The sequence below is a fragment of the Papaver somniferum genome, chromosome 2, assembly GCF_003573695.1.
Source record: "Papaver somniferum cultivar HN1 chromosome 2, ASM357369v1, whole genome shotgun sequence".
Taxonomy (NCBI): Eukaryota; Viridiplantae; Streptophyta; class Magnoliopsida; order Ranunculales; family Papaveraceae; genus Papaver; species Papaver somniferum.
In genome coordinates this window covers 152,352,339-152,424,427 of record NC_039359.1, presented here as the reverse complement: position 1 = coordinate 152,424,427, position 72,089 = coordinate 152,352,339, and the positions used below count along the sequence as shown (strand labels likewise).

The following is a 72,089-nucleotide window of genomic DNA, read 5'->3' as shown; positions in this document are numbered from 1 at the left end:
AAGTGGATGCTCATTCCTCCTATCAAGATACTAAGAGTCGTTAAAGTGGAGTAAGAGAATAACAATAGGCTTAGAGCGGTCTATGCCTAAGTCCACGGCTTATGCCTTAAGTCTGGATATGACTCGGGAGCTGACGGTTTCTCATCTAGATAGGAAATTCAGTGATGAATTCCCTGCGTTGAGGCACATCCAGTGATGCGTGCAATACGCTTTGGCCATATCCTCTATGGATTGAACTCTTGGCAGCGGCTTTATGTCCATATACCCTTCTGCGGACAAGGGTGACTTTGGAACGGTGTGGAAGCTAAGTTAGCTACATCATGTTCCACGAACATGCCTGCAAGGGAAAGATGGACGTGCATTTGCCTGGGGATGAGGCCTGGATAGTAGCTTCATCATGGCGCATCGGGGGAGTTACGGCCTGCGGGGCGACGCGCCAAAGGCGTAATTTTCCGGTCCGCCACAGTTGGTATCAGAGAAAGTTCCGAGAAAACACTAGGGACTGTACGGGGTGGACTAGTCAAGCGAGTATTTTTCCTTCAAAGGGAAATAAAGTTGGAGAGTAGGCCAACTTTTGCGCGGAAAGAGTTTGTAACTGCTATGCCAGTTACCATGCGAATCGAGTTGAGATTGTTCATGTGCTGTGAGTTTTCCTGGCCTAAGTGGCACCCCACTTACGAGTGGATATCCGGAATACCGTCTGGGATGGTGGGTAGACAATGGGACTGATCATCCCCACACGTTGGCAACTGGCCAATGGTGTGTGTTGTCAGGCCCGACTAGCATCCCACTTACAAGTGGCAACCTGGATGACCGTCAGGGACGGTGGGCAACTGGAAGCTTTTCCACACAGTACTGCAAAAGGAAGTGGCATATCACGTTATACTTGTGTCAAACCTTTGGCACCAACCTTGTGAACGTAAGGGATTCTTGGGTGGTGGTATGGGACGCCATTCAGGATACCTGGTCGAGATATCCTTTTGGCACTGGACAATTGCGATTCTTGGTATTGTTATGGGAACTTTTGGATTCCTGTGCAGGTGGTATGGGACATGTGCTCATAAGGTCTAAATTGTTGTTCATGACAACTTGAAGAAACCCGTGATTTCTGAGCATCTGGTATGGGACTTTTGCTCAGCAAATCCAAACCAAAGAGATTGTCCACAATAGTTTTGTTTTGAATTTCGAGGACGAAATTCTTTGAAGGGTGTGATAATGTAAAACCCCGTGTTTTTAGAATGGAGCATGCTAAAAGATGCGCCATTGCTCGAGATGAAGCTTCATCCAAATCTTTTGTTGCATGTGAGGTGCATTTGGCCCAGGGCCAATATCTGGTGCCAAGTAAGGCACATCGCGTATGCATATTGGCTAAGGCCAATATGGCATTAGTTGGAGGCTACATTGGCCAAAGGCCAATCTTGAATCAAATGATGCATTAGGCCAGTTGGGTAGATGGCCTTGAATATGGACGGCCAACATGGATGGACATCGGGTGGAAAATGTACCGCCAACATGGCTGGACATCGAGTTTGTAATGTACAGCCATCACGGCCCGTCATCGGGTTTGGCTCAGGAAGTGTTCAGTCATCCTGGCCGGGCATGGGAACTGGCATGTGAGCCAGAACTGAATGTACATCCATCTTGGTCGGTTATTTAGGAAAATACATGGGAACGACCATGAATAGTAAATGGGGAGTTGATGAAATATTTTTGGACCCCTAATCAGAGTTGTAAAAATGTCAAATTAACATATATAGGGAGGGGTAGTTGGTTGAAGGTGCATATGCGGACCATGTACCAAGTAAGCTTCACAGCTTAGACGGAACACTATGAATGACGCCTAAGGCTCATTCTAAGTTGTGTAGCCTTACGAAGGGAGCATATGATGCTGATGCATCACTATGCCATTCCACGGACTCGATGATGCATCACTTGGATGTATTTGACGGAACGGCCTATACGGACTAGGCCATTACCATTATTGTTTGTCCACGACCTAGAAAACGAGTTATTTTAAGTTGCTCGTCCCTTCAAGGATGAACTACGGTCTGTGCTTGATTCCTTTAGATTAGGGAAGGATACGTAGGCAGCCGCAATGAGTTGCAGCATTACCGATCCAGCACATTGGCCCCTCATATCATCTAAGCTCAGTAGCTCGATGCAAGAGATGATTGCGACCAGACCTGATGAGGAAAGTTGCATGCCAGTAAGTGGATGCTCATACCTCCTATCAAGATACGAAGAGTCGTTAAAGCGGAGTAAGAGAATGCCAATAGGGTTAGAGCGGCCTATGCCTAAGTCCACGACTTATGCCTTAAGTCTGGATATGACTCGGGAACTGACGGTTGCTCATCTAGATAGGAAATTCAGTGATGAATTCCCTGCGTTGAGGCACAACCAGTGATGCGTGCAATACGCTTTGGCCATAGCCTCTATGGATTGAACTCTTGGCAACGACTTTATGTCCATATACCCTTCTGCGGACAAGGGTGACTTTGGAACAGTGTGGAATCTAAGCTAGCTGCATCATGCTCCACGAGCATGCCTGCAAGGGAAAGATGGACGTGCATTTTCCTGGGGATGAGTCCCGGATCGTAGCTTCATCATGGCGTACCGGGGGAGTTACGGCCTGCGGGGCGACGTGCCAAAGGCGTAATTTTCATGTCCGTCACACTAATCGTATCCCAAGACGTAAAATGTGGAACATGAGATCTCCATTGCTATAGATTTGATCATATGAGATACTAGATCCCTTTTGAGTTCCACTCATCCGCTTGATAATTCCTTGAGAGACAATTTTAGTATCATTCTCATCTCCAAATCTGTTCCCCATTGCGTTTTCACACAACTTGGTGATGAGACAGGGATATCCAAGATTTCAATGGAATGTTGTGGCATTGAAATATTCAATGATTTTAATCATTTGATTGATAATTAATCCACAAATGTCAATTTGCTTTTTTCCCTTCTAGAAGGTAGTATATAAATTCAGTAAATTCTTTACTCCATTGTGAAGAATCTCTTGTACAAGCAAAAAGGGTTGCTACAGCAGGTTTGCCAAAAATCCTTAAGTAGAAGGGTACATCTTTGGTTAGCATCTTTTCCTTTTTCCATTCAACAGTTTTACCAGTGATAAGTTTTGAAAGGTTATCGTTCTCAATTTCAGAACCGGTAATCATATGATTCCCTTTCACTTTGTAATTGATGATTTTTGATATCATCTTTCTGACGACATGATGAACAGTACTTCCAATCAAAGTACTAAAAGTAAGATTTTCATGATTAATATTGTGAATATTAGCATAAAAGATTCTTACTATATCAGGTGAATATTTTTCAAACCCAAACATATTTTCCCAGATTCGGTCTTGAACAAACTTCACATAATTGGTTTCTGAAACATCTTGATCGAATCTCTTCTCTGTAGTGAAACTTACTCTCTTTAAAGCTTGATATCTTTAAAAGCATGTATTATCCATGAAGATTGTACGATCATGTTTGTCTTTTATCAAGTGAGGATACTTGATTTTCTCAATATCTCCAGGAGGAGTAAATGGGTTTAAAACCAGTTTGTCTGTTTCAGAGTTTTCTTCCCTTGATTTCCTTTTTCTCATATTTGCGAAAATATGAAAAACCCTAGTTACGGTGTCGATCAATCTTCCCCAATATGTTTGTGAACATATGATGTGTTTTCAAAGTTGTTGTAGATAATGATAAAAGGGTTGTTTTAAGACTTGTGAAGGCAATGAATTTTAGACTTAATAAAAATTTAAAAACAAACAAAACTTATTACAAAATTGACTTCAAGATATGAGAAAATAACCAAGACACTGATTCCACTATTACACATGAATTAATGATGGTAAATAATCCAAAACTCTAATTATCTTTTAAGTCCTTTATATCTTAATTCACTAATAATCAAGAAAATCTCAAACATCAATTGTATCCCTTAAGCATAGATTATCTAAACAAAAAATAACCTATCTAATTGAATCACAACTGATTAGTAAAATTACGCAAAAAATTTAAAACTCTGCAAAAGAAGTGATTGAGTGAATTATAATTAAATATTAGAGAAAATGTAATAGTTACCAAATTATTCATGCGTAACTAGCTTCCTCATTGCCTTGTTTTGAGAGAATTAGCACATCATTATGTTGGAAACACGCTCAAAAATCATTATTATTGCTCAAAGGGCGTTTACAAATGATGAAAATGGAGAAATAATCTAAAACCGGGTTTTTAACAATTATATTTGTTACAAACCAGAGAACTACGACCCTCGGATGTGGGTCGTTACCATTGTAGCATATAAGACTGCCTCACGACTGTCGTATTCACTGTAGCATAAACGACTGCTTGTGTGGGTCAAGGTTCTTCGTGTTCTTCAGCAGCAGCAGAAAAATGGCAGCTCTGTAACTTGATTTTTTTCGACTTTCTGGTCCTCTCTCTCTCTCCCAAACTATCCGTCCTCCTTCCATGATACCTTGTGAACATATTTATACGTGATTGCGACATTGAATCTCCTCCATTAACTCCAAATAATCTTCATTTACTCGGGTTATTTTATTTTCATTTTTATCACTGATATTGATTTTCACGCGTTCTGAAGCTTCCATATTGCCATATTTAACTTCTTCACACTCCAAATAGTGGTTAGGTTCTTCCAAACACGAGCATCACACGTCTAACTCGCTGTAATCCCGTGGATATCTTCTTCCGTGTACGTGCTTCCCTGTTTTCTTCTCACGGATTTTTCAGCCAAATTTGATCAAAACAAACACCCATACCAGCTTTGTTATGACATATCACGTCTACCCATTAAGTTTCAGCCCTTTAGTCTACCCAGAACTCCTTCAAGAATTGATCGAAAGTTACACAGTTGAGAATAAAATTTTCCCGCCAAAACGAATTTTTGAAATGTTGAAGATGGTGTCCCCCTAACCAAACTGGGGGTGCGAATAGCAGGTGCCCAACTGAGGTGCCCCTTATCCAAATTGAGGGTGCCTTTAGTACTTTTCTTCGGGAGTCCAAATAGCACTTTTTGAGCAACTTTTTCCACACAAGTGTATTTCTCCAAAAACACCTACAAACACACAAAGCATCAAAATTAGTACAAAAATCGAGCACTAACAATAAAGACATTGAGTACAATTTAGACACAAAAATGTGTCTATCAAATACCCCCAAACTTATTATTTGCTAGTCCTCAGGAAAAACTAACAATAAGAAAATAAAACCGAGTTAATCTCGGGAGGGTTTACCAGAGGTGTACCCACAAAACCATTACTCCTACTTGGTCACAAGTATCCAAAGAGCTATGAGGATATACATATTCTCAACCTATCTCCAAGTAACTAGAATGCTAGAGAAATTAAAGGTGCCATCTCTAAAGTTGACTAAAGAAAAGGGAAGACACATCCGCAACACTGCTAGATAAAGAGAAATCCGCTATACAGCTAGATAAACATTGTAAGATGCGTCCGTTGATTTACAGCTGGATAAGATTAGGAGAGAGATAAAGATGTGAGGGACATCTGCTACACAACTGGACTAATTACGTGTGATGAGTTAAACCAGTGCTAGAAAGATCTTGTGCCAGATTGAAAGCGGACTAACAAAGCAACCAAATGTATCTTTCTTAGACTCTCTCATAGTGCTCAGTAGAAACAACGTCCTCTTCGGTCTTCAACTGTTGATGATAAACTATCGAACCTCATAGAACCTTGACAATTAACTCTTGTCTTTGATTTCTTGCTTGACTTATAAATTTCTACTTCCCTTTGGCTTTATTGGACAAAACGTAACGATGATTTTTTTCATTTTTCATTTTTCATTTCATTTCATTTTTTTTAAACACAAAAATAACAAGACAAAAATTTAAATGGCCATGATAGAAGGACTTTAGAACTTGGATCTTCGCAACTTGTGATGTCTTGGTATCATGAACTTCAACAACTTATATCATTTTTTCTTATAACTTTTTGTAACTAAGTCTTCAACTTTGATTTTTTTTTTGAATTATTCTTTTCTATTGTTTCTTCTAAACCTTAAACATCTTCAACTTTCTTCATAAATTTTGATGTCGCTCTGCTTGTTGATGATGATAAGTTTCTACTGAGAGAGAGTCGTAATCCAGTAACTAAGACTACATTGTGAGGTTGCTTTGTCTTTCTGGCATTTCCTAACCTACTTGCCTTTCCATCATGTATGGTTAGGTCCATCACGGTTACCCTCTAAAAGGAACAAGTTCTCTCCTGAATTTCAAGGATCTCAATGTCTTTTTCTCTAATGTCTCAAAAGGTTGTTATCCCTAGCATTCCAATTTCTATCTTTTCGGTGAGAAACAGTATGTAAACTTAGCTAACCGGATACCATGTGATGCTAGAAGTTTCAAAAGTGAAACTAAAAAGTTCTTCCCCACCCCCAAACTTAAATCTAACATTGTCCTCAATGTTTCTAATGAAAGAGCAATACCAAAAGTAAAATAACATGAGGAGAAGTTGGAAAGATAGTACCTGGGTGAAGAAAATCAAAAACTAATATACAACATACAACTTCCTCGATGGTCAATCAAGGGTAAACAGGGACCTCCTCAACATCTCCTATAGGAAAGGGCTCTAAAAAGGGTTTCAATCACTGACCGTTAACCTTCGAAGAACTACTACCATCCGGTGTCTCAATTTCAACAGCTCCATGAGGAAAGACAGTGCGAACAATAAAAGGACCCGTCCACCGAGAACGTAACTTCCCAGGGAAAAGATGTAAACGTGTATCATACAGAAGAACTTTTTGACCCGGAGAAAATGACTTCCGTAAAATATTTCTATCATGCACAAGTTTCATTTTGTTCTTATACTCCTTCGCACTATCGTAGCATCTATACGAATCTCGTCCAACTCATTGAGCTGTAGTTTCCTATGGGCTCCTGCCTTGTCAAGTGAAAAATTTAGTTGCTTAACACCCGAATAAGCTCTATGTTCTAACTCAACAGGTAAATGACATGCCTTGCCATACACAAGCCGATAAGGCGACATTCCAATGCGGGTCTTAAACGCAGTACGGTAATCCCATAAGGCATCAGTAAGCCTAGACGACCAGTCTTTCCGATTAGGATTAACTGTTTTCTCTAATATACGTTTTATCTCCCTATTGGAAACCTCTACCTGACCACTAGTCTGCGGATGATACGGGGTAGCTACCTTATGTGTAATACCATATTTCTTCATCAGAAGCCTAAAAGGTCCATTACAAAAGTGCGACCCTCCATCACTAATTATAGCTCGCGATTTACCAAAACGTGTAAGTATATTATTTTTCAAGAACTCAATCACAACCCTATGGTCATTGGTTTGAGACGAAACGGCCTCAATCCTCTTAGAGACATAGTCTACGGCGACAAGGATGTATAGGTTACCAAAAGAGTTAGGAAACGTACCCATAAAGTCAATACCCCACACATCAAAGACCTCAACAACTAAAATAGGGTTCAAGGGCATCATGTTCCTACGGGAAATGGTTCTTAATTTCTGGCAACGCTCACAAGTAACACAGTAACTATGGGAGTCTTTAAACAATGAAGGCAAATAGAATCCACACTGCAATATCTTAGCAGCAGTCTTCTTAGCACTAAAGTGACCTCCACAAGCATGATCATGACAAAAGGAAATAATACTGGACTGGTCACTCTCAGGTATACATCTCCTAATAATATGGTTTGGACAATACTTAAACAAATAAGGATCATCCCAAAAGAAGTGCTTAACCTCGGCTAAAAACCTAGAACGATCTTGTTTACCCTAATGTTGGGGCATTCGACCAGTAACAAGATAATTCACTATATTCGCATACCAAGGTGCTTGGGTAACAAAGAAAAGTTGTTCATCAGGAAAACTATCCCTTATAGGAAGGGAATCATCAGGGGAATCAACAACTAGCCTAGACAAGTGGTCTGCTACTACATTTTCGGCACCCTTTTTGTCTCTAATGTCTGGAGAAAACTCTTGCAACAAAAGTATCCACCTAATCAATCTAGGTTTCGTATCCTTCTTAGACAAAAGATATTTCAAAGCAGCGTGATCAATATATATGACGATCTTAGAACCTAAGAGATAGGGTCTAAACTTGTCTAAGGCAAACACAATGGCTAACAGTTCCTTCTCGGTAGTGGTATAGTTCAACTGGGCATCATTCAGAGTTTTGCTAGCATAGTAAATCACATGAAGTAATTTGTTTTCCCGCTGACCTAGCACAACACCAATAGCATAATCTGAAGCATCACACATGATCTCAAAGGGTAAGTTCCAGTTGGGTGCCTGGACTATGGGGGCGGTAGTGAGTAAAGTATTAAGCTTCTTAAAAGCCTCTAAACAAGCATCATCAGAGACAAACTTAACATCTTTTGCAAGTAAGTTGCAAAGAGGTCTAGAAATCAAACTAAAATCCTTAATGAATCGACGATAAAAACCTGCATGCCCCAAGAATGACCTAATATCTCTTACGGTTTTTGGGACCTGTAAAGTCTTGATAAGGTCAACTTTGGCTTTATCTACCTCTATACCCTTAGAAGATACGATATTCCCTAAGACAATTCCGGATCGAACCATGAAATGACATTTCTCCCAATTAAGCACTAGATTCTTTTCCTTACACCTAGTCAACACTAATGACAAATGATGCAAGCACTCATCGAAAGACGAACCAAACACTGAAAAATCATCCATAAAGACCTCTAAAAACTTTTCTACCATATCGGAAAATATGTTCATCATGCAACGCTGAAATGTCGCAGGGGCGTTATATAGCCCGAAAGGCATGCGTCTATACGCAAAGGTACCAAAGGGACAGGTAAAAGTAGTTTTTTCTTGGTCTTCTGGGGCAATAACGATCTGATTGTAGCCTGAGTAGCCATCTAGAAAACAGTAATGACTATGTCCAGCTAATCTCTCTAGCATTTTGTCGATAAAGGGAAGGGGAAAGTGGTCCTTCCTAGTGACCTTGTTCAATTTCCTATAGTCAATACAAACACGCCAACCCGTGGTCACTCAGGTCGGGATTAACTCATTGTTATCATTTTGGACTACAGTAATACCAAATTTCTTGGGAACAACCTGAACGGGGCTGACCCACTTACTGTCTGAAATGGGGTAGATAATGCCTGCATCTAACAGCTTAAGAACCTCGGTTCGAACTACTTCTTTCATATTAGGGTTTAGTCTTCGTTGCATCTCCCTAGAAGGTTTGGTATCTTCCTCTAAATAGATCTGATGCATACAAACAATAGGACTTATCCCCTTAATGTCCGTTATGGTCCACCCTAAAGCTTCCTTGTTGTTTTGAAGGACGGTCACTAGCCTACTTTCCTGATCACTATCCAAGTCGGAAGCAACAATCACATGTAAAGTCTCAGACGGGCCTAAAAACACATACTTCAGGGTATCTGGAAATGGTTTTAGGTCGAGGCTCTTCTAACGAAGGAACGAGGGTAGACTTAGAAAAACTGGTAGTGGTTCGAACTTAGTTTTCCATCCGTTACTAATGTCTAACAAAGGGGTTGAATCTAACAAAGCATTCACCTCATTAATCACATTATCATCATGGAAATCAATCCCAAAGTGAGCTAGGCATTTCTCTAACGGATCTTCTAACAAAGTGTTTGGTAATGACTCCTCAACTAATGTTCCTATCATGTTTACCTCTTCTATGCTCGAGTCATCTAGTTCAAAGGGTAACTTACTAATATGAAAGACGTTCAGCTCAATAGTCATATTACCAAAAGACAAGTTCATAATACCAGTTCGACAATTAATGATCGCATTGGATGTTGCTAAAAATGGGCGACTTAAAATCACTGGTATCTGGTTCTCTGGGTCAGGGACAGGTTGGGTATCTAGGATAACAAAATCCACTGGATAAATAAACTTGTCGACCTCAATAAGAACATCCTCGATCACACCACGAGGAATTTTAACGGACCTATCAGCTAACTGAAGTGTCATCTGGGTAGGTTTCATATCTCCAAGTCCTAGCTTGAGGTACACATGGTATGGAAGTAAATTCACACTGGCTCCTAAGTCAAGCAAAGCTTTCTCAACACGGTATTTACCTATTGTGCAAGAAATGGTAGGGGATCCTGGGTCTTTATACTTAGGAGTAGTGGTATTCTGAATAATGGAACTCACGTGACTAGCTAGGAAGGATTTCTTTTGGACACTAAGCTTACGCTTTCGTGTACACAAGTCCTTAAGAAACTTAGCATAAGCGGGAATCTGCTTAATCGCATCCAACAATGGAAGGTTGATGGTTACCTGCTTAAAAACCTCCAATATATCATTAAAGGTGGACTCCCTCTTTGTTGGAACTAGTAGTTGTGGGAATGAGACTCTAGGAGCAAAGCCGGGCTCAATATGACCCTCATTGGTCTCTTTAGAGACTCTATCAGTCTCCTCAGTTTCTGGTTCAGAAGGGTGAACTGCAGTATGTTTACTATCAGGCATGGCAACCTTGTTGTCTATCACTCTACCACTCCTAAGGGTTTTAATAGCATTCACATGATCGGATGGTCTTTCACCTATTTCATTAATTCCTCTAGGGTTGGGTTGAGTCTGACTAGGAAACTTACCTCTTTCTCTTAAAGACTCATTTATCTGACTAACCTGGATTTTCAACTCGGAAATAGCCTGAGAGTTAGCCTGACCTATTCTCTTATTTTCTTCTAAACCTTGAGCAACAGATTGCTGAAAATGCACAGTGTTACGAGTTAACAAAGCAAGAGACTCTTCTAAACTCATAATCTTTTTATCTGAAGGGTTCTGAAACTGTGCCGGAGCTGAAGGATTCTTAGTGTAGCCAAAACCTGGGGAAACCTGAGCATTATTAGACTGACCTTGATTCTTTCCGTTAGAACAAGAGAAATTAGGATGGTTTCTCCAACCAGGGTTGTAGGTCTCTGAGTATGGGTCAATATTCTGACGGTTTTCAAACCTAGCGTTGTTATAGACAGCATGGGCTTGTTCTTCACTAACCTGACCTTCCCAAAACGAGTTATTAGGTTCTACTCCACAATTAGAGACTTGAGAGGCTCTAATCCTCTCATCAGGTTCAACAAGAGACCTATGTTTAGACCGAATCAATTCCAAAGCTTCTAACCTTCTAGGCAAAGCAACAAACTTAGCATCTGACCCAAAGCTTGTATCTACCATATTGATGCTACTTCTATTGACCAAGAATCTTTTAGGAGGTTCAACACAAGACTCCCACTGTTGGTATTTTTCAGCGATAGTTCCTAAGAAGTTAAAGGCATCATCAGCACTTTTACTAGTGAACTCACCGGCACACATAGACTCGACCATGGCTTTGGTCGAATAGTCTAAACCATCATAAATAATATCTACGAGTTTCATCTTATCAAATCCATGGTGAGGACACTGGGATAGGAGATCATTGAATCTCTCTAAAAACCTATAAAGAGATTCTCCCTCTTGTTGCGTACTGGAACTAATTTTCTGCCTAGCAGCTGCAGTTTTATGCTATCACTAATCAAACGACCTAGAGTGTTTCTTTTCCAAGCCCGCTCTCTGATAACCTCGGGCATACACTAGAAAAATAAAAGAAAAAGAAAAGTCCTAAAAGGAAGGGAAGTTCTATGCAAACACAAACAAGGCTGACTCCACCACAGCAAACCTACTGATTTCTAGCAAACAAAAAGCATGATGGCTCCACTTAGATTGTTTCTAGACCAGCTTCTAATCCTTCGAATGGGAATTCGTTACAATTTGAGCAAAGCCCTCTGGAATCAATCCGAGTCAAAGTAAGTTGAATAGAGGTGAGGGAAGATGCGTAGAGCTTTGATACCCAAGGCCTCACCGCATTCCAAGGCGGCGCAGTCACGCATTCAACTCATAGAAACCATCATGAACTTCGAAGTATGCTCAAAAGAGTAACCAATATTTTTCGAACGACTTTCCTATTAATCTCGTTACCCTATAGGTCTCGTTCTATTCCAAATTTTAGTTTAGGTTCGCGTTTGGTTTTGTTTTCCTAAGGCGGGCAAGAAGAGAACGGTGATGAAATTCGAACCCTTATCTTGTATGGCCAGTCCTTTCCCTTTACTAGGAAACTAAAGCAGTCACTTTCAAGTCCTCGGCATATATGCAAACGAAGGAATACAGTAACTCGCTGACAGGGGATTCGCGAGTGTTTCGACAAACTTACCTCCCGTTCCAGACGGGGAATGAACCGCTGAAGTCAACTCGGGACACAACTCTAATGTCTTGTACGAACCCGAGGGGCCGAGGTGATATCGTAATCACCGTCCTTCTCTGCAAACAATTTAATATTTAATACTACCCTTCCGTAGGGTTTAAAAATAAAAGAATGTCCAAATGTCCAAGTCCAAAGTCCAAAAGAAAAGGAAAGTCAAACAAAAATTAATAAAAAATAAAAATAAAAACAAAATAAAATAAAATAAAATGTCTCTCTTTTTTTAATAAAAACAGAAAAAAATTCTTCTTTCGCTCCTTTCGCTTTGTCTTTTACTCCAAGTCTTTAAGTATTCACCAAAGCTTTGGCAACATTTTCTTTCGCTCCCAATTCCAAAATCTGTAAGGAAAAGACAAAAACCCAAAAACGTAAAGAAGAACAAATAAAATAAAAACAAATAAAAACCTAAAAAAAATCTAAAAACGCTAGCCTAAAGACAAGTTCGCGTCGGCGGCGCCAAAAATTTGATGTGTTTTCAAAGTTGTTGTAGATAGTGATAAAAGGTTTGTTTTAAGACTTGTGAAGGCAATGAATTTTAGACTTAATAAAAATTTAAAAACAAACAAAACTTATTACAAAATTGACTTCAAGATATCATAAAATAACCAAGACACTGATTCCACTATTACACATGAATTAATGATGGTAAATAATCCAAAACTCTAATTATCTTTTAAGTCCTTTATATCTTAATTCACTAATAATCAAGCAAATTCTCAAACATCAATTGTATCCCTTAAGCATAGATTATCTAAACAAAGCATAACCTATCTAATTGAATCACAACTGATTAGGAAAATTACGCAAACAATTTCTGTAAAAGCAGTGATTGAGTGAATTATAATTAAATATTAGAGAAAATGTAATAGTTACCAAATTATTCATGAGTAAATAACTTCCTCATTGCCTTGGTTGTGAGAGAATTAGCACATCATCATGTTGGAAACACGCTCAAAAATCATTATTATTGCTCAAAGGGCGTTTACAAATGATGAAAAGGGAGAAATAATCTAAAACCGGGTTTTTAACAATTATATTTGTTACAAACCAGAGAACTACGACCCTCGGCTGTGGGTCGTTACCATTGTAGCATATAAGACTGCCTCACGACTGTCGTATTCACTGTAGCATAAACGACTGCTTGTGTGGGTCAAGGTTCTTCGTGTTCTTCAGCAGCAGCAGAAAAATGGCAGCTCTGTAACTTGATTTTTTTCGACTTTCTGGTCCTCTCTCTCTCTCCCAAACTATCCGTCCTCCTTCCATGATACCTTGTGAACATATTTATACGTGATTGCGACATTGAATCTCCTCAATTAACTCCAAATAATCTTCATTTACTCGGGTTATTTTCTTTTCATTTTTATCACTGATATTGATTTTCACGCGTTCTGAAGCTTCCATATTGCCATATATAACTTCTTCACACTCCAAATAGTGGTTAGGTTCTTCCAAACACGAGCATCACACGTCTAACTCGCTGTAATCCCGTGGATATCTTCTTCCGTGTACGTGCTGCCCTGTTTTCTTCTCACGGATTTTTCAGCCAAATTTGATCGAAACAAACACCCATACCAGCTTTATTATGACATATCACGTCTACCCATTATGTTTCAGCCCTTTAGTCTACCCAGAACTCCTTCAAGAATCGATCGAAAGTTACATAGTTGAGAATAAAATTTTCCCGCCAAAACGAATTTTTGAAATGTTGAAGATGGTGTCCCCCTAACCAAACTGGGGGTGCGAATAGCAGGTGCCCAACTGAGGCTCCACTTACCCAAATTGAGGGTGCCTTTAGTACTTTTCTCCGGGAATCCAAATAGCACTTTTTGAGCAACTTTTTCCACACAAGTGTATTTCTCCAAAAACACCTACAAACACACAAAACATCAAAATTAGTACAAAAATCGAGCACAAACAATAGAGGCGTTGAGTACAATTTAGACACAAAAATGTGTCTATCAACATAGCAAAAGGTTATCTTTTATAGGAAGAATAGATATCAAAAACCGGAAATAACTAGCTTTAGGAAATTCTACCAAAATAGGAAACCGAAGCTTGTAGGGAGGCACTTCCGACTTTATATCTAGGTCTTTCTTTTGGAAAACCGGTTTTTCGTGGTCTGGATGTTTATCTTGGATTAATTCTATGTTTCTGTCCAAAAATATGTTTACTCTTTTATTACCAGAATTTGATAACATCATTTGAAATTCACTCAAGAATTTTCTAATAGAGTATGCAGAGATTAGTTTGAACATAATATGATATTTGTCAAAAATACCATTAGAATCATAAATCATGTAATATTTCAAAAGATCACTTGCTTCATTAAAACAGTTGTGAGGTGTATGAAGCAATCCATTGTTAATAAAATTATTAACTGAAAAATCATTCCTTGTAAGGTTACAAGGTTTCCAAAATCGCATCCTAGGTAGCGATACATTGACAGTCTTAGATCCGAAAATGTACATATATATACTTTGATAGGATATCCAAAATATATTTAAGATTCCAGATTTTTCAAGAACACAATAGCCATGGTTCATAAAATATAAAATTCTGAGAGGAATCTTATGCATTTTCGAGATACAACCTGTCTCAAAGAGCATTGTATCATTGTTACTAAACATGTTAGTATCCAGGGCAATCATATACAATCCTATGATATCCAACTGATTATGTAAGTCCCTCAAGACATACATAGACATAATTCCAATTCCTAATACATTTAGGAATAAGAGTATTACATACTTCATTCATGTCTTCCACTACGAGTTTTTGAAGTATTCAAATCCTGTAGTTACATTAACTGAATCAACCATTAGATTCAATTTTTTATAGGTTGGATCGCACCAAACACGGATTGTTAGATCTTTTCGTGTTTGCCTGCTCTGATACCAATTGAAAAGACGAGGGTACCCAAATATACCTCAATCTAAAACTTTTCCACCTATAAGTCCTTTATCCGAAAGTGATTGTCTACGGACTGAGTCGAGACAATACAACGAATCGGTTCACACTTCGTGTGATCGTCTATGGATACGAGATCGAGACAATATGACAACAAGATAACTTGTGTGATTGACTAAGGATACAAGATCGAGACAATACAACAACGAAGTATGATTACTTGATAATAGGTTCATACTTAAACAAACACAATAGGATTTCTATCAAGTAAATATGAATCAACGTTTGTGTATTTTACTTCTAATTATAATAAAAACAACTATAATTGCGGAAATAGAAAAGTAAAAGACGCAACAAGATTTTGTTAACGAGGAAACCGCAAATGCAGAAAAACCCCTGGACCTTGTCCAGAATTGAATACTCTCAAATTAAGCCGCTATACAAAACCTAAACCAACTTTGTATAGTTGAGACCAAGAACCTAAGCCTATAGTTCACCTAGTTTCCTCAGTATCCCTGCGCCTCCAACTTGTAATAAGTCACGCAATTGGAACAATTCCTTTGGTTCGTATTCCAGACAGTAAAGGAACAACAAATCTGTTCGCTAACAAATCTTTTCAAACGAGTGATATGAGTTTTACAAAAGGCTCTTTCGTTTATCCCAATAAAATCCTTTGTCAGGTTCTAAGATCTATCTATTAACAACTACCAAAGTAATTGTTTAGACTATGCAATCAATACTTTGAATCACAAAGAATTGTATTGATACCGACCTACTCAACTAATCAATCAATATTATCACAAAGATAAACTGATTATAGTTGGATCCCTAGCCGATCAAGTTTTGTGCACACCAATGATTATGAACTCAAATAAGAAGTCTTCTTTGTCTTCAAATCTTCTTAGATCTTCAATAAACACTTACACACAAACAACTTGAATCTCTTGTGATCAATCATGTTAGAGTATTGCTCGATCGAACTCGCATACGTTGCTATCTCAAGCATGTTTTCAATGTTAGTGATCAAAACTATAAGTCTTGATTTCTAGTCTACTTATAGCTAAGTCTCGGACTAGGATAAAAAGTGTAGTTGAGATCAAGAACTCTATGGTGATCATCATACAACACAAAGAACTACTCAAGGAACTGGTGGAACTTCATCGACTAAAAGGTATGTGGAGACTTGAACTTATCTATCACTCAAAAGTCTATCTACTCTATCTCCTATCTTGAGACAAAATTCGTTTTTCTATATAGACTTTGATTATACACATTTGCTATTTCGAGCCGAGTTTATCTCGCTTATCTATTTCTCGAAATATGTGTTAGTAAGCTTTCGCTTTGGACAAGTTCACTTTACTAGTGACGAAAGTCATGTTATGTTTCAATTACTTGAAAACGGCTTTGACGAAAAATGGTTTGTGAATAACAATCATATAACGTCCTCTAAGAATGTTTCAATATTTGAAATGAGAGTTTATATTATATAACCATGGTTGGATATAAACATTGTGAGATAACTCATACATGTATAAGTCCTTATTCCTTGAACCAAAGTATGCGTACTTTGTTGATCAGGAAAACCGGAACTAGAGTCCGCGAACCCAGTCCGCGTACCCAGTCCGCGTACTTTCGGAGGTTCTCATCCCGAGAATTTTTGCTGGAGTTTGTGAATTGAAAACAAACTTATTCCGGGTACTTAAGTCCGCGTACCCAGTCCGCGTACTTAAGTTGGTTATTTTCTAAAAACGAATATTCGTGAACTTAAACTTATATAAACTAAGGAATGCAAGTTTGCAAACCGTGGCTATAAAGTTCATGAATTGATTTGAGTGAATCAAATCGTTTTTGTTTCAATTGTGTCTATTATAAAGATCTAAGCAATTGAACAACTCTCTAACTAGTTCATTTGAGTCATTTGAACTAGTTATGGTAAAGAAGAATATGGTTGATATGAAAGTGCTCATATGGATAACCATTTGGTGAAACTACTGTTGAACCAACTAGATGTACATGTTTGGGTACGGTTACACGAACCTAGATGAACGTGCATTTCATTTGTGTGTAACAATCTAAGTTTCGATTTAACGGTTGAAAGATATTAGCTTGAATCTAATCAGGTTTTCATCTAACGGTGAATATTGAATGCTTTGTTACTAAGCTAACATTGATTGCAAACCCTGATTTGAAAGACTATATAGGGAGAACTCTGGAAACTGGGAACCTAATTCCCACACCTCTTGTGTGATATTAGGTGTATGAGCTAGAGTCGATTCTCCTTTAACCTTAGGTTTCTACGGAGACCCTGTAGGTTAACGACTTGAAGACTTCATTGGGATTGTGAAGCCAAACCGATACTACTTTTCTTGTAGTTTTGTGATCTGATCTTGTTGTTTCTATCGTACTAGGTACAATTGTAAGATTGGCTTGAGATTGATTTCTCCGATAGGCAAGATATAAAAGTAATCACAAATATCTTTGTATCATCATTTGTGATTCCACAATAACTTGTTTCGCTAGTCGATTAAGTTTATTGTGAGGTGATTGATAATACTAGGCTGCTCTTCGGGAATATAAGTCTGGATTATCAATTGGTTCATGTTCACCTTGATTTATCAAAAGACGGAACAAAAACTCGTAGGTATTTCTGTGGGAGACAGATTTATCTATTACTGTAGACTTTTCTTTGTGATACAGATTTGTTTATTAAAGTCTTCGACTTTGGGTCGTAGCAACTCTTAGTTGTGGGTGAGATCAGCTAAGGGAATCAAGTGTGTAGTATCCTGCTGGGATCAAAGACGTAAGGAGTGCAACTGTACCTTGGATCAGTGTGATATTGATTGGGGTTCAACTACAGTCCAGACCGAAGTTAGTTTGTAGTAGGCTAGTGTCTGTAGCGGCTTAATACAGTGTGTGTTCAATCCGGACTAGGTCCCGGGGTTTTTCTGAATTTGCGGTTTCCTCGTTAACAAACTTCTGGTGTCCGTGTTATTTCTTTTCCGCATTATATTTTGTTATATAATTGAAATATCACAGGTTGTGCGTTGTATCGATCAATTTGAAATACAACCTTTGGTTGTTGATTGAAATTGATTGATCCTTGAACATTGGTCTTTGGTACCGTTCAAGTGATTTCTCTTGTATTCAATTAGACTCGCAGGTTTCTATTTGCTTGACTAAGTATTGAATTGAGAAAGAGAGATATTACTCCTTGATATACATTTATTAAGATTGAGTCTGACTGTCTAGTTGATTCTCTTAATAGTATATTGGAGTTTGTCCATACAGATTGCTAAGCGAAATATTGGGTTTAGTTGTTAGACCCCCGCTTTTTCAATTGGTATCAGAGCATGCCAACACGTTCAAGACTTCAAAAGACTGTGTTTATAGCGATCTGACTCAATGGACAGATGTGTTATCTCAATAAATGCACCACCAGATCCAGGGATTCCAGAATTCTCTTCCATGACTGATTTAATAAAATCGGTAAAAGAAATTCTGTCAAAACCTCCACCAGGTTTAAAATCCCTTGAAGTTTTTCAGGAATTGAAAAGAAACTTGAAAGCTTATCTTCTGATGTTGAGTCATATCTCCAGAAAGAACAAGATTCTCTTGACAAGCTAAATCAAGTTATGATGAATAACATTTATGTTGAGGTCGACATTGATTTACTAATCAGTGAGAGCATTGCTCCTCCTCTAAGTAATCCAATTTGTTGTAACAAACTATATGACTTACAAGAAGAGTTTAAATCTCAGTCATCTGAGTATATCACCTCAAAACATGAATTGTTTTAGTACTCAACTCCTGACATTTCCTATCAATATAGTTTTAATTTGTTCATGGATGAAGAGGTTAGAACGTCCTTTTTTACCAAAAATGGTTCCCATAGGAGTACTAAAAACTATCTGCAAAAATTGTTCTTTGTAAGATGGAAAACGAGAAATCAGAAACACAAATTCTTTTGGGTTTTCTTGAAGTTCTGTGATAATCTTATAAAGACAAGTCCTTGGGAGTATCTCGCTGTTAAAGAATGTGAAAGTTGTTGGAAAGAAACTCTCTCTTGGTTTCATGGTATGCACGTTGTGATAAATCAAAGGGTATTGTGTCGGTGATCTTTGCTTCAACCTCATTGTGCCCCTTACTATTTGCACTAAAACAAACATGCCCTTATGTCACACGTGCAGTTCAAATACCTTGAGGTCGTGGGAATGGATCTTTCTCCGGTTCGAACACGTCCTGTTCGTGTACCACCGCGTCTCTTAAAAGAGAATTTTTTTCTTTTCTCCTTGTTCATTTCACCATTCTTCTTCAGTTCGAGAACTCAAGAGAAAAACCAACTGTTCACGAACTAATCCCTTATTCTCTTCCTGTTTCTTAATATTTTTACGTACGTTTGCATCGGTAGAATCATAAGAAGGTTGTGCACGTTGGGTCGGAAACGGTTTTTGTTCTCACTCTCTTTTTTGTACTCCACCATTAGCAACAGTTCTCGAACCAGGTAAGTGTATCATCTTTTCCTTGAGAATTTTTCAGACTAAGAATGGCACATAAAAGAACTGGTTTTGTTAGTAGTCCAAGTGGTCATGCAAGGGATGATTCTTTCTATGATCCTAGTATACGTGCTAGGTTTGTCAACCATGCTGCTCATGTGCTCTATTTGGAGTATATGAACAAACAACCTATCTTTGAAAGATACTATGATGAATTAGAGATTGTGGTAAAAGGTTTAACTGATTTCTTCAAAAGATACTCTTGGGGAATCATTCACAAACCCTTAGGAACTGCTCTTGTTGAAATGGTTGCACAGTTTTATGCGAATATGCATGAAATGGGTCCTGCAAATTGTATGTTCAAAACTATGGTAGGAGGTATTACATTTGTTGTGAATCGTCATATTATTGCGTATCTGATAAATGTACCTGTTGGGGGTGATCGATTTCCTCCTCCTGAGAATGAAAGATTAACTCCTCAAGTGATGTCTAATCGCCTCTTTGATAGATATGTTTCTCGGAGAGATGGAAAGATCAGTGTTCGTGGTACTGAATTGTTTCTGAAAGTTGCAGCAAAACTTATTGTAGCCAACATGATGCCAAGCACCATCGACAACAACTGATGGACCAGATCTCTTGCAGAATTGGTATGATATATTGTTGAAGGGAGAAATATTGATTTCTTTGGACTTATTTTCAATCAGATGATAAGTGTGCAACAGACCCCGAAGAAAACTCCAGGTTCCCCCTGCCTCATTTCAAGGATTTTTTGGTAATTTTAATATCACTCCTTTTGGATCCGAGAGTGGAGGTCCAAAGATTCTGAGTATGGTAAGTATTAATGCAATGAAGCAATCCTCATCAAGTGCACCAACAAGTTCGTCTGCAGCTACTAATGCTGAACTGGTTCGTCTTCAAAATGAAGTGACTGCATGAAAGAGCAGTTGGAGTATGCTGAAGCAGAAAATCCAAACCTAATTGAGAAGTTTTATTAGATTTCTAGAGATTATTATGGGAGAAGTGAGTGATCTCTGCTCTAGTTAATCTCTTACTGTCTTTTCTTGGGTTGTTAATCTGGTTATGTTATTTTCTTAAACTTCCTGAACTTAATGTTGCGTGATGTAAAAACTTTAATGGCACCGTAGCTTTGAATGATCATTGCTTCTTTCAATTAAATCGTTAAAGTGTGCTAAGTTCATAAGAAGTACAAAGATACTTTGTCAAAAGTTAAATCTTTCACATGTCGATATGCATGTATTGATAAAAGATCGATGAACTTTTGACAAAACAAAAATTGAACCTATTATGTCGTTATGCAAATAATTGATGGAAGATATAATGAACTTTTGATTACGAGGATTATGTCTATTGTAAGTCATCATGAAAATAGTGATGGAAAATAAAATGAATCCTTGTCTATTCCGCAGTATTGATCTTCCCTGATCCATATTCTCTATGTATATATTGTGCGGCTCCGTAAGTTTTCTTATGTTGAGCATTTCCGATTAAATTAATCATGGGTTTTCTCGTAGTTAATTTAATTGAGTATTTTTTGATTCAAATTCATATTCATAAATGATCTGTTATGTCCAAAGAAATCCTTCTTTTCTTGTGAAAGTAAGGTCGCTCTTGTTGTTCTCTCGGGAATGACATTTTATGGGGGGGGGGGAGCTCTTAATTGAACTTGTGCTTAATCGCCAAATCTTTGTGGGGAGTGCGGCTGTGGAATATCATAGGAGTTATCTTGTATCTTTATAAACTCCTTGATGAAAGCATTTAGCTTCGGCTATATGATTACATATAAAAAGTTGATATGTGCTTTCTTTATGTCATGAAATGTCTCTCTGGAGATTTCATTAGGATCCCACTAGTTTTCGTACCTTTGCCAATTTTATTGACAAAAAGGGGGAGAATTAATGTGTAGTTCACACTACAAATACATATGGTTTACGGATCATTATGTAAGGGGAGTGGTTTCCATGTGAGATGGAGAATTGAACAAGGGAGAGTGATACATATCACCATAGTATTGTTGTCGAAGTTGTGATACAATTGAACTTTGATGTTGTGTAATAATACTATGACACTGGTAAGAATGATCAAAAATTCTTGTTTTCTCATTGTTATAGCTACGGATTTTCAACAACGATGATACTAAACTTACAACCTTTGGAATCTTGGAAGTGACGAAGATTTCGAGTAATGTTGAAGAACCAAGAAGATCAGGCATGTGGAAGAGAAGCTACAAAGTTTATTTATTTATTTTGTATTCCATATGTATTGATAGTTTTGTCATTAAAATTGACAAAGGGGGAGATTGTTAGAGTATTGCTCGGTCGAACTCGCATACGTTGCTATCTCAAACATGTTTGTCAATGTTAGTGATCAAAACTATAAGTCTTGATTTCTAGTCTACTTATAGCTAAGTCTCGGACTAGGATAGAAAGTGCAGTTGAGATCAATAACTCCATGGCGATCATCATACAAGACAAAGAACTACTCAAGGACCTGGTGGAACTTCATCGACTAAAAGGTATGTGGAGACTTGAACTTATCTATCACTCAAAAGTCTATTTATCTCCTATCTTGAGACAAAAGTCGTTTTGCTATATAAACTTAGATTATACACATTTGCTATTTCGAGCCGAGTTTAACTCGCCTATCTATTTCTCGAAATATGTGTTGGTAAGCTTTCGCTTTAGCAAAATTCATCTTTACCTAGTGACAAATGCCATGTTATGTTTCAATCACTTTGAGAATTGCTCTGACGAAAAATGGTATGTGAATAACGACTATATAACGTTCTCTGAGAATGTTTCAATGATTGAAATGAGAGTTTAGATTACATAACCATTGGTAGGATATAAGAATTGTTGTGGAAACACATATATGTATAAGTCCTTATTACTTGAACCAAAGTTTGCGAACTTTGTTGATCAAGAGAAACGGAATGTGGCGTGAGCCAAGTCCGCGAACTCAGTCCGCGAACTAGCGGAAGTTCTAGACCCGAGAATTTCTGCTGGAGTTTGTGAACTCCTTCCGTGAGCTTAAGTCCACGAACCCAGTCCGCGAACTTGAGTAGGTTATATCTAAAATCGGTTGTTCTTGAACTCATGTTTATATAAACTAAGGAATGTATTTGCAAACCGTGGCTATAAATTTCATGAACTGATTCGAGTGAATCAAACCGTTTTTGTTTTGATCGTGTCTTGTGTAGTTACATAAGATCTAAGAAATTGAACAACTCTCTAACTAGTTCATCTGAGTCATTTGAACTAGTTATGGTGAAGAAGAATATGGTTGATATGAAAGTGATCATATGGCTAACCATTTGGTTGACTATTGTTGAACCAACAAATGTACAAGTTTGGGTACGGTTACACAAGACTAGAAACGTGCATTTCATTTGTGTGTAACAAGCTAGTTTTCGATCTAACAGTTGAAAGATATTAGCTTGAATCTAAATCAGGTTTTCATCTAACGGTGAATATTGAATGCTTTCTTATCAAGCTAACATTGATTGCAAACCATGATTTGAAAGACTATATAAGGGAGAACTCTAGCAACTAGGAAGCCTAATCCCCACACCTTCTGTGTGATACTAGTTGTGCTAAGATAGAGTCGGTTCTCCTTTAACCTTTGGTTTCTTCTTCTAAACCAGGTTAACGACTTAAAGACTTCATTGGGATTGTGAAGCCAGACCGATACTACTTTCTCGTAGTTGTGTGATCTGATCTTGTTGTTTCTATCGTACGAGTACAATTGTAATAATTGGCTTGGATTGATATCTCTGATACGCAAGATATAAAAGAAAACACAAAAACTTCGTCTCATCGTTTGTGATTCCACAATATCTTTTTTCTCTGCGTAGATTAATATTATTGTGAGGTGATTGATAATACTAGGCTATTCTTCGGGAATATAAGTCCGGTTTATCAATTGGTTCTTGTTCACCTTGATTTATCAAAAGACGGAAAAAAAACTCATAGGTTTATCTATGGGAGACAGATTTATCTATTGTCGTAGACTTTTCTGTGTGATACAGATTTGTAAAGTCCTCGACTTTGGGTCATAGAAACTCTTGGTTGTGGGTGAGATCAGCTAAGGGAGTCAAGTGTGTAGTATCCCGCTGGGATTAGAGGCGTAAGGAGCGCAACTGTACCTTGAATCAGTGTGATATTGAATAGGGTTCAACTACAGTCCATACCGAAGTTAGTTTGTAGTAGGCTAGTGTCTGTAGCGGCTTAATACAGTATGGTGTTCAATCTGGACTAGGTCCCGGGGTTTTTCTGCATTTGCGGTTTCCTCGTTAACAAAATTTCTGGTGTCTGTGTTATTTCTATTCCGCATTATATTTTGTTATATAATTGAAATATCACAGGTTGTGCATTAAGATCAATCAATTAGAATATCCAACCTTTGGTTGTTGATTTAAATTGATTGACACTTGGATATTGGTCTTTGGTACCATTCAAGTTATTATCCTTGTATTTGATAAAGACTCGCAGATTTCTATTTGCTTGAGTAAAGATCAAATCAAGTGAGAGAGATATTAACTCCTCTTTATACTTTTCTCTAGGTTGAGTCTGACTGTCTAGTTGATTCTCTAAAAAGTATATTGGAGTTAGTCCATATAGATTGCTAATCGAGATATTGGGTGCGGTTGTTATACCCCCCGCTTTTTCAATTGGTATCAGAGCAGGCAAACACGTTTAAGACCTCAAAAGTCTGTGTTTGTAGCGATCTGACTCTATGGACAGAGATGTTATCTCTATTAACATACCACCAGTCTTCGATGACTTTAATTACTTATGGTGAAAAATTGCTATGCGAGCTTTTCTTCAAGCGCGTGATTTTCAATCATGGGTATATGTTGTTAATGGCTATGATGCTCCCGTTGTGGCAATAGGTAGCGCTACTGTTCCAAAAAAAATTGGCGAATACGATGTTGCTGAGATACTTGTTGCAAAGAAAAACTCCGACGGTTTGAATGCCATCATAATTCCATTACCCCAAATCTTCAGCACCATGTGTCAAATTGCACTAGGTCTAAAGATGCGTGGGATATCTTAGAAACCGTATTCGAAGGTAATACCAGTGAAAAGGAAGCTAGGCTTCAAAACCTTAGTTCCGATTGGGAAAACCTTCATATGGTAGATGAAGATTCACTTGATGAGTTTAATCACAAAGTGTCTGAAATTGTTAATGCATCTTTTGCATTGGGTAAGACTATTCTTCAAAAGGACGTTGTAATGAAAATTCTCAGATCACTGCCATCTAGATACGACTCTAAGAAGCATGTCATCGTTGAGGGAAATAACCTTGATAATCTTTCCAGAAATACTCTGATAGGAAAATTAAAAATTCTTGATCTTGACATGGGAAGAACGCTCGCGCTCAATGCTGTAACCAAAACAGGTGTATCCTCTCACTTGTCTTGGGCTGATGAATGTTGTTCTAATCATGTTGATCGATTTTGATAAATCACTGATAATCAGAAAGGTCAAGGATTTGATAAAGAGGAAAAATATATGTGATAAATATCCATCTTCAGTTAACGCTTCAGGTGATCTAACAGAAGACAAATCTAATCTGGTTGTCAACATTCCAGATGAGTCTAACGGGTGTAATGGACTTACGTCCCTTACCTTAGATTCTCTATCCTCCTCAACTTCTGATTCAGAACGTGAGTGTGACACAGAGCTTCTTGATCTCTTGAATAAATAGATTCTTCAAGAGAGCCATCACCTAAAGGCCTCATTGTAGAAAGTTGAATCATCACTCCATGAGAAAAAAATTGAGATATAGCGTCTTAATAATGATTTCGTCAGAACCATGTTTCTAAAGGAAGAAGAGATTAATACTCTCAAGCATGACCTGCAAAGGTTATCTGGAAGCTCAGACAAAATTGCTGCGATGTTATTTGGTCAGAGATCCTTTGGAAACACTAATGGTTTGGGGTTTAAAAGCAAAACTGTAAGCTTAAATAACACTGTTACTCCAACTAATCAGGAAAAAATGGTTATTGGTTGTTATGAAAAACAAGGAAAGTTTCATCAAGAAAAGTCATCTCTGAAGTGTTCGTTTTGTGGAAATACAAAGCATGATCAAAGTACATGTTGGAGATTCAGAAGGAGAAACAAAAGAATCACCAAACTACAAGAGAATTTGCAGAAGATGAACTTGTCACTGGATAAACAAGGTTGTCCTAAAAAATCCAGATCTAGATGAGGTAAGAAACCTGTTCATACAACAAACGTTAACAAGCCATTAAAAGGTAAAAAATGTGAGCACTTGGCTCACTCTGTCACTAAGTAATACCAGTGACGTTTGCATCCTCATCTTTAACTTGGGAAAGATGAGGTTTGCACTAAAAGTGGCTCAAGTGTTTGTTTTTGTAAATCTTCTAACTTATATTTGTTAAAGAAATATTCTCCTAAGAAGATGGATGGTGAATAATAAATCTTGAAAGACTCTTTCAAAGTCTTCCTAGGGTTTGGTATTCATAAATCCTTTACTCATTTGTTTCTTCTTTTCATCCAAAAAGATACTATCTCATGGCTCCTGTGACTAGAGGTACTACAAAAAGAGATGCAGTTGAAGCAGTTAATGTGTATCTTTGCAAGGGAATCACTTCCTCAAGGGTATGAAAGAGAAGTCAACAAAGAATGGAGAAGTTTCTTCCTCTAACTGTCTCTTATTTGTTTGTCATTTTGATAATAATTTTAGAGGCATGGTGAAAGATTTCATCAACAAGAGAAATGATTTGAAATCTCAAATTGTTTTCTCTTTGGAAAAGATAACTCACTATGAACAAATTTTTTCTCTAACCAAGAACACCTTGCGTGATCTGAAAAGAGAACTCAGTGAGTTAACTGATATTTCCGAAGATTTAGAGGAATTGAATGATCCCATAATCAATGGGTTCTTTAATAATGAGAAGGAATTCTCAGTAGATGCCTTTAGAAAGCTGTATAATGTATAGTAAATCTTCTTAAAAATAATTTTATTCTTGTGTTTAAGAAGGATAACTAGGGTTTGGAATAGCCATTATTGTGAGTACACATAGCTATGTCCAACGTTTTCATCTTCATGTTGTTTTTTTTTTAGATTTATTTGGTTAAATTCTTAAGTTTGGTTCGGAAGATGATTTTTGCAGTATTAATCCTTATGGTTTTATATATTGCAATATGTTATGGAATATGTGTGTTTGCGTCCGTGAACTTTTATTGTCCCATACATTATCAAAAGTTATCTCGTTTATATGTCGATATGCATGTATTGATACAAGATCGATGAACTTTTTGACAAACAAAAGTTAAGCCTATTAAGTCAATTCTTTGATGGAAGATAGGTTAAAATCTTTTGTTTTACGAGGATTACGTCTATGTGATTGTGCAAATAGTGATGGGAAATAGAATGAATCCTTGTATATTCCGCAGTATTGATCTTCCATGATCCATATCTTATGTGTATACTACAATGCTCCATAAGGTTTTCTTGTGTTGAGCATAAAACTATTGAGTCGATCATTCCGATATGGTTAACTTAGTCGTAGCTCCGTAAATTCTCTTATGTCGAGCATGTTCAATTAAATTGATCACTTTTGTGTTTAATTTGATTGAGTATTCCGATTAAAATGATCATGGGTTTACTTGTGATTAGTTTAATTGAGAATTTTGGATATAGAAAATCATTTCTTTTATGGTTTTTTGTGTCCAATAAAATCCTTCTTTTCTTATAAAAGTAAGGTCGCTCTTGTTGTTCTTTCGGGAATGACATCAAATGGGGGAGAGTTCTTTTGAACTTGCACTTAATTTTCATATCTTTGTGGGGAGTGCGGCTGTGGAATTTTGAGGAGTTATCTTGTATCTTTATGAACTCCGTGATGAATGCATCTATCCTCGGCTATATGATTGCATCAAAACAAGTTGATATGTGCTTTTCTTTAGTCTTGAAGTGTCTCCATGAAAATTTCATTAGGATGCCGTTTTCGTACCTTTGCCAATTATATTGACAAAAAGGGGGAGAATTAATATGTAGTTCACACTACAAATACATATGGTTTTCGGATCATTATGTAAGGGGGAGTAGTTTTCGTTTTGAGACGAAGTATTGACTAAGGGGGAGTGATACATATCACCATAGTATTGTTGTCGAAGTTGTGATATAAGAACTTTGATAAAGTGTAATAATACTATGACACTGTATAACAATGATCGAGAGCTTTTGTTTTCTCATTGTTATGGCTACGGAACTTCAACAACTTTGATGCTGAATTGAACATCTATGGAATCATGGGAGTACTTGGAAAAGGCGAAGTTTTCGAGTAATGTTGAAGCACCAAGGAGATCAAGCATGTGGACGAGAATCTACAAAGTTTTATTAATTTTGTAATCCATATGTATTGATAGTTTTGCCATTAAAGTTGACAAAGGGGGAGATTGTTAGAGCACTGCTCGGTCGAACTCGCATGCGTTGCTATCTCAAGCATGTTTTTCAAGTTTAGGTGTCACAACTATATGTCTTGATTTCTACACTACTTATAGCTAAGTCTCGGTTTAGGACAGATTAGTGTAGTTGAGCTCCTGACTCCATGGCGATCATCTTACGAAGACGAAGAATTACTCGAGGAACTAGTGGGACTTCATCCGAATAAAAGGTATGTGGAGACTTGAACTTATATATCACTCAAAAGTCTATCTCTCTATCTCCTACTATTGAGACACAATCGTATAAGTATGATAGTTTTCATACATACACATTTGTTATTTCGAGCCGAGTTTACTCGCCTATCTTTTTATCGAAATACGTGATTGGTAAGCTTTCGCTTTAACCACTTTTCATCTTTATCCGTGACGAAAGTCATGATGACGTTTCAATCTTGAAAATAGCTTTGATGATGATGATAGTCGTGAATAACGATTGTTATAAAATTATAGAAGAATGTTTCAATGATTGAAATGTAGAGTTGAGATTATGTAACCAACTATGGATATAAGCATATATATTGTGTTCGCACATTAGTGTATAAATCCATGTGTCGGAAACCAATTGTGTGCACTTGTGCATGCGACATTGGTAAAGGAGACAGGTTGGGCACGCGTACCCGTACGCGTAATGGTGGAAGTTTTCGACCGAAAACTTATGTTGGAGTTTGTAGTTTACAAACTGGAAAACTAGTCACCCTAGGTACGCGTACTCACGGAAGTTTCCGAACCGAAAATTTCTGCTGAGTTTCCAAACTCAAATCTGGTAGCTAGGGTACGCATACCCGTACGCGTATCACGGCTGGTTATTTCTCAAATCGGAAGTTCATGAACTTAAAACAATAAGTCAATAAGGAATGCAATCTTGCAAACCATGGCTATATTGTTCATGAATTGATTCAAGTGAATCAAACCGATTTTGTTTCAATTGTGTCTATGAATAAAGACCTAAGCAATTGAACAACTCTATCAACTAGTTCTTATGAGTCATTTGAATTACTTATGAGAAAGATGAATATGGTTGATATGAAAGTACTCATATGGCTAACCTCGGTTAACTATTTGTGAACCAACCAAGTGTACATGTTTAGGTACGGTTACTCAAACCTAAACGAAACACATTTCATTTGTGTATGACAAGCTAAGTTTCGATCTAACAGTTGAAAGATATTAGCTTGGAGAAATCAGGTTTTTCATCTAACGGTGAATATTGAATGCTTTGTTACCAAGGTAACTTGGATTGCAAACCCTGATTTGAAAACTATATAAAGGAGACATATAGCAATTGGAAAAACTAATCCCCACACCTCCTGTGTGATACTAGTTAGTTTGCTAGAGTCGATTCTCCTTTAACCTTAGGTTTCTTCCCGAGACCCTGTAGGTTGACGACTGAAAGACTTCATTGGGATTGTGAAGCCAGACGAAACTACTTCTCTTGTAGTTGAGCGATCTGATCTTGCCATTTTCTATCATACGAGTTCAATTGAATAATTGACTTGAGATTATATCTCCGACAGGGCAAGATAAAAGAAATCATAAACATCTTCGTCTCATCGTTTGTGATTCCGCAACATCTTGTTTCGCTACCATACGATTAAGATTGTTGTGAGGTGATTGATAATACTAGGATGCTCTTTGGGAATATAAGTCTGGATTATCAATTAGTTCCTGTTCACCTTGATTTATCAAAAGACGGAACAAAACTCATAGGTTTATCTGTGGGAGACAGATTTATATATTAATGTAGACTTTTCTGTGTGATACATATTTTTTTATTAAGTTCTTCGACTTTGGGTCGTAACAACTCTTGGTTGTGGGTGAGATCAGCTAGGAGAATCATGTGCGTAGTATCCTGCTGGGATCAGAGACGTAAGGAGCGCAACTGTACCTTGAATCAGTGTGATATTGATTAGGGTTCAACTACAGTCCAGACCAAAGTTAGTTTGTAGTAGGCTAGTGTTTGTAGCGGCTTAATACAGTGTGGTGTTCAATCTGGACTAGGTCTCGGGGTTTTTCTGCATTTGCGGTTTTCTCGTTAACAAAATTTCTGGTGTCTGTGTTATTTATATTCCGCAATAAATTTTGTTATATAATTGAAATATCACAGGTTGTGCGTTAAGATCAATCAATTAGAATATCCAACCTTTGATTGTTGATTTAAATTAATTGACACTTGGATATTGGTCTTTGGTACCATCCAAGTTACTATCCTTGTATTTGATAAAGACTCGCAGATTTCTATTTGCTTGAGTAAAGATCAAATCAAGTGAGAGAGATAGTAACTCCTCGATATACTTTTCTCTGGATTGAGTCTGACTGTCTAGTTGATTCTCTAGAAAGTATATTGGAGTTAGTCCATACCGATTGCTAGTCGAAATATTGGGTGTGGTTGTTATACCCCCGCTTTTTCAATATTTGCTATTTCGAGCCGAGTTTATCTCGATTATCTATTTCTCGAAATATGTGTTGGTAAGATTTCGCTTTGTCCAAGTTCATCTTTACTAGTGACGAAAGTCATGTTATGTTTCAATTACTTGAAAATGGCCTTGACGAAAAATGGTTTGTGAATAACAATCATATAACGTCTTCTAAGAATGTTTCAATAATTGAAATGAGAGTTTAGATTATATAACCATGGTTGGATATAAACATTGTGAGATAACTCATACATGTATAAGTCCTTATTCCTTGAACCAAAGTATGCGTACTTTGTTGATCTGGAAAACCGGAACTAGAGTCCGCGTACTGTCGGAGGTTCTCATCCCGAGAATTTCTGTTGGAGTTTGTGAATTGAAAACAAACTTATTCCGGGTACTTAAGTCCGCGTACCCAGTCCGCGTACTTAAGTTGGTTATTTTCTAAAAACGATTATTCGTGAACTTAAACTTATATAAACTAAGGAATGCAAGTTTGCAAACCGTGGCTATAAAGTTCATGAATTTATTCGAGTGAATCAAATCGTTTTTGTTTCAATCGTGTATATTATAAAGATCTAAGCAATTGAACAACTCTCTAACTAGTTCATTTGAGTCATTTGAACTAGTTATGGTAAATAAGAATATGGTTGATATGAAAGTGCTCATATGGCTAACCATTTGGTTAAACTACTGTTGAACCAACTAGATGTACATGTTTGGGTACGGTTACACGAACCTAGATGAACGTGCATTTCATTTGTGTGTAACAAGCTAAATTTCGATCTAACGATTGAACGATATTAGCTTGAATCTAATCAGGTTTTCATATAACTGTGAATATTGAATGCTTTGTTACTAAGCTAACATTGATTGCAAACCTTGATTTGAAAGACTATATAAGGAGAACTCTAGCAACTGGGAAACCTAATCCTCGCACCTTACGTGTGATACTAGTTGTATCAGCTAGAGTCGATTCTACTTTAAACTTAGGTTTATACCGAGACCCTTAGGTTTCTACCGAGACCCTGTAGGTTAACGACTTGAAGACTTTATTGGGATTGTGAAGCCAGAACGATACAACTTTTCTTGTAGTTATGTGATCTGATCTTACTGTTTTTATCGTACTAAGTACAATCATAAGATTGGCTTGAGATTGATTTCTCTGATAGGGAAGATATAAAAGTAATCACAAACATCTTCATCTCATCGCTTGTGATTCCACAATAACTTGTTTCGCTAGTCGATTAAGTTTATTGTGAGGTGATTGATAATAATAGGTTGTTCTTCGGGAATATAAGTCCGGATTAACAATTGGTTCCTGTTCACCTTGATTTATCAAAAGACGGAACAAAAACTCGTAGTTATTTCTGTGGGAGACAGATTTATCTATTACTGGAGACTTTTCTGTGTGATACAGATTTGTTTAGTAAAGTCTTCGACTTTGGGTCATAGCAACTCTTAGTTGCGGGTGAGATCAGCTTAGGGAATCAAGTGCGTAGTTTCTTGCTGGGATCAGAGACGTAAGGAGCGCAACCGTACCTTGGATCAGTGTGATATTGATTGGGGTTCAACTACAGTCCAGACCGAAGTTAGTTTGTAGTAGGCTAGTGTCTGTAGCGGCTTAATACATCGTGTGTTCAATCTGGACTAGGTCCCGGGGTTTTTCTGCATTTGCGGTTTCCTCGTTAACAAAACTTCTGGTGTCTGTGTTATTTCTTTTCCGCATTGTATTTTGTTATATAATTGAAATATCACAGGTTGTGCGTTTATCGATCAATTGGGAAATCCAACCTTTGGTTGTTGATTGAAATTGGTTGATCCTTGAACATTGGTCTTTGGTACCGTTCAAGTGATTTCTCTTGTATTCAATTAGAGTCGCAGATTTCTATTTGCTTGAGTAAGTATTGAATTGAGAAAGAGAGATATTACTCTTTGATATACGTTTATTAAGATTGAGTCTGACTGTCTAGTTGATTCTCTTAATAGTATATTGGAGTTTGTCCATACAGATTGCGAAGCGAAATATTGGATATGGTTGTTAGACCTCCGCTTTTTCAAATCACACACATAACGGAGTATGCTAACGATGGATTATCACAAGACGTCTTCAGATCTACAAACAGTTCTAAAGATCTCCGTCGATACTTCAATCTAGTTTGAGTGAATCTAATATCAGAAGAGAAGATTCTCAAGCATAAATAAACTAGGTGCAATCAAAGTTCAACAACCATTAATCAATCAAATCAATCGAAAACTAATAATAAACTTCAATTATCTATTTTCCCACCAGCGGTACTCGTAGAGCTTCCCAATCCCAAAGAAGTCCTTAAAACGAGCGGTCGTATGAGATTTCATCTAATTAGGGTACTTTCCTCTCCGAATAGACGGCTCCACCAGTAACAACACAACTAGATAGTTTTGATGGCTCTGAGGATTAGTTTGCTTGAAATGCAACCTTCAATATCTATAGATCAAGAAAGTTTGGACAACAAGGAATTTCCAAAACCGAATATTCTCAAAGATATGCAAGAAATGCCAAAATCGGTTTTCATAATTCCTGGAAATGCTCTATCCAAATATTGACCGAAATCTCAGTTGAAAATCTCCAATTAGTAAATGCACATTACTAATTTTTATTTTCTAAAGATATGCATTTAATTGCTGGAAATTAAAAGCATATAAAACTAAAAACCTTAATTAAAAGATTCTCAATTTATTTCGATACGGGATTCTCCTTTAGTTATTAAGGAATGTCTTTCAACAATAAAAGATAAGAACTACTGCACATGTTCAAAGTATGTCGACATCTTTACTTTGTAAATCTTTTTTCATATTTACAATCTTGGAACCGATTTGCCACACTTCCAAACGAGTTTAGAATTGGTTCATCTGACTTCCAAGAACTATGTGATTGATTATCCTATCAAATCACCATTAATGGGTTTCACGGTTCTACCAAAACACAAAGCTTCCGTTCTACCTCCATGTGGGTACTAGGATAGGTCACACTAGCTTTCCAAAAATTGGTTGACTAGGTACTAGGATCGGTTACCACATAATTATGATATTTACTTGTAATCGGTTGCACAAGTCATAAGATCGGTTACCAATTACTAAGACTAGTTGTACCTATTTCAAGGATCGATTCCACATACTTGTGATCGGTTTCACCTCTTAATAGGATCGGTTTCCCAATGTCTAGAGTTGGTCATACCAATTACAACATATTGATCATACCATCTCGGGTGATTACTTAAGATCGGTTTCACTAATAAAAGTCATACCAATACAAAAATCAGGCATTGTGAATAGTTTTACCAAGATACATAAACAAGTTATGAGCGGTTATACTAAACACACATATTGGTAATCCAAAGATTTGCAATGAATAACAATACAAATAAGCCTAGCGATTTCCCTTTCGATTCACAAAACAAGGTTATGAATTATACTTCCTTTAAAAAAATGTAAAACATTGTTTCCTAGGACGAAATCTTCACCCATACCCATACATAATCACAATAGCATTCATACGATTATGTCGATGTCTTATATACGAAGTTCAAAAGATATACGTTATACTTCGTATTGTAATTCCTTAATACTATGTCTAACTAGAGTATAATCATTCACAGATTCGCAGTTATGTTTTCAGCATGCACGACTTGAAAGATACGTCAGGAATGAAACAATTCAAGTCAAAAATTACTAATCTCAAGAGGAAGGATGATGTCGTCGATGTAGCTCTTTACTTCTTCACATTCTTCAAGTCTTCATGTAATACTTGTAAGTCTCATATCCTAGTAACTTTCTAGCTAACCTATACGAAGTTGACTCTAGTAAATAATCAAGCGACTCTTTAAATAAGTTTTGATTCACTAAAATATGACAACCAAACTTGACATACCAACGCTTGGTGAGTTCAACCGAGCTATGTTCTAATACTCTTGGGTATTTCTGTGGGAGACAGATTTATTCAATCTATAGACTTTTCTATGTGAGATAGATTTGTCTTCGACTTTGGGTCATAGCAACTCTTAGTTGTGGGTGAGATCAGCTAAGGGAATCAAGTGCGTAGTTTCCTGTTGGGATCAGAGACATAAGGAATGCAACTGTACCTTGAATCAGTGTGAGATTGATTTGGGTTCAACTACAGTCCAGTACTAAGTTCATTGGTAGTAGGCTAGTGTCTGTAGCTGCTTAATACAGTGTGGTGTTCAAAGTGGACTAGGTCCCGGGATTTTTATGCATTTGCGGTTTTCCTCGTTAACAAAATTATGGTGTCTGTGTTATTTCTTTTTCGCATTATATTTTGTTATATAAATGAAATATCACAGGTTGTGCATTAATATCAATCAATTAGATAATCCAACCTTTGGTTGTTGATTTAAATTGATTGACACTTGAACGTTGATCTTTGGTACCATTCAAGTTACTCCTCTTATATTTAATCAGTCTCGCAGATTTCTATTTGCTGATTGCAGATTGAATTAAGAGTTAGAGATATAAACTCTTTGATATAATTTTTTCTAGATTGAGTCTGACTGTCTAGTTGATTCTCTAGAAAGTATATTGGAGTAATTCCTCTCAGATTGCCAAACGAATTGTTGGGTGTAATTGTTAGACCCCGCATTTTCAATATTTTATATATTCGATACGTTTAAATGGGGCTTCACAACCGACCCAATCAATCAGGGGAAAGGTTGTGAAAGATTCCACTAACGTTTTCCTTTTTACTCACTCATTATTAGGTGAAAGAGATTGAGGTATAATAAACTTTGTTGTAAATTTGTAATTGATAACGAGTTCCACCATAAACCAAAAATTAAGCCTTTAATCCCAAACAAGTTGGGATAGTCTAGAAATGAAACACAAGGTATAAACCAAATTATATATGTCATTTGTCTAATACACAGGTCGCTGATTTCCATGTGCGTCTTTTTTACTCACTAAACTTGTATATGAAGGTCTAGGTACAGCCGTAGGTTAGCTCGTCTCAACTTCATCCAAGTAAAACTAAAAGATAAAATGTAAAACTCTACACAATTGTTCATGATAAAACATGATATAAAAAAAGTTGAATAAAAAGCTAATCTCAACCAATCCGCGATACGAAAAGAAGTGTTGCCTGTCAATACAATTAAGGCAACTAATTGCTTCCTGAAATATCAATGAGGAAATAATATCATCATACATACCATGTAACTGCTGGCCGGGGTGGTAGTCAGTAATGTAACAATATATCATGTAGATGGAAGGTAGCATTTTCTTTCCCATACAACCTATTTCCAAATAAATCAAAATTTTAGGAAACGAACCATTAACATGCTCTTCATTTTCTTCCGGAACGTTCTCAACAGCCATTGTTGGAATAGAACACTTATGCTAGGTACAACCTAAGACCTCAATTTATATATATATCAAAATGAACACCGAAATATGAGATAGACTAAAGATATTTCTCAATTAATTAACAAAATCTTATGTTACAATCAACGTGAATTAAGTTACGAAGGTGTCTTAAATAGGAGACACAGGCAAGCAATATCGCGAAATAGGGGTCTTATGAAATCCAAAAGATTTTCTACAAAATCAACGAATCGAAAAAAGAGAAAAATCTTTTTATATGGAGTATCTTAAATAGGCGACACAATCATGCAATATCGCGAAATAAGTGTATTAACTCTGAAAGATCTTCTACCAAATTAAATGTTCTTCAATCAATCGGAAAAAGAAGAAAAGAAAAAAACTTTTTATGTGGAGTTGTAAACTCATAGAATGCCAACCTCGTAGACTAGATGTTGTAGACGTGGTAAACTAATTAAAAAGGCGCAATCAAGACAGTCCGGGTCTTTTAGCATAAAAAAAAAGAAGATTTGGATTATTTAGTTCTTGGGTCCTATAAGGTAATCCAGGTGACCAATAGTCCTTTTGAGTCGGATGTCATTCACTGGTTCCGTTCACCCACTTGACTGTCAAAGATTTGTGTTGACTACAGAAAAACAAGCAAATCAGCGATGTCACAAAATTAACACTGTGTGAGGCTCGAATATCTAGATGTATGTCCGAAATCTTAGTGAAACATACTTCTCTTATACGAGGTTATCATAACTTAAATACATGTGTCAGAAAAAAAAACATATGGTGCTTTTTTTTTTTTTTTTACAGAAATTAGAGGGATGGGAAAAAGATAGGACGGCTCTTTTGTTGCCGGTTTTGCTTAGCACAATTTCCAAGATGAGAGCAATATGATAGAGAGGACTGAGCAACAAGAGAGGATCTATAACTTGTTTTTCAATTAGTAACGAGAGAGGATCTGTACTTTCGTTATAATACACAGAGTTGGAAATCTATTGGAGTTTTGATTTTTTTTTTCATGTGTTAAGTTCGGTATATTTAATTATGAAATCTAAATAATGAAAATAAAATGAGCAATCTAATATTAAATATTTTAATTAAGTAAACCCAAAAATCTCTAAGTAAATTTTATCGTCATTTTTATATGATGTTTAAGTTGCACGGAACGTCTAATAGAAAAATTGACTAATACATGGGTTTAATTTTACATAATGAGCTAATATTATCTACTCCACAGTGGAATTATTGTTATTTAAATAATTTAATATAAAGTAAATCAAAGAGTAATGGATGTTTGATAATAAAACTCAAATCAATTAAACATGACTCCAAAAGTATAATATATATGTTGTGGTTAAAATAATCAATCCTTAGAATTGGATTAGTTAAAGTATCATGTCATTGCATCACTCACTTCGTTCTATTGTTTATGGTTATACCTTTCGTCAAGTTCTATATGCCATCCCATAAACTATATGTTCTATATGTCATCCCATAAATTATAACTTGGCAAGCCTTTTGTAGGATCAGAATCTCGCAACGATAATGTCTCAGCGAAATTATCAGCAACACAACAAAACAGCGTCGCAAAACAATTTCAGAAATGATATGATAAACGACATCAGCTAGAATCACGAGAAAGATGTGGCAGTCCTGCGAAATTAGAGATCTTGCGAGATTAACATTTGTAAGGTTGCGAGAATGTCGCATACCATATCCAAAAATATAGGACATATTAGTTGTCATCCACTATGTATTTCCCTATAAATAGTCGTTCAGTTGTAAAGGAGGGGGAGAGATATTTTTCTGAGTGAGAAGCAAGTAAATAGGAGAGAGAAAACCTAGAGTAGTGGTTATTCTTGATTCCTTTATCTTTTCTTGTAAGATTGTTCAAAGATTTATCAATAAAATTAAGATTGTTCATCTAAAATGAGTTGAATGTTAATGAAATCTTGTGAGGGGTGTAGTGTAGGATTTCCTGCAACTACATAATGGCGCTAGAAACAGGGAAATGAAGATCGAAAATTGAAGATTGTTATTGAAATTATTCAAATCAAGAAAGTGATTAAATAAATCAGTGAACCAGTTAAAAGAAAAATGATTAGAATCAATGAAGATGACAAAAGATTGGAGTGTAATATGGTAACAAAAACAATGATTGATGAATTCCATGAAAACATCAAAGGAAGAATACATAAACGAAATTTTGAAGGAAGGAAGGTTATGGCAGTAGAAAAGACATCACCCTTGAAATAGTGGGAAAAGCAAAAAATCACATTCATGGCGGCAGAAATACCAAAATAAAATTTGAACCACACATCTCCATTGGTTATTACAGTACCTATTACGCGAAAAGAGAAGGAGACAACAACAAAATCCACGGAAGAATGGATATTGAACAGAACTTTAGTCGATACAAGAAGTTCAGTAGATATAATATTCTATCATGCGTTCAGGGGAATGGGATTTAAAGATGAAGAAATGTCCAATTCAACATATCTTGTTCATGGCTTTGGAAAATCCACAACAAAACCTAAAGGAGAAATAGTAGTACGAATTCCGCTAGGAGAGATCGAAACACACGTGACACTATGCGTGGTGGATATGGAATCACCATATAATATGTTTTTAGGAAGACCATGGATACATGCGATAAAAGTTGTAGTATCAACGTTGCATCAATGTATTAAATTCCCCACACCAAATGGAATAGGTGAAATCAGAGGAGATGTTGACAATGCGAAATCATGTCATCAAATTGAAGTAAAGCATTATGAAGGACAAGCAAAAAAGAAACAATTTCGCAGAAAGTTGGCAAAGGAGGCAAAGAAAGAAGAAGAATTTAGAGTATACATGATAAGGGAAAAAGAAGGCAGGGGAATACCCAGCGAAATTTCGGAAAATGGAGAAGGACCTGTGAAAACAATAAAAGAACCAATACCAATGGGAGAATCCAATTACAGTTACACTTCCGCAGAACCAACAAAAGAAGTACACGTTGGGACTATAAAAGAACCTCTAATATTGAGAATTGAAACCAAGATGGATATAGAAGAAGAAGAAAGAACTGTTAACCTTTTGCGAGAATATAAAAATGTTTTCGCAGGGAGCATGGATGAGATACAGGGAATAGATCCATCAATTGCATGTCACAAGTTGGAGATTAACAAGAATGTGAGACCATTTAAACAAAGAATAAGAAAAAAAGCAACAGCTTACTATTCCCAAATAGAAGAAGAACTACAGAAAATGCTTGATGCAGGAATCATAAGAGAAGCAAAATACCGAGAATGGATAGCGAATATGGTCATTGTCCCAAAGAAAAACAAAGTAATAAGGATTTGCATAAATTTCACTGATTTAAACAAATCTTGTCCTAAAGATAGTTTTCCATTACCAGATATTCCTCAAATGGTGGAATCCGCAACGGTAAATGATAGGGTATCGTCTTTAGATGGGTATAAAGGATATAACCAAATCCCTCTCGCTTAAGAAGATCAAGAACATACTGCTTTCTTCGCCCCTAGAGGTTTATATTGTTACACGAAAATGCCATTTGGTTTGCGAAATGCAGGAGCAACATATCAAAGAATGGTAGAGAAGGTGTTCGCGAAATGGATACACAAAACATTAGAAGTATACGTGGATGACATGTTAGTAAAGAGTAAAGAAGCCAAAGACCATGTACAGGACCTGGGGGAGATTTTTGAACAAATGCGGCAGTATAACATTAAACTGAATCCTGAGAAGTGTACTATTGGAGTTGCATCGGGAAAATTTTTAGGCTACATTATATCAAAGGAAGGAATACAAGTTGATCCAGAAAAAGTGCAAGCAGTTCGTGACATGCCAACACCCACAACAATAAAAGATGTACAGAAGTTGAATGGACTTTTAGCTTCGCTGGGGAGATTCATTTCGCGATCATCAGACAAATGCAAATATTTTTTCGATATACTCAAGAAGGGGGCGAAATTCAAATGGACTGATGAATGCGGAAAAGATTTTCAAGGGATCAAAGAACATCTTATGAATACAACTATTTTACAAAAGGCAGAATCAGGAGAAGAATTATTGATCTATCTTGCGACAACATCGCATGCATTAAGTGTTGTCTTATTGCGAATAGACGCAGGAGTGGAGAAACCCATCTATTACATTAGAAAAACTTTTAATACCGCCGAGAAGAATTACTCAAAGATTGAGAAGTTAATCTTAGCATTAGTTTATGCATCATTTAAGCTCCGCATATATTTTCAAGCGCACAAGATAAAGGTATTAACAAAAGTACCAATTGAATCAGTGATGAAGAATTCTAAAAGATCAGGAAGAGTGGAGAGACTGATTGGACAAGTAGGCCACTTTGATATTAAATATGAAATTTTATCTTCACCAAAATCACAAGTTGTTGCAGATTTCTTGGCAGAATTTCCTTTAGAAGAAGATGAAGCGGTAGAAGAAATGATGGATATAGAAGAAGAACACGGAGATCTAAAAGATTTATTAACAGAACCAAATAGATGGGAGATATTGGTAGATGGATCATCAAATGGAGAAGGCAATGGAGTTGGAATTATTTTAATTTCGCCAGAAGGAGTGAAGATGGCTTTTTCATTCAGATTGGAATTCACATCCACTAATAATGAAACGGAATATGAAGTTGTGATACATGCCTTCAAATTCGCAATAGAAATGAAACTAGAAAATGCCAGGATCACTAGTGATTCGCAGCTAGTTATTCGCCAAATAAAGGGAGAGTATACTACAATTGAACCATCTTTGAAGAAATATAAGAAGCTCGTTGAAAAATTGTCAGCGAAAATCTCAAAAATAAAATGGAGGCACATTTCAAGGAAGGATAACAGACTCGCAGACGCTTTTGCTTTCATCTCAACCATGATGACAGATCCAACTACGAGATACATAAAAATACAAACACTTATGTCACCATCAATCAATAAAGAAGAAGAATAAGAGGACGTGATGATAATAGACGGTGAAGAAGAAGAACAAACGAACAATATCGCAGATTGGAGAACATAACTTCAGGCATATTTGGCGAAAGGAGAAACACCAAGAAATAGATTGGAAACATACAAGTTAAAAAGCCGCGCAACGAATTATGAATTAAGAGATGGGCTGCTATACCAAAAATCCTTTAATGAACCATCACTCAGATGTTTGACACGAGAGGATGGAGAAAAAGTGCTAAAAAGGTTACATAGTGGGGATGCTGGCAATCATAGCGGGGGAAGATCTTTGGCACATAGAGCAAAAATGCAAGGCTATTACTGGCCATACATGCACGAAGATGCAAAACAAATATCAAGACGTTGCGAAGATTGTCAAAGGCATGGAAAGAAAATACATGCACCTGGAGCACCATTGTCATCTTCAACCAGTGTGTGGCCTTTTGGAAAATGGGGTTTAGATATTGTGGGGCCATTTTTACCAGGTTCTGGACAAAAAAGATACTTAATAGTCGCAATAGATTATTTCACAAAATGGACAGAAGTGAAGGCAGTACAACATATTCGCGACAAAGACATCTTTACATTCATATTCGAAAATATCATTTGCAGATTTGGAATTCCTGCGCAGTTGGTATATGATAATGGGAAACAGTTTGAAGGACAGAACATATAAATGTTACTTAATGCGTTTAAGATAAAATGTGGAAAGTCTACTCCTTTGTATCCACAAGCTAATAGGAAGGTAGAAGCAACAAACAAAACAATTGCAGATATATTAAAGAAAAAATTGGAAGGACATAACAGAGCATGGTGCGAACAAGTACATAATGCAGTATGGGCTTATAATACAACTAGAAGAGAAGCTACTGGAATGTCACCTTTTTGTTTAACATATGGAGTTGAATCGGTGTTACCAACAAAAGTTGTTATTCCGACAACAAAGAGAGAAGCTTGGGAGAAAAATGTTAGTGCGGGTTTGATCTTAAACAAACTTGATGAATTAGAAGAAAAAAGAGAAAGATCTTTACAACATATGGAGAATTATCAGCGAAGATTAGCCCGAGAGTATAATAAACGTGTCAAAGTACGTGAATTCCAACTAGGAGATTTAGTTCTGCGAGAGACACCAATATATCAGCGAGAAAATGGTGGAAAATTAGCGAAAAAATGGGACGGACCTTACATCATTAAGGAGATAGTTGGAACAGGAGCTTATAAATTAATGGATCCAGAAGGTAGAGATGTTGGTCATAGACTTGACAGACCATGGAACAGGTTGTACTTAAAAAGATATTATCCGTAAGAAGCTTTAAGAAGTTATGGAATCTGAAAGAATAATTGCGAGATTATTCATATTAAAACAAGATCATGGTGTGCGAAACTTTCGCAGAGATAATTATAGACCAATGATATAAAAGAAAGGGGCGAACCTTTATGGCGTACACCCTAGTTCGCGAATAAAATTTCGCAAGAAGCAAATGTAAGACCTAAAGTACGTCATATAAGGGGGTACCTGTTGCATGGATCAGGGAAAGGCTACACCGCCACCGGAACCTGAGTCATGGAGATTTGGGGTCAATAAAGCCCATCCGGGAGAGGCACCTTGGATTCTCAGCTTAAGCATATGACTTAGGTTGGGCGACTAAGGTAATAAGGACTCTCCCAAGGAGTGCAGAATCTGATCAAGGCGCCGAGGTACACGGTTGAGTCAAGAGTGCCAGGGGAGTTTGAAGCGTACCTCGCCATTCTTGACAAGTCTTGGCTTATACTGCACTCGGCCCGAAGAAAACCCCACTTATGGTGCAGTCTCGTAACCATAAGCCCTATAGGTAAAATGGATGAGAGGCTGCGAAAACAACTGGTTGTTGTTAAGACTGGATGGGAGGATCTAACCTTGTATGGTAGAAGTACGCCTCCTTGAAGGGGCAACCAGGGGGAAGATAAGGGAGGCATCCTCCATTAGGGAGTTGATAAGTGTCTTAAGACGCAAATGTCATGAGGCTTTTTACTCTCAAGGGTATTAAGGATTGTCATATTTGTGTAACAATCCTGAAGAGGCAATAATACAAAAGAAAAAGATAAGACGAGATCAATGGGTTTTCGCATGAAAGTGCAAAGACGTCCTGCGATTTCGTCGCAAGACGGAAATGTCATGGGGCTTTATTTTCGCAAGAATATTTAGGCATGAAATATTGTCGCAACATTCCTTAAGAGGCTATAATACAAAAGAAAAAGTTAAGGAAAGATCAATGGGTTCTTGCATGAAGGTGCAAGAACATCCTGCGATTTTGTCGCAATGACAAGAGGTGGCATAATAAGACCTTTAATTAGGAAGGCAAAATAAGACCACATATCTATAAGTATTCATAACAGATCATTTTTCGCAAGAAAGATAATGAGAGGAAATTATGGGAATCAATAAACAAGAGGCATTATCTTTCTCACCAGCAAAATACTAAAAGGGAAAATTGATTCCAAAGTTGGTTGAAGAATATTATTCGCAAAAAGTAATAAAGATGAGACAATTCAAGAAGATAGAACTAGATAAGAAGCTCATGCTTCAGTATTAATTCAAGTAGAAGGAGATAATAGACGTTCTTCGCCAATGTTCTCATTGTCGCCAGCCTCTTCTTCACTTCGATTCTGATCTTCTCCTTGACTAGCACCTTGATTATCGCCAGCAATTACTTCTTCAGAAGAGATTTATTTTTCATTAACACCAGCAGTTGCTTCTTTAGAAGGAATTTCTTCTCCATCTTCCAAAAAACTATCCTCTGCACCACTTTCATAATCATAATCACTGTCAGCAGGACGAGGAACTTCATCATCATCTACTTCCAAAGGTTCGATTGATGTAGGAGGAAGAGATTTAGACAATAAAATATCATTTACAAGGAATTCATCCTGGAGATGAACTTGACGAAGAAGTGCTCTCTGATGATTCCTATCTTGAATATCCTTAAAGTAAGCAAGATAATCAAGTCTTCTTTCTGCTCGGTCGCGAGAACCAGTAAGGACAGAGACAAGTAATGCATTTTCCTTGCGAATTTTGGCATATTCCTCCAAAACAGAAATGGAGGAATGAAGATTTTTCTCAGACTCTGCGAAAGGTAGAATACAAAATTTCAATAAGATGAAGAACTCAAAAAGATATAACAAAGAAAAAATAGTAAAGGAAGTCAAATTATTATGACTACCTTCCTTTTGCGAAATAAGGTGTTGAATCAAGGTCAGACAACTATTCTCCCAACGGTCCATTGCGTCATTTTAAGTCGAGACTGGAGATTTTCTCTTTAGAAATAAGAAAAGCATTTTTCTTCGCAAGAGAAGAATGAGATTCATCTAATTTGGAACATTGTTCTTTAAGTTGATTCGCATTTACACTTAAAGTTATTCTACCTTGAATGAGTGTATCTCTTTCAGCGATAGATGACTCTGTTACTTCTTTAAGTCCATGTCTCAAAGAGCGAAGAGATTGTTATTGGTCATGACATACTTTCTGATGAATGCTAAGTATTTGCGAAGATATCGCCATCTTGTTTAAACAAGTTCGCTTCTCTTGAGATAAGGTTTTATTCTCATCTGATAAAGTTTCCATCCCTAAATTAGCTTTAGTTAAAGAGTAAGAAAGGCGATATATTTCATTACTTAATAAGTCTTGCCTCTGAACTAATTGGGTATTTTCATTGGTAAGATTATTTATATGATCAACAGAGTATGAATAGAGGTTATCTAATTGGTTATATTGATCCATCAAAATTTCTTTATCAACGCGGGCTTCTTCAACAGCAGATTCAAATTGATATCTCTTCATTATTCGTTTCTGGTTTAAGGCTTAACATGCGAAAGAGGGATTTCAAGGATAATTAAATATGGGAAGGATAAAATCATTAGAAAGGCAAGTTGAAGATACAGATAAGGAAATCATACCTCTCAATTCATCATTCTTCTTGCGAAGATTGTCACGATCCAGTAAAACATTCTGAAGCTTTTGATTTTCGAGACGAAAAGCATTACACTCTTTTTCCAAAGCTGTTTGCAAAGCAGCTCTATCAGAACCGAAATACTTACTCAGAATTTCGCAAATACCAGACTTGACAGGATCAATTGGAGACTTTTTGCCATCATCCATAACTTCAGACAAAACTTTGAAAGCAATATATATTCCTTCCACAGTTTCTTTCGAAAAGGGAAGAGGCTCAGGTAGAGAACTGGTAATGATAGAAGGTTGAGAAACATTATCAATAGGGAGAGAAGAAGTTTCATTCACAGAAGGATCAATAATGGGGGTTTCAATCATTGAAAGGTCAGTTGAAGAAATGAAGTCTGAAGCAGCTTTTTCGCGAATTGGAGATAATGGTTTAACTTGCGAAGATGTCGCGGGAGATTTAGAAGGGATAAGTGAGTGAAATGGAACAGAGGTTTCAACAGTTTTAAGGTGGCGAGAGGTCTATTGACATCCTTATCACCCTGCGAATTACAATCCAGATAAGAAACAGAGGCAACAATATTGTTATTAGAGAAGAATAATGTTTGTGTACAACAATCTTATGCTGCGGTTTGGGAATATTAGGGTTCTGAACCGTAAATTTAGTGTTAGAGGCGCTTTTGCTGAAATAACAACAGTATGGGAATCACATAAACAACATCAAATAAGGCAGTAAGCAAGATTAATTTCAGCAAAACCCATAAGGAAGAAAAAAAAAGAAAACTAACCTTGATGAATCCATGGAAAACACTAGCAGGAAGATTATTTCGAAGAAAATTACAAATGATGAAGATCTACAGAGGGAACAATATGGAGATGAAGAAGAACTTAAAAAGATTGAAAGAAGAAGAAAGAAGAAAAGTTGCAATAATGGAATTTGCAGAAGAACGATGAAGTTGCAGATAAAATAAAAAGAGAGAAAAAGAGAGTGAGAAAGAGTATATATAGAGGAAATTTTTTATCGAGAAGATAAACACGATTAATGCGGAAAGATGTAAGCGGTTAAAAAGCACCAATTACAAGAGACGTGTCAAGATACGGATGGGAAAAAGGATACGTGTGATAAATACAGAATATGAAATGATGGATAACTGTTGCATTTCTCACATCATTCTCTACTTCGCAGAGAAAATATGAGAAGAGGCAAGATGTAGGATCATAATCTCGCAGCAATAATGTCTCAGCGAAATTATCAACAACACAACACAACAGCGTCGCAGAACAATTCTAGAAATGACATAATAAATGACGTCAGCTAAAATCATGAGAAAAATGTGATGATTCTGCGAAAATAAGAGAGTTTGCGAGATTAACATTTGTAAGGTTGCGAGAATGTCGCAAGCCATACCCGAAAATAAAGGACAGATTAGCTGTCATCCACTATGTATTTCCCTATAAATAGTCGTTCAGTTGTAGAGGAAAGGGGAGAGATTTTTTTCTGAGTAAAAAGCAAGTAAATAGGAGAGAGAAAATCTAGAGCAGTGGTTATTCTTAATTCCTTTTTTCTTTTCTTGTAAGATTGTTCAAAGATTCATCAATAAAATTAAGATTGTTGATCTAAAATGTGTTGAATGTTAATAAAATCTTGTGAGGGGTGTAGTGTAGGATTTCCTGCAACTACACCCGAAGACAGATGCAACCTGTTTTTCTTTTCCTGCAAAAATGATTGAAGAAAAACATTTTTAACAGTCTGTTTAGTTCACGAATGTTCAGAAGAAACTAAGTTTTACTTTTCGTGAAAAAAATGGAACGCCCAGTAAAACATAAATCTTACCTGGAGCTCTAATATTCTAGTGACATCAAAATGACATTCACCTGTAATAAGGTCTCATTTAGGCAAAAAGAATAATAAAAAAAAACATATAATTAGAGATTTCAAATTGACATATCATTAGCACGTTCATGTATAACATTAGACAGTTGGTGAAATGTAATTTCTTTTTTTAGGTATTCCGTGAAATATAGTATTTGGACATTGGAGAATACCTCTCGTAAAAATTACATGCATGCAACTTGCATCCAACAGTTGCATGGAAACCAAGTTAAAAAAGGAATGATTTTTTAGGGACCATGGTTTTTTTGAGGGGATCATGATTTTATTAGGCCATCTTCCCTATAGTGATAAGGGGTGTCCTAAAACGTTGAAATGACTAACCTATCTTTAACCTAATTTAATTTAAAACAACCTAATAATCACCTACATATATATCCACCACCTCCTCCCACCACCACCGCCCACCACCGTCGATTACCACCACCTCCGATTATCACCACCACCAACCACCGATTACCACCACCACCGCCGCCGCCCACCACCGCTGATTACCACCACCACCACCACCACCTCCTCCGATTATCACCACCACCAACCACCGATTACCACCACCACCTCCTACCACCACCACCGCCACCGCCTATTTAAGAAATGTAACAACATCAATGCAATCACAATTAGGTTCAGTTACATAATAATTTTATCGAGTATAAAAGACGCCAGCCGCAACCTGATTCTGCCATGGGGCCACTCCGGAGGTATTTTCCAACAAACCCTTGACTTTAATTTGATTTTGATTGCTTAAATCGAATAGAAATCATCAAAATATGGTTTTAATAGGAGTTACAGAGACATGTTCGGTTAGGCCGATTTTCCAAAAAAAACCTAGTTTACTAACCGAACTTCTTGAAAATGAAGAACACGAAGAACAGTTCGGTTCTATTGGATTTAAAACTAAGTCACCGAACTCTTTGTTCGGTTGTTTCGAAAAAAAATTTAAAACTACAAAGTAACCGAACTCCACCCTTAGAACCGAAAAAAAAAACAAATCCAGTCTAACCGATCTGTGTTGTTGTGGCCACTATGTTGAGTTCCAAAATAACTGAACTTAGTCAATAAATTTCGGTTTGTTCGCAAAAACTTTTAAAACTACAAAGTAACTGAACTTAGCCAATAGACGCTGGAACTTCACATTTTTTTTGTTTGTTAAGTTCGGTAACTTCACAATTTTATCGCAGAAACTGAACTCAGAGTTTGGTTGGTTAGATGTTACGTTCAAGTTTGCGAAAGAACCGAACTTTGTAAACTTATATACTCTTATATTACGTAAGGTTCGGCTAGATCAAAAGTGCATGCAGTTTGCGAACCAACCGAACTTTGTACACCAAAGTTCAGTTAGTTGAGAACCAACCGAACATAACGCTGTAACTCCTAAAAATTCTATTATTTGAGAGTTCGGTAACCTGCGTGTTTGGAACAAGTAACCGAACTACACTTTCAGATGAGTTCGGTTACTTGTTCATCTCACGGGGAAACCGAACTACAGCTTCAGATGAGTTCGGTTACTTGTTCTTCATATAAAGTAACCGAACTGTTCAAAATCCAGTTCAAATCCGGATCATTTTGAAGATTAACAAATATTCTAGAGAGGATGGAGATGAAGAATCAGATGAGTTTTCATCATTTGAATACTCAAACTTAGTGAATTGGAAAAAAGTTTTATTTTCCATGTTTTTCTCCTTCATCTTCTCTAACTCTACTCTCTCAATAATTCTACTCAACTAATAATAAACCCATCTTTTAATTTAATTTCACTAATTGTTTTTAACTAAATCATTCACTAATCATAACCTAAAATTAATTAAGAGGGTAAATTAGGTATTAAATAAATAACTAGATATAGGGTGACCTAATGTCTTTACCCAAAATAAAACCATGGTCCCCGAAAAAACCATGGTCCCCAAAAAATCGTTCTAAAAAAGAAAGTTGTATGCAAACTTCAGTAAGTAATAGGGTGACATATCAAAGCCCAAAGCATTAGATCAATCTAGAATTTTGACTGAAGTACACGTCACGTATTGCTAAAACACGTGTGTCCCCGTGCAAAGTCTTATTTTTCTGGATGAAATCGTAACAACTCTGTCTCCTCCGCTCTTCCATCTTTCTCTGCAACTAAAGACCAAAAATTTAGATTGATTTTTTTTCCATTTAGATATCAAAAATTAGATCCATATTCATAAATGTATAAGAATAATAATCTAACAGCTGCAGGATATTTTCTGTAACTGTATGTGATTACTAAATACCTGAGAAAAATGGATTTCTCAAAGGATTCCTTATTGATATGGATGTCGGTTACCGGATATTTGGTTTGATTATTGGTTGATCAAGATCATCATACTTTAAATTTTAAATCCAATTGCAAAATCAGTAAATGAAAAAACGATCCACTGGTGGTGGTGGCGCTAGTGGTCACACTCGAAATACTGGAGGGTGGTGATGGTGAAAAGTAAGTTGGATTCAATTTCAGAAGTTTTAAAAGAATCTTGGTTTCCAATTTATGATTTAGAAAATGAAAAAACGATTTATTGCTCGACGTAATTGTTTGGTGGTGGCTCTGGTGTCATTTGTGGTGGTGACAGTAGAAGTTGTGAAGGAGAGTGGTGGTGGTGGTAAATAATAAGGAAACGAGGGTTATGGAGCAAAAAAACATGAAGGGTTACTTTAACGGTGGTGCCGGTTAGTGGTGGCGGTGGTAATGATGGTGTTAGTTTTGGTGGTGAAGTGATGAATGGTGTTGGTGGTGAATGGATGACAGAGTATTCATTAACTTTGGAATCAAATTTTCGCTCGAGAAATTGTAGGTGACGCTGGTGCTAGGTGTTTCTGGTGGTGGTGGTGACGGCGGTGATGGTTGTGATAAGTGAAGAAATGAGTTGTTGTCGCTAGAGTTGGTGACGGAGCTGCTGGTGACGGCGGTGATGGTTGTGATAAGTGAAGAAATGAGTTGTTGTCGTTAGAGTTGGTGACGGAGCTGCTGGTGTTTGTGGATACACTATTGGTGGTGGTGGAAATGTTGGCAGAGGTAGTGTGCAGGTGGTGGTTGTGGCGGTGGTTGTGGCGGTGCTGGTTAGGGTGGTAGTACTGATTATAGTGGTGGCGACGGTGACGGTGTTGGTGAAAAATAAATGAATAGAGTGATTAGTGTTGTTTAAGGTGGTGGTGGTGATGGAGAGCTGAAATTTTGGCGCAGAAAAAGAAATCGAGACGAGGACAATGAAGGAAATAATTTTTAAGTGTAAGGGTATTTTAGGGCTTTTCAGCTCCCAAAGATTACCACCAACTCTCAAATCTTTTTCTCAAATTGTAAGTTTTCGTTACGTTTTTTTTGACAAAAAAGTGGCCATAGAAGGAGTTACGGGCCCTCGGTCGGTCGGCCCAATTAATAGTAAATTAAGATTCGATGCCCGCATAATATTCAACATGAGAAAATTAGGGGGAGTCTCAAAAATAATAATATTTTTATTGTCAGGCTCACAATTAATTTTGGGTACCGTGATCCCCATAATTATTTTTGTGACACCCATAATTATATGAAATTATTAAAAATGTCTGCGTGACGGATTATGCATCCGCATGACGGGTTATGCATATTATTTTTTCAGGGATAACTCATTATGCATCCTAATTTTTAGGGGTATAATTGGCAAAACAACTTGGATATAACATATCTAAAAAACCGTGCCTTGGAATTTAACAAATTTTATATCGTTGGAAAACTTTTAAAGAGAGCTATGCAACGAGCACAAACAACAATATCAAATTTTTGTTTTTCACGAAAAAATCGGAGGTGATCATCATTTTAGGCAAAATTTTCGAAAACTTGATACATAACCATTATGCAGCCACCAAAAAAAATGCATAACACATTCTGCAGACGCATAACGAATTATGTAACCATTTTATCCACTGCATAACAAATTATGCATTTGGATAACAAAGTTATGCATCTATAACAAGTTATGTAACCATTGTTTTGGTTATTTTAGTTCGTACATAAAAAAAAATTGATGCATAATGGAGTATGCATCCATATTCACGGATGCATATCAGGTTATGCATCTATTTTCTCGATGCATAAAAGATTGTGCAACAATTTTCTCGATGCATAATGCATTATGCAGTCATATTTTCGGATGCATAACAGGTTATGCATCCATTTTCACGACTGCATAACATGTAATGTAGATATTATTATAGGTGCATGATAAGTTATGCAGCCTTTTTTTTATTGATCTCAATACTAATAACAAGTAGATGCACAACGTGTTATGCAACCATTCTCTGTATTGCATAACAAGTTACGCAAACAAAAAAATACTCCATAACTTATCATACACCTGAAATAACAAATGCATAACGGAGTTATGAAATCATTTTCGAGACGTCACAACAGGTTATATATAGATTTCGATGAGTACACATGCAGTAACATATGGTCACCTGCTTGGCTCTACGTGTATGGCCAGGGGATAAAACACGTGAAGAGGCTAAGAGTAATAAGTGGGACGTGGCTGCTTGTGCACCGTATTTCTTGGTGACATTTCTTAAGCATATTCTCTTCTTTGTCAAAGAAACAAAATTATCATTTCCTTATTCGAGGCAGCAGCAGATGGTGGCGTTTCTATCTCATGGTATAAAAAGGTGATGGTGAAAGTAATTGATGTCTGAACAAATGGGCTATTGTAGTGGTGGTTACTGTGGTACATTTGATGATCTCATCTACATCAAATAGAATTTGGGGATTTTGAAATTAAATGAAGAACAGATGTTGATACTGTAAAACAGATGAAAGAAAAGTTTATTGTTGTTGATATTTTGGGTTAAATTGTGAAAGGAAGATCAAGGGGCTCTGAGGCATGAAAACAAATGGATTCGATATTAAGGAGAGCTCTCTACATCAACAACATCAATGGGTTTGTGAGTCATCTTGGTCTGAATTTTGCCAGAAAATCAAATATACGCCTGAATTTGCTTCTGTTCATACAAATGACGATAGATGGGGATCGATTGTCTTTGATGTCGAAAGTCAAATCTTAGGGTTGCTTCAAAATCAAATCTTTTCTTCGTGGGTATCTTAAAAATCAAATCTTTATAACCAAAATCCATAAGACATAAACAATCAAAATAGATTTCAATTCCAAAATTCTGAAAATAAAAGGCCGACCAGATTATAACGAGATTCATAAATGGAGATAGGTAAACATACCATCACTGATTGGGGCAGGAGCAGGTGCTTGAGTTGGGAGGAAGAAGAAGACGAATTGAAGATGTAGTTTCTCAAATTTTATGAATCTGAAATAGAAGATGAAGAAGAAGAAAAATAAAAACAGAGTTCTGTATATAAATTTGGGTTTGAGAATAATTTTTCTCCACAAGATGGGTGCGCGTCTGTAGTTTTCTGAGCATGAGTTTCACAATGGAAAAATCGGAGAGAATGGGTCTCCCTGTAGTTTTCACATTCAACAATTCTACGTTGTTGGATATGCTCAAAAGGCATGCAATTTGTTTTCGGGTTTTAATTTGGAAAAGTAAATTCAATTTGTTTTCCGGTTTTAATTTGGAAATCTAAATTTAGTTTAAATTTAAATGGACGCGTCTCTTCATAATAGACAACATTGGTGCCTCTTGAAGGTATCTCTTAGAGACGAAGAGACATCTCCAATGAACATGATTCCTCTTATAAATAGTGATAATTGTTTATCATGAAAATACATTAAACCCTTGCTTCTTTATTTCTCTTCCAAATCGCATATCATCAGAAACTTTTATACAACATATGATCTTGGTCGGGTCAAGGAAGTATAGTTCTTGAATTCAATTACGGTGTTTAGGACTTGGTTGAATCTTGAAGTCATAATTTATTGACCTGTTGTAGTCGCTAATAATTTGGAAACGGTCGAATTATTATTTAAAAGAATTGAAAGATCCTTAATTAAAGCCATGGGTAAACCATTTTTGGTGTATTTTTCATCATATATATATATATATTAACCTAGTTTCCAACATATGTTGATGACGTTTTCTTTGAGCATTTATGCCGAGTGGAGATCCACTAGTGGGGAAAGTTCCTTTAGCATCGGGATAAGTGCTGCTGAAAGTGGGTCTCAGTCCTTATCTCACTCGGAATTTCCTTTGAGAAAATCCTCGAGATATCTAGCTTATTCATAAATATTACTTATAAGAATACATGAGGACTTCCAAAGTATCTAGAGTTTTCATAAATATTACCTATAGAAGAATATATAAGGACTTCCAAAGAAGTCTTTTGGCGACGATGTAGCAGTGAGGTATCTGGTAACACTGACAAAAATCTTATCTATTGGTTTTACAGAAAACAGATTTCTTATTTAAAGTAATCACTTTACATTATTTAAGTACATTTGGATGGCACATGGGCAATTCTAACCTTGCAAGCCATCTTTCAAGGTCAATTTCACTGACAGATCCAAAAGTTATGTGTTGGGGGGAAAAATATGTACACCATAAGACACTATTTACGTACAAATTGGCAGCCGAAGGGTGCCCAAATTTTTTTACCTTCTCACGAGTTTTGGTTATAAAAGCTGACCCTGACATACGACACAAGTGTAAACGTATATAACATGACGATATTATAGAAATTATACAAATTTATGAGGATAATTGTGTGAAAATTTGAAATTTCTATGGTTTTAGCGTAATTTACAAAATCTATGAGGACAATTGTGTGAATAGCTAAATTTTCTGAACTATTGGTGTAATTTTATAAAATTTGGAGGACAATATTATGTGAATATCTCAACTTTTTAAGCCTATTAGTATATTTTCCTAAATTCTAGGGAGGACAAGTGTCTCCACTAATCCTAACGTAGCTTGGCCCATGGACTAGCTCCAAAATGGTATCAGAGCTTGAAATTTATGATGTGTCTATATGGCTGGCCATACCTACTCCACGCCACCCGTACGAATGTCCACATATTAGACCAAATGAGGCTACACGTAAGGAGACATGCTGATAATAGTCCCACATAGTATGGATAATTTAAAATCATCTAGTTAATGAGCCTTCAAAAATCCGAATCTTGCAAGTCTGTTTTCAAAGTTAATTGCGCAATGGATTTCAATAAAATAAAACTAATGAAACTGAAAGTATCTTTTAGTGGAGAAGTTCTATGATTTGTAATTAATGAAAATCCGATGCAAAATCTAGTCTGTCTATATGAATTTTGAGCTTGTAATTTGTTATGCTTCAGCTAAATTAGTGTTAATCTTTGCATCGTGAATCTTCCTTGGGACACAAAATTTACCTTGTGATCTTTATACATGGCATCAAGCTTACTCCTAAGAATAGTCCAATCTCTCATATTTTCTTTGTTGATGATTGTTTACTTTTCATTTGGGTAAATCTTAAAGAATGTCATAACATTCTGCAACTTATAAATACTTTTAGCAAAGATTCAGGGCAGTTGATTAACTTTGATAAATCATGAGTCTTTTTCAGAAAAAAAAAATCAACCTAAACATCAGAGAATGATTACCAAATTACTTAAAATCAAAAAATAGATCTAAAAGACTCTTATTTAGGAACCCCTGTCTTTATAGATAAAGCAAAAATAAAACGCTTTGAAGGTATAATAGAAAAGATGGATCACAAAGTGCAAGGTTGGATAGGTAAAGTCTTAGCTCAAGCTAGTAAAATGGTCCTTAACAAAGCAACCCTGGCAAACATGGCTAGTTATCAAATGTCTTCCAAAAAAAATTACAAAAAGAAATGGATGCCTTACAAAGAGATTTCTGGTGGGGAAAAGAAACCAATTACGAAGGTTACTACCCTAAATCTTACTCATGTTTATGTAAACCTATTAGCAAAGGTGGTCTAGCGTTCAGGAATGCTCATAAGTTCAACTTAGCCTTAATAACTAAACTAGCCTGGAGACTTTTGACTGAGCTCAAGGATCTTTGGGTGACTCAACTTAAACCCAGATACTTTAGGACATCCTTTGATTTTAAAGGTAAAATCCCTTCCACTAGTTCTTGGATTTGGAAATGTATAAATAAGGGAATTAATCTAGTAGAACAAAATATCATATGGGAAGTAGGAGATGGCAATATCATTAATATTTGGGAAGATAATTGAATTCCTAAACTAGAAGAAAACCTTAGTACCTACAAAACTGTTACTAACTCCCATTTAACACTTGTGAAGGATCTTATTGATCCAATCACCAATAAGTGAAATTCTACTTTAACTATTGATTTGTTTCCAAGACATATTGATAGACAAATCTGCAATATTATAATTGCTTTATTCAAACCAGATACTCTTAGATGGCTTCTCACTAACTCAGGAAAATTCACAGTCAAATCCATGTACAACAAGTTAAATGAAAGAACAGTGAACAATTATAACTTAGGGAAGCCAGATTTTTTCTGGAAAGATTTATGGAATTTAAATGTATCTCAAAGAATTAAAATTTTCACTTGCAAGTGTTTACAAAATGTTGTTTCTACTAATCTAAAGTTATCTAGATTTATGAAAGACATAACACCTAACTGTACTTTTGGGTGTCTGGAACAAGAATCCATAGAGCATCTTTTTCTTCACTGCCCATATGCTAAGTCAGTTTGGGCATCAGAGCCATTCCCAGTTGATCTGAATTTTGATACCACTTTTTTAGATGTATGTAAAGACTAGATAGGAAATGAAGATCCAATTATTCCCATAGAAATAGTTATGGCAAGGTTTGGTTTATATGGAAGGAAAGATGTAATAGATCCTTTGAAAAACAACATCAAACATATACTCAACTAGCTTTAGAAATACAAAGACATTTAGACTTCTGGTACAAGGACAAATATTTGACCAAACAAGTCCCAACTGGTACAGTGAAAAACCTTGTCGGAAAGTTCCTAGACATTCACAAAAGAAACTCAACTTAGATGCAGCCTGGATTTCTATGAATGCACCAGCAGGTTTTTCTTTAATCTTCAGAAATGATGTAGGGAAGTTCGAACAAGGCAGAATAGGACCCATCACAGCCTCAACCCCAGAAGAGCAGATGCTCTAGGGCTTTTGCATGAAGCTAAATAGGCGACATAGGAGGGATTGTCAAATTTCAGCGTGGAATGAGATTGCAAGAACCTTTTTGATTACTTGAGTGGAAAATCATCTCAAATTACCTGGTAGAACCAGACGATCATGGATGAAGTAAAAAGATATTTTAACCTTTTTCAAAAAAATTTAGGTTTTTTTTTTATATTCCTAGATCAGCAAACAATGTAGCTGATATCCGTGCTAAGGAGGCTAAATCTTTCCAAACTCTTGTTAATTTTAGGAATGAACCTCCATCTTGTATTTTGCAAAATTTAGAAGTAGATAAATCTAATGCTTGGGTTGTAGTTAATAGTCCAACATTAGATGGCTTTACTATTAATGATGTAAGGGTTACTAACTCCCTAAGTTAGTCTGTTTTAATGCATTTCAACTTACAAAAAAAAAAAAAATCTTTAATTTATCGCAAATGACCCGAAAAGAAAATGTTATAGGGAGGATAGTGGGTCCCAACCAAATATCATGGGACCCAGCAACAAAAAGATTATCATGGGACAGAGCGAATTTTGGGTGATTTATCACATGGTCTATAAAGAGCTTGTGTTGGATATATCATATGAGACATTTTGTGATAGGTGTTGATACATGAAATTAATTACCCCTTAGCAGGAATAGGTAGCCCTAAAAAGTAGGCAAACCCAATATGAAACATGAGAGACTTGGGGACTAAGGCGCAAGTTCACTAAAAGATATTCATAAGATGGAAAGGATAAGGAAGGAATTAATGGAAAAGGAGAAGGTTGTATTAGAGAAGGAGTGACATTAGTATTAATGTAGGAGGATTAGGACATGTTGCATGATGTCATAAAAGAAAGGGATTTTGAGAAAATCTATAAAAAAGAGGCATACAGTACAATAGTCTCTCTCTCGGACTTGTAGAACCAAAATCATATTCACCCCTCAAAAATAGGCGTGTGTTGTGGCTAGGACTTCTCTCTCTGATAAGCGTTGACCAGACCAGTGAGCGACAGATTGACCAGCGCTGGCGCTTTAATGACCAGCGAGCGCTAGATTGACCATCGAGCGATGTACACTTTAGCGCTTGCTGGAAAGTCTGTCGTGTATGCCTATATGTTATTCCTGACATATAGGCATATGAGTTTGGCAGTTTGGCATACCCATAGTGGGTGCATATATGCCAAATATATGAGTTTGGCATGTGCATAGGAATATGCCTTAAAGATACTTTTCAAATATCCTATTTGGTTATTTCACCCAACTTTAGTAACTAATTTTTACACCCACGCACTAAAATACCCTTGTACTCATCTTTTCACCGGAAAACCCTTGTTTATATCCCACGAACAAATATATATGACATCAATATCCCAGTATATTTGAGTATTTGAACGAAAGCAACGTGATGCATAATCGATCAAAACAGACCAATAACAGATGGAATACGACCAAGCAAAGAAAATACCACAAAATTATCCTGCATAAGAGGAAGTTTAGATAATATGAAAATAACAAAATCAAGACAGTCCAAAAAATTGCCTACAACACCCACCTTAGTGAAACGGAAAATGTTATCAATAAAGAGAAGCACATCTTGACCCTCAGCATCTCTGAAATGCTCAACAACAGTCAAGACTAGTAAGTCCAACATGCGCCCGAGCACCTGGGGGCTTGTTTATTTGACCATATACAAGAGCACCCTTGTTTTCAGAAACAACCACAAGAAAATAAATTAACATAAAACAAGATTACAGGTTATGGTGTAAAAAAATCAGACCTGCTTATCTCCTAGCCTAATGAAACCACTCTTAATCATTTCTTTTGAAGATTGTTACCCCTCGATTACGATCCACAACACCAACAAAAACTTTTAGCTGTTAGGGAAGAACCTGTTATCCCTAGTGAAATGTACTTGGCAGTAACTGTGCTGTAACTGTAATTGTGTGAGTTACCTTTGTGTGTGTATGTCTCACGTGCTATTTACTTTTCTAGTCTCTAAAGTGTATGTGAAACCTGTATGCTGAGGTTATTTTCCTTTTGTGAGATTTACTTTCTCTTACCTGTTCTTAAGTCAGGGATACACAATGTTACCAGATTTCATTGATTGATTATTATTTCACTTTACATTGAAGATTGTTGTTAGGTTTACCATGGTATCATTCGAGAAAGGAGCCTCACGGCGTTAGTTTCGATCTTCCTTCTCAAATCGATTGATTTTTAATTTTTAAATATGGTAACTACTCATACTTTCTTATCAATTTAATTTATCTTTTCCAAAATTTATTCAATCCAATTTCATTGTTTATCATCTTTTCAAATTGTTTAATTATGGAACAAAACCCTACATATTTGATTACTTCACAACCTTTAAATCAAATAGCTAATATCATTCCTGTTAAACTTCGCGATGATAATTCTTTGATCTGGAAATATGTTTTTCTTCCTTTATTAAAACGTTACGATGCTCTTTCTTATATTGATGGTACTGGTTTTTTCCCTCCTCAATATCTCACCCGTGTTAATGAACGTAATCAAGTAATTAATCCTGCTTATACCAAGTGGAATGAGGAAGATCATACGATTATTCTCTAGATAAACTCTACTATTTCAGACACTGTATTTGGTCATTTGGCTGGTGCTTCTACTGCTTTTGATCTTTGGAGACTTATCGAGGAGAAGTTTTCACAGACTTCGTCTACACACGTGATTCAACTTCGCACTAAGCTTCAGACTCTTCGTCAAGGTAATCTCACTGTCTCTCAGTTTCTATCTGAACTGAAGAAACTTACTGATGCTTTGGCTATTGCTGGATGTGTTGTTTCGGATTCTGAAATAATGGTAACTATCTTAAATGGTCTTCATCATGACTATGCTGCTTTTCCTACCTCTATTCGTGTTCTTTCTCCACCTGTTACCAGTAGGGAAATTCATAATCTATTGCTTAGTGAAGAGATAGTAGTTACTGACAGATTGAATGCCTTAAAGATATCTTCTGAGAAAGCTTTTGTTGATAGCTCTGATTTTCAATATGCTCCTTATAGATATTATTCTGCACCTAGAGCCTATTCACCATCTCATTCTAGAGGACATCGTGCCATAGGTCGTGGTTGGACACCTTCATTTACCAAGTCATGCAACTCTTTTCATCCACAATATGTACCTCCTTCATATTATTCTCCAAGACAACCTCCACAACAAGGTTGGTCATCTCCACAGCAATGTTGGTCATCTACACAACAAGGTTGGTCACCCATGCCACAGCTCAAAGACCACCAACATTTTCTCAGGCCTCTACTTCCTCAGAGAAGGAACCGTGTCAGCTTTGTCTCAAACAAGGGCACTTAGCACCCACCTGTCATCAGCGATTGAACTTTGCTTATCAAGGAAGAGCACCACCTTCAAATTTATCATCTATGCTTGCTAATGCTAATGTTTTTGGTGAAAATCCATGGTTTGTAGATTCTGGCGCTAGCAACCACATCACTGCTGAAGAAGGTTCCTTAACTGTTCATTCTCCTTTCACTAGTTCAGAGATGATCTCCACTGCAAATGGGGAAGGTATGAAGATTTCTCACTATGGTTCTAGTACTAAATACTTAGATAATCACGCTTGTGTGCTAAATAATGTGTTGTTAGTCCCTAAATATACTCAGAACCTATTATCTGTCCATAAATTTTCCTCCGGCAACAACTGTTCTATGAACTTCACTTGTGATGGTTTTACTGTTCAGGATCTCTCCACTGGGAGGATTCTGTACAAGGGATATCAGAGTAATGGTTTGTATCCTCTCCACTTCAACTCCAGTCACTCCTCTCCCATATCTTCATCACCCTCAGCCTTCTCCGCTACTGAAGTTTGGCATCGACGACTTGGACATCCATCTTTTAAATCACTTCAACGCATAAATAAGAGCTTTGCTCTTACTGATTTTCAGAATAAACCCCTTTTTGTAATGATTTTCAGTTAAGTTGTAGTCACAAACAACCTTTTCAGTTATCTTCCACTGTTAGTTCTACTCCTTTAGCTTTACTTCATATGGATCTATAGGGACCATGTAATGTTAAATCAGTTGATGGATCTTTATATTATGCTGCTATTATCGACGATTTTTCTAAATATTGTTGGCTATTTCCTTTGTCTCTCAAGTCTGACTTTAAGAATTTCTTTATATCTTTTATGGACCAAATATAGATTTTTTTTCAATGTCCCGTTAAATTTATTAGAACAGACGGAGGAGGTGAATTCTTTAATGAATATCTGAAAGAGTTCTTAACTCATAAAGGCATTTTTCATGAATCAACTTGTCCTCACACTCCTGAACAGAATGGAGTTGTTGAGTCTAAACATAAACACATTCTTAACCTTAGTAGAACTCTTCTACTTCAATCTGGTCTCCCCCACGCCTACTGGGTCTATGCTTTTAATACTGCCAATTTCTTAATAAATAGACTTCCAACCAAATCTATCTCTTTTTTCACTCCTCTTGAAGTTTTATTTCATGTTAAACCTGACTACAGCTTTCTCAAATGTTTTGGATGTGATTTTTTCCTTGGCTACGGCCATATACTAGATCGAAACTCCAACCTAGAAGCAAGCATTGGGTGTTTTTAGGCTACAACTCTTTTCAAAAAGGATACCAATGTCTAGACCCCTCCACAGGAAGAATACATATCTCAAGGCATGTTGTTTTTGATGAGAGTTCTTTCCCTTTAAAGATCTCTCACTTTCCACCTCTATTGTAGTGCTTACTGATGATTTTCAGTCACTTAAACATACAGACTCTCTTTCATGTCCCATAACATATTCTTCTTCTTGTCCTATTGTTCCAGACTCTGATATCACTACAATATCTATTTCTGCATTTCCTACTGAGTATGTTCATGTACCTAGCAACACTACTAATGTACATAACATGATTACTAGAGCTAAACGAGGTGTGTTTAAACCAAAGACATATTATGCTTCTAAATATGTATTTCCAAGAGCTTTCTTAAGCAATATTTTAGATCCAACACCAACATGCTTCAGTCAGGCAAACAAGAAGAAAAAGTGGAGATTATCTATGACAGATGAGATCACTGCTCATATTTTAGCAGGCACTTGGTCCTTGGTAGCTCCTCACCCAAGTCAAAATGTGGTAGGCTGCAAATGAGTGTTTAGAGTGAAACATAAAGCTGATGGCTCCATTGACAAATTCAAATCCAGGTTGGTTGCTAAGGGTTTTCATCAGCAACAAGGTATCGACTTTTCTGAAACTTTCAGTCTTGTTGCTAAACCCACCACTATCAGACTGATCTTAGCTCTTGCTGTTCAATTTGAATGGTCTATCACTCAACTTGACATTAGTAATGCCTTCCTTCATGGTGACTTGCAGGAAGAAGTGTATATGCAATAACATGCTGGATTTGTCGATACTACTCATCCTAACTATGTCTGTCGTTTACACAAATCCATTTATGGTCTAAAACAGGCACCACAGGCCTGGTATGAGAAGTTATCTGATGCTCTTACTTTAGGGTTTGTTGCTTCTATTTAAGACACTTCTTTATTTGTCATTAAGAAAGGCAGATTGCTGGTCATGTGTTTGGTCTACGTGGACAATATACTTCTTACAGGCAATGACTCAGTTTTTATGAAGTCAGTCATCTCTCAGTTAAGTGCATCTTTCTCTGTTAAAGATTTTGGTCCTCTACATTTCTTTATAGGTCTGAAGGTTAAAAGAGATAAGTCTAGATTGTTCCTCTCTCAATCCAAGTATGCTTTAGACTTACTTAAGAGAACTAACATGGTAGGGGAAAAATCATGCATTCCCCTGCATGTCCTTCTACTAAGCTTATACATGGTGATGGTGACTTTCTTGAGAATCCCACAAAATTTAGATCTATTGTAGGAGGCTTGCAATACCTCACTTGGACAAGACCTTAAATCATCTTTGTTGTCAATCAGGTCTGTCAACATATGCAACGACCAACTACTGCCCATATGACTGCTGCCAAACGAATTCTCCGCTATATTAAAGGTATTCTAGACTATGGAATTCTGTTTACAATAGGACTAGTAGCTCTGCAAGGGTTCAATGACGCAGATTGGGCAGGTAATCCAACTGACAGAAAATCCACCAGTGGCTTTTGTCTCTTTTTTGGTCCGAATCCAATCACTTGGTCTTCTCGCAAGGAATCCAATGTTGCCAGGTCTAGTACCGAGGCTGGGTATAGATGTTTGGCTCAAACTGCAGCTAAATTGGTCTGGGTTTGTAACTTACTCATGGATTTGTATATATTTTTGCATGTTGTTCCTACTATTGGTTGTGATAATATATCTTCACTCTCTTTGGCTAGCAACCCTGTTATGCACAGTAAAATGAAAAATGTTGCCATTGATTTCCATTTCATCCGGGAGCTAGTTCAGTCAGATCAAATTCGAGTCTTCTACATTTCAACATTGGATCAAGTAGCAAATGTGTTTACCAAGGCTTTGCATGGTCCAAGGTTTGATCAGTTGCGTCACAAGCTCAGAGTCCTGACTCCTCATAAGCTTGAGGGGGGGGGGGGAGGTAGTGTAATGTACTTGGCAGTAACTGTGCTGTAACTGTAATTGTGTGAGTTACCTTTGTGTGTGTATGTCGCACGTGCTATTTCCTTTTCCAGTCTCTAAAATGTCCGTGAAACTTGTATGCTGAGGTTATTTTCCTTTTGTGAGATTTACTTTCTCTTACCTGTTTTTAAGTCAGAGATACACAATGTTACCAGATTTCATTGATTGATTATTATTTTCACTTTACATTGAAGATTGTTGATAGGTTTACCAATCCATAGCTAAAGAAGCTAAAACTTTTAGAACCGTTCTTAATTGGGTAAATGACCCTCTGTCTTGTATTGTTCAAGCTTTAGAAGAATGTTCAAGCTTTAGCTGCTTATCTAACTAAAGAAGCTAAAACTTTTAGAACTGTTCTTAATTGGTAAATGACCCTCCGTCTTGTATTGTTCAAGCTTTAGAAGAATGTTAGGGAAGAACCTATTATCCCAACAAGACAAAACGGTAAAGTCATTGTGTCAGGGTCAAGTGGTTCAACCACTGGTTGAACCTGGGTCACCGGGTCAGTCACATAAATGATATTTAGTTAATAGAAGGTAAAAAAAAAATAAGGCAACAAAGCATTAAAAGGGGGGCGTGACTAAATATGTCAACTTGGAAACCAATTTAAACCACGAACAATGTTTCTTTCCTTTCTACATCTATATATAAGCCCCTGATATGTTAACTTTTTACACTTGTACCACTGAAACCCTAACTATAAAGTAGAGTCTTCTCACTTTTCACCCATTCTACCTCTCTCTGTCGTAGTCCGTGTTGTTGCAAACCCTCCACCTCTGTAACACTTGCGACATATTTCATCTCCAATTGAAGAAATCGCACAGCAAATTCCTCATGTCTATCTTTTTATTTTTTCCTTCTTGTTCGGTTATGCACCATAATTGGAAATAGATCACAGATCCACAGTGATTTATTTTTCTTTTCAAAGTTGTATCTTTTGGAACATCAAATCCAACAACCTTTGATTATTGATTTGTTTGATTCTTTAGTATAAGTAAATCACTGCTATACTTTCAAGTTTTGGACATAACTTAATTTCAAAATTCCAGTTAATCGGTAACAAATTTTTTTTTTTGTGGACGGAAAAGAAAAGGAGAAGAACACACCGGGTGAACCGGCAAAATCCAGCTGGGTCATCCGGATCACTGGTTAAACCGCCCGGTTCACTGAGTTTACTGGGTTTTTAGACATATTAATGGGTCAGTATAGAACCAGATCGTATTTATTACTGGTTCACCGGTCCAACCGGCCGGTCCGGTCCGATTCTTAAAACACTCATATAGATCTGAATTATTGATAATCTTTTTTAGAAAAAATAATCAGTTCTCGAAGGTAATGGCTTTGATGATGGGTGAGAAATCAGTGAAGTTCACGGTTCATTTCCTTAATTTTGAATTTCAAAACAGGTTGTTAAATCATTTTGTGGGTGTAGGAGACGAAAAAATGATATATTTGGAGAAGAAAAGATGGACTTTAATGTTTAATACAGTATTAAAAGGTTTTTATTGGAAAGTTTTATGAGAATTGCCAAAATGCCCTTCCCATGAATAGTTGACAACATTAATTCGTTCGACACTATTAACTGAAGGGACAAATGGCAGTTCCCTATATGTCCCCTCACACCCTAATTAAATATTAAATCTTAACATGTATGCGGGTATACAAGATAACAAAAGCCAAAAAATATATTCTTTATTTTGCCTCGTTTAATTGGGGTCCCAAAAAACAATTAGGGACCCTGAATAATTTATACCTACACCATAAATCATAGGGGTTCCAAAATTCAGTGAAAGGTCTATTTGCCCTTCCCTAATAATAAAAACAAAAAACCTATTTAATCCTTATCCCTAAGTTCCAATTCATTTTCATTTCTAAACCCAAAAAAAATCAGTTCTATCTTTTTTCTCGCCTCTCCATCACGACTCCATTAATGACTCCAAGATTCTTCTTTTCTTCACCCGATTAGAATTTTTTTTCTTCACCCAATTAGAAAGTAAGTGAACTAAAACTTACTAATAAGGGTCGTCAACCTCGATAGTAGTTATATACCCTAACGATTTTTCATCTGCATATTACTTGTATGAAAAATCGTTGATGTCTAAGGTGTAGGAGATAACGACCCTTTTTCTGGGTTTTAAGATTTTTTTCCCTAGAATAGAGTCGTCAATGTATTATAGAACCAATTGATGATCCTACTCTGACGACCCTTTTTTATACATTAACGACTCTATATGACCAAAAGCTATCTTTTTATCTAAAAAAATGGAAGGATCGTTATCTTAATTCAGCAGAATCGTCATTGTATATTTAAGAATCGTCATTTCATACGACTACATATATGACGACCCTAAGTGTTATATTTTACAGAGAGTTTTGGTTTTAGAGTCGTTCTTGTGTAAACAAAACAACATAACGACTCTAAGTGACCTAACTGATAGACACATTTATGTGTCTAATATAGCTCATTTGTATATATTGTTAGTACTCGATATTGTACTTATTTGGTTATTTTATGTATTTGTAGGTGTTTTTGGAAAATAATCTCTTGCAGCGAATTTGGCTAAAAATGTGGCATTTGGACCTCCGTTGATAACGTACCGGAAGCGCCTCAGAAGTGTACCGGAAGTATCCCAGAAATACCCCGGAGGAACCCCGAAAAAAAATGCGGAAAATGCCCCAGAGGACACTTGCTATACGGACCCTTGATTTTGGATAAGGGGTAACCTAATTACTAAGAGGTGACCCATTTCCAGGCATCTGCTAAAGGGAGACCAGCCACAGATAAGGGGAGGTCAACTTCTCAAATTCAAAAGAAAATTTTGGCGGGAAAAAAGGCAGCAGCGTCAACAGTTTTGGATCAAGGATTTGAGCGACCTATCAGGAGATTCAATGGACAAATTTGATACCCACGGACTCTACAAGACATAAGGGACCTGTTAGAAGCGATTAGACCCATCTAATTGGGCTGGATAAGTCACAAAATCCACACAAAGTCAAGACAGTGCACACGGTCCCTGTTTAGGGTTTTGAATTGGTTTGAAAGATTTGGGAGAGATTCTTGCGTGGGATATACTTCAAAACAGTTGAGTTCAAGTCAGAGAAGATTTTGGGAGCAATAGAATAGCTCACAGACGCATACAAAGATCGACAGATGGAATTATTGTTCAAACTGCACGTGAAGAATAAGAGATTTATTCTCGAATTTGATCGAGTTTCTAGGGAATCTGAAGGCTATATAAGTGTTGGTTTACATTAAAGAAAGGTTAGAAACCTTTAGGAGAGAGTTTAGAGTCGATGAGAGCCTAGGAGAAGCAATTATAGAGGAGACAACGCTGCTGCTGCCATTAAAGCTTCTGAAGAACACGAAGAACAGACTCGCAGAGTCAGTCGTTCTTCAGCAGACTTATTTTCATACCACTGTCGTTGTTTCACAGCAGTAGATAGTTATCGTTTACAGCAGTCTTAAATTACCATACTCTTTTGTAACAGTGGCGCTGTAACACCACTACAGCGTTGCTAATTCCTATTTCATCATATAATCATCAATAAAAACATCTATTTTAGCCATGAATTTATCTTGTGAGTGTGTTTTTGGGATGAGGAGCTAAACCCATTAGCCGAGACGACGGAGGAAGCCATTGGTAATTTATTGGTATAATTCTAATTTTATATTTATTTGCAATATTATTATTTGATTATTTGCACGAATTAAAATTGAATTAATAGTTTTTATTGAGTAATTGTGAATTGACTTGATGAAGCATGCTGGGTTTTAGTAACTTTTGTTTTATACTTTTAATTACAATTATTACTTCAAAAACTTATTGTGAGGCAAATATTAGAATTGATTTTAAAGATAAAATTGCATAAGAACTATTTAGAGTTTACTATTAAAATGGTCATTGGTGGAATCCTAGTCTTGGTGTTTTTCTCCAAAACTTTGAATATTTTATTTAGTTGCCTGTTTAATTTAAATCTATAAAAATTGTTTCTTCACAAGTCTGAAAAGACCCAGTTTTTACCACTACTACAATCACTTTTGATAAACCATCAAATTTTTGGCGCCGCCGACGCGGATTGTGTTTAGTTAGCATTTTTTTTTAGATTTTTTTATTTTTATTATTTTTGTTCTTCTTTACGTTTTTGGTTTTTTTTGTTTCCTTGCAGATTTTTGAAGATTGGAGCGAAAGACAATTTTGCCAAAGCTTGTGGTGATTTACTTAAAGTTTGGGAGCGAAAAGCAAAGCTAAAGGAGCGAAAGAAGAAGATTTTTTTTTTTGAAAAGAGAGAAAAAAAAAAGAGAGACATTTTTTTTTGTATTTTTTTTTTTTTTTAGACTTTTTCTTTTGTTTTTTTTTTTTTTATGGACTTTGGACATTAATTTTGGGACATTTTTATTTTTATTTTAAACCCTACGGAAGGGTACCCTTAAATAAAACTGTTTGCAGGGAAGGACGGTGATTACAATATCACCTCGGCCCCTCGGGTTCGCACACGGCATAGGAGTCGTGGCCCGAGTCGACTTCAGCGGTTCTTCGCCCGTCTGGTACGGGAGGTAAAATTCTAAACACCCGCGAATCTCCTGCAAGCGGGTTACTGGACTCCTTAAGGTGAATATATGCTGAGGACTTGAATATGGACTGTTTTTAAATTCCTAGTAAAGGGCAAGGACTGGACCATATAAGATAAGGGTTCGGATTTCATCACCGCTCCCTTCTTGCCCCTTAGGAAAACGAAACCTAAAGCGAACCTAAGCCTAAAATTTGGACTAGAAAGAGACCTATAGGGTATCGAGCTTAACAGGACAATCATTCGAAAAATATTGGTTACTCTTTTAAGCACACCTCGAAGTTCTTGACGGTTTCTGCGAGTTGAATGCGTGACTGCGCCGCATTGGATCGGTGAGGTTTTGGGTATCAAAGCTCCACTGAGCTTCCCTCGCCTCGATTCAACTTGCTTAACTCGGATTGATTCCAGAGGGGTTTGCTCAAATTGTAACGAATTCCCTTTCGAAGGATTAGAAGCTGGTCTAGAAACAATCTAAGTGGAGCCATCATGCTTGTTGTTTGCTAGAAATCTTTAGGTTTGCTGTGGTAAAGTCGAGTCAGCCTGCTGTGTGATTGCTAGAACCTTCCTGTTAGGATTTTTTTTTCTTTTGAATTCTTTTTAGTGTATGCCCGATTTTGTTAGGGCTTGGAAAAGAGATACTCTAGGTCGATTGATTAGCGAAAAACCTAGTAGTTCTTCTGATTTAAGCAGGGAGCTCGAAGACTCTTCTTTGGAGAGCCCTGTTTTTGGAAACTTCAGTTTTGAGAATCTGTCTCTTTGTGAGGAAAGTACCCCTAGTACTTCTGTTGTGCCAGCGATGGCAACTTTGAAAGATTACATGTTCCCAACTAGGACCAACCGAGCTTCATGCATTAAATTGCCAGCCACTACGGCTAATTTCGAGATAAAACCTAGTATTCTTCAATGATCCCTATATTCTTAGGAAAAGATGATGAGAACCCTTATTTTCATATTAGGGACTTTGAGGAAATCTGTGGGACAATTAGAATAAAAGACCTTACTGATGAAGTCTTGAAACTTAAATGTTTCCCTTTTCCTTGAGAGATAAAGCCAAGACCTGGCTTAACAACCTACCGTCTGAATCCATAGAAACATGGCAGGAACTTATCGCTGCCTTCTATATGAAATTCTACCCTAAGCATAAAACTGCAGCTGTTAGGCAGAAAATTAGTGCTAGTGTGCAACAAGAGGGAGAGTCTCTTTATAGGTTTTTAGAGCGATTCAATGATCTCCTATCTCAGTGTCCTCACCATGGATTTGATAATATGAAACTTGTACAGATTATTTATGATGGTTTAGACTATTCGACCAAAGCCATGGTTGAGTCTATGTGCGCTGGTGAGTTCACTAGTAAAAATGCTGATGATGCTTTTACCTTCTTAGGAGCTATCGCTGAAAAATCCCAACAGTGGGAATCTTGTGTTGAACCCCCTAAAAGACTCTTGGTCAATAGAAGTAGCACCAATATGGTAGATACGAGTTTTGCGTCAGATGCTAAGTTTGCTGCTTTGTCCAGAAGGTTAGAAGCTTTAGAAATGGGTCAGTCTAAAAATAGGCCCCTTGTTGAACCTAATAGAGCCTCTCAAGTCTCTAGTTGTGGAATAGAGCCCGATAATTCATTTTGGGAAGGTCAGTTAGTGAAGAACAAGCCCATGCTGTCTATAACAATCTAGGTTTGAGAACCGTCAGAAGTTTGACCCATACTCAGAAACCTACAACCCTGGTTGGAGAAACCATCCTAATTTCTCTTGGTCTAAGGGCCAGAGTCAAGGCCAGTCTAGCAATTCTCAGCCTCCCCCAGGTTTTGGTTTTAAGAACTCTTCAGGTCAAACCCAGTTTCAGAACACTTCCGAGAAAAAGATCTCTACCTTAGAGGATATCCACTATGTTAGCAAATAACCATGAATGCTAACAAAGAACCACATGAGCTTTCAACAAGAAACTAGGCAAGAATTGAAGAATAATTCCCAGAGTCTTGCCAAGTTAGAACTTCAAGTAGGACAAATAGCTAAGTTTATAAGTGAGAGAGAGATGGAAGGTTCCCTAGTCATACTGATCCTAACCCTAAGGAGAGAAATCGTACAATCATGTGAATGCTGTCACAACCCTAAGAAGTGGAAAGAAAGTTGACAACAAGGTCGCCATGCCTGATAGTGAACATGCTAGTTCACCCTGCTGAGCCAGAAAATGAGGAGACTGATAGAGTCTCCAAAGAGACCAATGAGGGTCCTGTTGAGCCTCACTTTGTTCCCAGAGCCCCGTTTCCCCAGCTGCTAGTTCCGACTAAGAGGGAGTCCAACTTTAATGATATATTGGAGGTTTTTAAGCAGGTTAATATCAACCTTCCATTATTAGATGCAATTAGGCAGATTCCCTCTTATGCCAAGTTCCTTAAGGACTTGTGTACGCGAAAGCGTAAGCTCAGTGTCCAGAAGAAAGCCTTCATAGCTAGTCATGTGAGTTCTATTATTCAGAATACCACTACTCCTAAGTATAAAGACCCAGGGTCCCCTACCATTTCTTGTACAATAGGTAAGTACCGTGTTGAGAAAGCGTTGCTTGACTTAGGAGCCAGTGTGAACTTACTGCCATACCATGTGTACCTTAAGCTAGGACTTGGTGAGATGAAACCTACCCAGATAACACTCCAGTTAGCTGATAGGTCCGTTAAAATCCCTCGTGGTGTGATCGAGGATGTTCTTATTGAGGTCGACAAGTTTATTTATCCAGTGGATTTCGTGGTCCTAGATACCCAACCTGTCCCCGACCCAGAGAACCAAATACCTGTGATTTTAGGTCGCCCATTCTTAGCTACGTCTAATGCGATCATAAACTGTCGAAATGGTATTATGAATCTATCTTTTGGTAATATGACTATTGAGCTGAATATTTTTAATGTAAACAAGCTACATTCTGAGCTAGATAGCACATGTATTGAAGAGGTGAACATGATAGGAACCTTAGTTCAGGAGTCATTACCAAACATCGTACCGGAAAATACATTGGAGAGTTGTTTATCCCATTTTAGCCTGGATTTCGACGATGATAGTAACATTGAACAAGTAAATGCTCTGTTGGATTCTGTTCCTATGTTAGATATTGATATATGGAAAGATAGGTTCGAACCATTACTAGCTTCTGAGTCTATCTTAATACCTTATTTAAAAGAGCCTCCTGAGTTGGAGTCTAATTATACATTTTTAGGCCCACCCGAGTCTTTCCCTGTGATTATAGCCTCCGATTTGGATAGTGATCAGGAAAGTAGTCCAGAGACCGTGCTTCAAGAAAATAAGGAAGCCTTAGAGTGGACCATAGAAGATATGAAGCAAGCTGAGGATGAACCACCTGATTATGACTTAGAGAAAGCAATTGACCTTTTTCAAGAACCCGATGGTCTAGAAATTAGGAACATTGTGACTAGTCATTGTAGAGGCACCCAAAATTCTAAGTTTGGGGGTAGAGATTGTCAATTATCCCCAATAGAAGTCCCTAACTTGGGACTCAAGCCTAGTGCATCTGAGGTATCGCTTGAGTGTATTCAGACTCCACACCTGATCCGCCTGATAATGTCCAGGAGAAAATCCAAATGTTAGAGACCCGTTTTTCGATGAATCTGTTTGCCGAGACACTCATATGAAGCCCAAGTGGGCACCTCAGATAAATCCAGTTGTCTTGCGAGAAACTTTAGATCAGGTTTTGCTCTATCTGCTCATTTTTCTGATCTTGAGCATTTGTCTCCTATTTGTGGCAGTTCTATTTGGTCTTATGGACCCACAATTATTTCGACTATTGGTATACGACTTTGGAAGGTGAAAATTCTTTTTGAGGTATTTGATGTCTAGCTAATGACTATAAATTTAGCATTTACTGGGAGGCTCCCGCGTTCATGTGATACGGTAATATCCTTCCTTATTTCTTTTCCCTCCAGTGGTAATAGTTTCTCCTTGTTCATGCTTTTATTTTCATCCTTAGAACATTGAGGACAATGTAAGATTTAAGTTTGGGGGTGGGGAAGAAACACTTTTTGTTAGCTTTTAGTTGCAATAAATAAACTCCAGAGCCTAGAAATTTATGCCTATTGAGGATTGCACTAACTAATCTAAGTGGATGGAAGCATTTTGATTGTAGGAGTTTGAGGAACCAATCTGATTAGATGGAAACATCTAAAGAGTCTATTCATAAAAGCACAGAGCTCAGATGTTAGAAATAACATGATAGTTTCACCATATCTCGTTGAGTCCTTTTCACTTCTATTTTTATTTTATTTTGTTTTTAAACTATGTTTCTCTAAGTGATAGGTGGGGCCCACGATTCAAGTTGTTACCAATGCTAGGGTGAATTAGAGTGATTGAGATACCATGAAAAAAATGAAAAAAAAAAAAGAAGATGAAAAAAAAAAAAAAAAAAAAAGAAATTGAGACCAGACCATTTGACCAAAAGGAATAAATTCAATAAAGTCGACCACTGGTACCCTTGTATATGCCAGTTGTGTTGACCTAGAGTTAGGTTATCGACCACTGGTACCCTTGTATATGCCAGTGTTTGATATTAGTCAGACTAGTATCTCAATCCATTAGGATAGGTTCATTTTGGCGGAGGCCTTCAGACAGATATGGGAAACGCCGTTCACTTAGTAAACATCAAAACCATCTATGTTTTTCTATATCCATCTCTTAATCTTTCCATGTGATTAGTTTGACTCCGAATATGATGTCCATAGTGCAACTATCTGAGTAGAGCTCTGTCACTTTATATGAATTTTAGTATGCTTGAGTGCAAACTCGTGTACAGCAATTGGAATTTCGCATCAGGGTACTTCTTCCTGTAGTCATAAGTATGCCAACCAAGGAGATTCTTTAGTGCCTTCCAAGGTTCTGCGTAGATAGCTAAGGTCTGGAGTACAGGTTTTGTGGGTATATCTCTGGTAAGCCCTCCCGAGACTATAACTCGGCCACTAGGGCCACCTAGGGTTTAAAGGCTTATTGCATACGCTAAATGCAATCGACGATGCCTGCGACAGTGAGTTAGGATTTTATTTTGTAGTTTTGATTTGCTCGGGACTAGCAAATAATAAGTTTGGGTATTTGATAGACGCATTTATGTGTCTAATATAGCTCATTTGTATATATTGTTAGTACTCGATATTGTAC

General features: G+C 36.8%; 1 long non-coding RNA gene across 1 annotated transcript; it reads right to left on the bottom strand.

Moving 5' to 3' along the window:
* Positions 1 to 48,537: 48,537 nt before the first annotated feature.
* Positions 48,538 to 52,393, bottom strand: LOC113354134. The gene is made up of 2 exons (XR_003361686.1): positions 51,933 to 52,393; positions 48,538 to 48,835 (listed from the first exon to the last, which is right to left on the bottom strand). It is a non-coding gene; the product is annotated as an uncharacterized LOC113354134 (long non-coding RNA).
* Between the last annotated feature and the right edge of the window lie 19,696 nt (positions 52,394 to 72,089).